Raw genomic sequence first — 72,089 nt, forward strand, 5'->3', positions numbered from 1 at the left:
GCAGCGCTAGCTGCTGTTCCGACGCCGTATCTTACGTGCCACTACCATGACCCCCCGTGCCGCTGTCGGCGACTCCCAACGCCTGCAAGTTTCCTGCCCCGTCCCCGTTCATTTCCGAGTTGTCCCTTTCTCTGTCTCGCAAGTTGTAATGCTTTGTCATCACCTGCGCCCAACAGAAAATCAAGAGGTACCCGCCTGAAGTAGCCTTGCGGTGCGCCCTTCCTCCTCGGAATCCGGTGGACTAGCTTGCTTCGTTGATCCCGCAGCGTGGTAGTCAGTTGAAGGTGGTTGTCGTCAGTCTCAGCCGATGTCGCTCTCCGCTGTCCTCCTCAGTTCAGCCATGCAGATCCCACTCGACTGCGCCAGTTACATTCCATTTGGTTCTTTCCACTCGCCTCTCGCTTGTTGCGCGACATTTGCTGCTGCCGCTAAGGAAGCCGAAGACGAGAGCTTTTCATCTGCTGGCACCTTGAGGAAACGACCGCTCCGACACCATCTGGATATAGAGACGTTTATTCGTTTCTTTGCTTTTTCCACTGTCCCTGCACGCCTGGTTTTATCCCCTGCCTTCCCATTCAACCACTCTTACAGTCCAATCGTAACGCACCACTCTTACAGTCCAATCGGAACGCACTGATGTGTCTCTCCTCGCCACAACCTCGAAGACCCACCGCCTCTTGCCCACTCATCGGTTTTCCGCCGTCGCTCAGGTTTCTTTCACACCGGTTCCCGGAATGATCGACGACGGGCGTTGCCAGGTCGTGGAAAAGCGCCTCCGAGTAAGTTCCCGCGATGCCGGGCTGACAGGCCATCAATACAATTGGCCCGTGCGCCAATGCCGTCGCCTCCGCTGATTCTGATTGTCCAGCGGACGCGCACGTGTACCTTCCACGTGTACCGGCCACCTGCAGCCTAGCTTGGTCTCCTGTAAGGCGCCATAATTGAACCCCTTGGGGCACGGGAGTTGTCGCGTCCTTTGTGGCCAGCAGACAGTCATCGTCCCGCATTCTGGTGACCCTGCTTCCTTGTTGGCGAGGGGTCGCTGCCGCGGGGTGGGTAACATAAGGTATTTGGGGAACGCACGAAGTTCGAGCCCAGCAGATGACATATCATAAATATCCCATAACGGTAATACTTATCTTACGCCACATACGATAGCAGATGCTTTCGGTGATTATTTATTTTCTGATGTCAATCCACCTGCACGACAAACCTTATACGCCCCTCAACGCCTTTCACAATCATTCTATATGTTTCCAACTACTCCTGGTGAGGTCGCATCAGTAATTGACAATTTAAGAATAACCAGCGCTGGGTTGGATAACATTCATTCAGGACATATTAAATTAATTCGTAAACCAGTATTATTTGTCATGTCTCACATTATCAACCTCTTGTTTAAAACGAGTATCTTTCTGCTATAAATCAAACTAGGTAGAATAACTCCAGTTTTTAAAAAAGGAATCGCTCATTAGTATCCAATTATAGACAGATATGTGTTCTACCTTTTTCAGCAAGGTCACTCAGAAAACAATCGAGAACCGATCGTTAAAATATTTAAATAAATTTACTATACTTTCAACCGACCAATTTTGATTTAGGTCAGGTTATTCTACTGACTTAGCACTTATATTTCTTACTGACCAAGTAAAGAAAGCCATCAATGGCGGTAAATTTGCAGGTTCTATATTCGTAGACTTTACCCGGGCATTTGTTACCATCGATCATGACATTCTTAATAATAAACTAGACTCAATAGGCATAACTGGCCCTCCTTTGATGCTGCTAAGCGACTACTTACGAGACTAGGTATCAAGTTGTTAGTACATGCAATGCTTATTCTAAACCTAAAATTACTAATCTAGGTCTACCGCAGGGGCCAATTTCGGGCCCCTTGCTATTTTCAATTTATAATAATGGCCTGCCTAATTATCCTACCTTCCACAAGGGCATAATATATGCTGATGACACTACAATTATTAATTCTAATGAACATCTATTAGTAGCAGTAACCCAGTTTAACAGTGACCTTCACAACTTGTTAGGTTAGTGTAAAACTAATAGACTTATTATTTGTCCCTCTAAGACCAAAATTCTTTTGTTCTCATCACAAAATAAATTATCATTGTGCATTCCGCCCATTTTCATTGATAACCACGCATTAGCGGCAAGTGAAGAATGTGTTTACTTAGGCGTAACTATTGACCATCATTTGAAGTTTCAAAACCATGTCACACATCTAAAACAGAAGTTATCTCACGGAATACGCATCCTCATCAGAGCACGTCTATTTTTTTTCACGTCCGGTCTTGCTCTCACTTTATATCGCGTTTGTGCACTCACACATCAATTACTGCATAGCCTCATGTGGTAACACGTACACCATTCATCTGAAACCACTACAAATCATTCAGAACCAGGCAATTCGATTATTCACGTTTAGTTCACCCACCCACAATTCTAAACAGTTCCTACAAGAAAATAAAATTCTTGATATTACCGCTCTTGTAAAATTCCATCTCTTCACTTTTCTTTTCAACTAATCAATAAACAAATATTATTATCAATTCATTCATAATCTTTACTACATACTAACCTAACTCGTTTTGCGCAGTGTAACAACTTCATTCTGCCCAAAGTACGAACTAATTATGGCAGACAGACAGTTCACTTTGCGGCCTTATCAATATGAAATACATTGCCATTTCTAATAAGAATTTAAAAACAAAAAAAATGCCATGAATTGAAAAAGTTTTTGTTATGCGACACTCACTCTTGTGCCTAACTGGTTTCTCCTACGCCATGTTATTCTCTTTTCAGTTTCTCGTTTTTTTTTACCTTTTCATGTCATGCTATTTATATAAATATATATAAATATATTTTACAGTTTATATTTACGATTGCATTTAGTTGATGAGAGCATTGTCATTTACTTATATCTGTATTTGATTTTTTAACCTTGTATTCTCTTATTTTCGCACTGTTGTTGCCAATCAAATACTTATGTTTACATTTTATGGGAGGTCCCATTTCAGTGTATACTATGGGACCTCCTTCTGTATATTCTTTTTTGTACATCTTATTATGAAATAATAAAACTTGATTTGATTTGATTTGAAGTGTTCTGGCTACCATAGTTATGGCTTTCCGGTGGTTCGCTCGGGTCGCAAGGATGACGTTGGCGGTGTGCACTGCGTCGCCTCGAATCGGTTGTCCGAGAGCGTCATTGTGGCACCACACATTAGCGGAGCTTCGCGCTCGGTGGGCTTCGTCCGAATTAACCAGATTGTGGCCAATTATGACCAAACTAACGATATTTTTATTGCAATAAACAATATATATATATATATATATATATATATATATATATATATATATATATATATATATATATTGGCTGGGACTGGAGAACACGTCCGAATTATCTGATTTTCCGCACTAACAAGGGTCGAATTAACGAGTTTTTACTTATTCGGTTTCTTTATTCAGTTCCTAATTCTGGTTTTTCATCATTCTAGAGAAGGCATAAATATTGTTTAAGAAAATGTAGAATTTCAGTTTTCCGGGTACGCAAAGAACACTTCGCTTATTTCTGTTGAACTTCGCTAGCAATGCACTGATGATAGCCCGTGAGGTTTCACACGCGCTGTAAAGAAGACTGCTTCTCCAGCGGTGCCGCCGCGGTGGTCTAGTGACTAAGGTACTCGGCTGCTGACCCGCGGGATCGAATCCCGGCTGCGGGATTTGGGTCGCGGGATTGAATCCCGGCTGCGGCGGCTGCGTTTCCGATGGAGCTGGAAATGTTGTAGGCCCGTGTGCTCAGATTTGCGTGCACGTTACAGAACCACAGGAGGTCGAAATTTCCGGAGCCCTCCGCTACGGCGTCTCGCATAATCATATGGTTGTTTTGGGACGTTAAACCCCACACGTCAATCAATCAATTCTTCTCCAGCTAGCTGCAAAAGGAGCCTTCTTAATTTCATCCAAAAACTTTTTCATTGAGTAGATAAGAGAGTGTAGAATTCTGGTACGACACCAATCGTACGGATATATAGCGCGAGAAAATAAAAAAAAAGCATAAGACTGATCTGCACCCGTACCTAAGCCAAGAATACAGCAAAGCCATAATAGAACCGCACCATTCAACAATTGCGATACAAAAAAGTTTGCGCGAACTTCAAAATATATCTACAGTTCAACCATTCTGAAGTACAGTGCCCGGATCAGCGAGCGCACTCCACCCCAATAAAGGCTCGTGCGAGCGGCACAGGCACCTTGAATACGTCGAGGACAGCCCTGGCCTGCGCCACGTTGACTGCAAGCTGCAAGCCGGCAGTCAGGTTGGTGACGCGTCCGTCGATCTCGCCGTCAAGCTGCAGGGGCTGCCGCGGGCCGGCGGTGTAACGGCTCTGCACGAGCAGCTCGTCGACGCCCAGGCCTCCCGACAGGGTGAGCACGCCGCCGCTGATCGACGCGCCCACGTCTCCGCGCCGTTCCAGCGCCGGCAACCCCAGCACGCGCACGTCGTGCACGCGGCCGCCCGGGAAGCGCAGCTCGCCCGGAACGCGCAGCGGCGTCAGACGCTCGACCAGCGCCGCGTTCAGCCGGAACACGCGCAGCATCTCGTCCACGATGGCGTTCCCTATGCGCGTCGTGTCCAGCCCCCTGTGGCGCGGCGGCGTGACCCACGCTGCTGAGTGCGGAGAAGAAAAGCCCACCCGGCACAGGATGGATGCGATGCTCTTCCACGCTCAGATATATAATTGGCCCCCTTGGGCACACGCACTCTGGCATTGCTTTATCGTTCAACTTAGGAGCATATATATTTCTCAGCGGTAAGCTTGTCGGTTTAGCAGGATACGCTCAAGTGACAGTTTTACGTCTCATGACAAAGGTAAAAAGAAAAGTTACAAGAAGTTCGTGCAATAGTGGCGCTTCTTTTGTAACAAGAACCACTTTAACAGTGGTACAGTTCACCCAGTCAAGCAGCTCCTCGGTGAATCGTCTCAATAGTGATTATGTGTTTATTTGGCGAGTATATTAGTGCGTGCTGTTTCCACAGTGTTCCCAATGCCTAAGGCGTTTCTTCCGCAAAGTTGTGATGTACGCTGTATGACCGAGTCAGGGCACAACGTGCACAGACGCGAAGGACGAGAAGACGGAACGCGTAGCAATGACTGCTATAACCTCCATTCACGTTCCTGATATAGTTAATGTACCTTCATAGAAGAAGCAAAGTAGGGGGGCGAAAAAAAAACACGATGTGTTTTCATCATGTTTGTTCGTTCCCCATGTTTATGTTGAGCTCAGTGGATAAGTTCTGACCTATACGCAACACGACGCTGTCTTTCAATCAAAGATTTCGGGATTCCCATCTTCTCGTCATTCGCCCATTCGCTTTGTTGCACTTATGCGAACGTTTCGAACCTACTAGGTTGTCATTACACCTTCATACGGTAGATTGTGTTTTACAGCAAAAGCCTGCTTATACATGAGCGGTATCTACTGTATACAGCCACTACTTGCTTGCTCAGTGTGAATGCAATACTGTAAATTGGCACCAGTAGCCTAGGCGGAGCACGGCGTTTGCGGCAATGTTGGTGTAGAGTATTTTAATTTGACCTGATAAGTATGTGAAGCGTGGTACTGTTGTGATCTTTAAAGTTGAAAAACTGGATCGCATTTTAGTGACACGGGCGCACAGCACAAACGAGACGTTCGAAATACCAAACTAAGTTCTGGGTTTTTTAGGTGCCGACACCATGAAGTGTTAGTGTGACCTGTGGATTAATTTTCACAACGCGATCTTCTTGAACGTACAGAGTTGACACGTATGCGACCATTTTGCGTTTCGCCCACATATGAATGCGGCCACTGCAGCCAACTATAGTAGATATACACCCAAAATTGCGCAGGGTGAGAAACTTTCCTTCCCATCTACATTTTGATATTTTGCATACTGCTGTTATAGTTGCCTAAAAGCACCGTCACGAAAGCTCATATATAGCTAAAACTTACCGGGCACTAACTATATAAATAAGGAAGCAGCGAAGGCAGACCAGTTTATTGAAGAAGATATTTCGCTTCCCCTTAGCAGTAAGAAATTCACCACTTCCAGACTATACAACAAATACACACATAAAAAGGAAATCCAGAAGGATGCTTAAGCTTCATCTATGGCGTCGTTGAGCCTGTGACTCACGGACATATGTAACGTCCTGAAAACATCTGAGCCATCATCGGAGCCACAGCTAAGAGCACAAGATACACAAATAGGGGGTCAGCAGCAGCAAAGAGACCCCCGCAACTGGTGGTATCCGTGGCCCAGGTTGGGTTCAATTCCACCTCGAACCTGCGTTTTATTATTTGCATCCATCGGAATTTTTCGCTCATGGACAACGGCGCTGACACCGCATTTTGGGCGACATGGGCTCAGTAACGCTAGCGCGTTTCTATCTGGCGGAACGTTGAAGGTGAAAGTACAACCTTTTTCAAGCATTAACTCTGATATTTCGCAGCTTAAGGACATTTAGGTTAAATCGAAGGCAGTACATGCCGCATAAAGCGGCTGTAACGTTTAAAAAAGTTAATCTAGGGTGAAATTGGCATCATTGGCTCGCTCAGTGGATATGGTGGGAAAACAACGCGCTGTCCGATTTCGCAGATAGTTATTGTGAACTGCTGCGCTCTATGTTTAGCTTTCTAAGGTACTCGGCTGCTGATCCGCAGGTCGCGGGATCAAATCCCGGCGGTGGCGGCTGCATTTCCGATGGAGGCGGAAATGTTGTAGACCCGTGTACTCAGATTTGGGTGCACGTTAAAGAACCCCAGGTGGTCGAAATTTCTGGAGCCCTCCACGGCGGCGTCTCTCATAATCATATAGTAATTTTGGGACGTTAAACCCCACAAATCAATCAATCAATCAATCAATCATGTTTAGGTTTAGTGTCTTAATGCAGTAACTGTGATAACATTTCTTTGCTGGCACTGCCTGGCACCTTGGCGCGGTTTCGGCAACGGACGCTTGTTCGTAAAGTTATCTTGGTTGATCTGGCGAACAAAATGGGGATTGTGTGCGCGGCGGTGGTCCTGATTTCCGGGGTGGTCCGCACTCGAAGGATGCTCTCCGGTGAACGCATGTGTGAGTACACTGTCCGTTCTATCGTTCCAATCGCTCGTCGTCTGTCTTTTCTCGCTTTCCTCGGGAGACAGATAATAGTTGTTTGGAGCCCGCTGAAGCCTGATACGTGGGTACGACCATCTGTTCCCTTCTGCGTGTCAGCACTTGCTTTTGCTCTTAATCTACATTTCAAAGCAGCCGACCTTGGCAATAGAATGCGGCTAGCACGTGACTCAGATAAGCCAGGTCAGTATAGAGGCAAGAACAAATCTAGATTTTTCGTTATTTTAGTACTTTTTTTCCTTACTTGCGTTGAATACGACGTGTTTGTACAAACAAAGACGCGCCCCTTCGCGTTGAAATGGCTCGCGCATGTCCAGTTCAAGGCTAGCTCGTTTGCGCTTTCACGCTCTACTGCATGCAATTAAAAACAGCCCAATTAAACGGCGTTCTCCCTGAAGCGAGACTTAACAACGAGACGAAATGCTACCTGCCGACGAGAACGTTGAGCCAACGACAGCGATGGTCCGTGCGTTGTTTGCGGATAAAAAGTTTTGTCGTTAGAAAAGACAACACTGATTATGAGTGTGTGTGGGAGGGGGGGGGGTAAATAGACCATGCACTCTTGAAAAAAGAATTCGCTGTTGTAAGGAATAGATGGGAGCAAAAACTACCTAGGCTAAATTCTGCTAAACGTGGTCAACCCACCGTTCAAAGAAGGTAACGTTTCTCATAAGTGCTTTTTCTCTCCCACCAAACAAACGTGTTCTCGCACCAAGCTAACTAAGTTTCCGGCTGTGCACCTATATTTCATTCACCACTTGTTGAATGTGCCCCGGTGTGTTACTAACTACTGCCCTTATATATGCATGATCATTTGTTTCACTTCTGATAAAATCTGTTAATTTGACTACTTTCCGTTATTCATCCAGAGTTCGCTGAAGCTATTTACCTATATATCAACTTTTCAACTTAGCAGCGGGTAGGCTGCTGTGGGCTATAAATGTAAGCGTGATAGCTCGATAGCTGTAGCTTCAGAGTACCATGTCGTTGGGCTCGATTCCTGGCTGGGAGGTGGCCGCATTTTTGATATGGACGAAATGCAAAATTACTCGTTCACTTAGGCTAAAAGTGCGCATTAAATAACCACAGGTGGACAGAACCACTTCGGAGCTCTCCACATCGACTGCTTGTGTCGCAGTTTCGGGGCATTGTACCGCTAAACATAATCATCGAGTGACTTCAACGGCATAAGCCTTAGCAATTCAACAATTCGTTTCAGCGCCGTAAACACCGTGTACAATGTTTACGGAGCTCGACTGTTGAATCGAAGGTCGCGGGATTGAATTCCAGCCGTGGCGGTCGCATTTAGATGGAAACGAAATGGTCGAGGCCCGTGTACTTAGATTCAGGTGCACGTTAAAGAACCCCTGGTGGTCGAAACTGTCGGAGACGTGTCTCATGATAATATTGTGATTCTGGCACGTGGGACCCCAGAGATTATTAGTATTACCAACAACTCAACATCGCTGAGCTATAATGAGTTCAGTCTTTCTTTTTGTTTACTGACGGCCACCGCGTTGCTTTGCACACTCACCTGAAATCATCGCAAATGTCGCAAGAAACAAGAGGAAGCCTAGCGTAGAACACCGTGGCATCTCTTGGCCGTAGAAGGCCAACGCTTGACTTGAGATTTTGTAGGGGCAACTGAGCCCACAGCCGGCCTGTTGCGTGCATGAGGGGGCCCGCATGGCCGAAAAACTTTGTCAGTCGTGATGAACAATGCCTCGATCGATTATAATGAATCGGCGTTTTCACTCCAGTGGCGGGCACGTGCGCATGCGAGAATTTCAGCTGCACGAGCCTATGCCTGTCGAAACCAGTTACACGAAAAATCCTCTTATTATCAACTGTTATCGTTTTAGACCACTTGCGCATCGCTTTTCCTAACGTTCGGGTGGTCGCTTTCACCGAAGAATGCTGAAGAGCGCCGAGAATTCTAATAGGAATCTGCAGTCCCAAGCACCGCTAATGTACTCGTCAATTGCATGATATAGGCAGAAGCCACAAATAAATTTGTTTTCCTCACGGCGCCCGTGTCCCGCATGCTAGCAGGCTAGATTTCGCTCAAGCCTATTGTTTAATGGTGGGTGGAGGGCACGACAGGCTCATGAAATATGAAGCACAATCGAAGGAAAGCGCATACATCATGCGCTACTTATCGAACTTTCCAGCAGCTGACAGTGACGGAAAATAAAAATGTGGGTAACGGTTGAACTCGCTATATATCGTAGTCTTTTTTTTTCTTGTTTTCAGTAGCAAAAAGCGCCGTGAAGCGCTTACAACGAGCTTCGTTTTTTTTTTTTTCGTATAATGACTTTTTGCGATTCTCTCCCATTGAGAGACGGGAAAAGGAATACATAGTATAAGAACGCAAACATAATATAACAACACATACATGATAATAAGGCCAGACATACGTTTGAGATCATCGTAGAGGAATCTCAAACATATCTCTGACACGTTTCTGATAAACCCCCATTGAAACATATGCCGAAAACAAAACCATAGAAGCCATTATTTCACATAGATCTCTGTAAGGGTTGACGCTAAGGGCACATGGCTGTCATCAATAATTTTTAATGGCACCTGCAAAAAGCACAACTCAACGTTCGTGACACATGGGACATTTATTGAAGTAGTAGAAAATCACCGGGTGGTGTAGCGGTTGTGTGTACAGTGCAGCTCCAACTGATGTTTCCGTGCCGTGGAAACCGCGATTGACCAGTTTCACCGCGCAGCTCGTTTACGCGTGAAGGCGCTGGTTAATCATGCGTGCGATAGAATTACGATCCGGTTTGAGCGCAAAGCTACGTTGATGTGTGCTATACTCTATACGAAAAATATAATTACATTAAATACGAAAAAACCGCGAGTCGCAGCTGTGTGTTATCACAGTTATCGCGCTTTCTAGAAAAGAGAAAACGCGAAGAAGAATATATATAGTGCAGCGTTCCCACATGTCCTGTCACAATCATGTGCTCCGTACGGTTGGCACGCACTGCTACCGATATTGAAGTGAACGCACATGACGACAAATAACGGGCTATAGAAGGGAAGCTCCTTCGCAGTGATTCAGTCAAGATACTTTAGCATTTGTCTCTGTAACGGATACTGCATAAATGGCCGGCCATTTTCTGCATACCGTTGTGCTTAAGTACATATGTATATCCGCATACAATACTGGCAAGCTTGTGTTTCACGTAACATCATACGTTTTTGCGAGAATTCGAGTCTTGAGACTTTTACTTGGCTTTCCTGCTTGTTCTTGAGTTTCATTCCAAGCTTGATGAAGTCCTTTTTTTTAAGTTCAGGCACTAGAAAGTCAATTTTGCAGCACAGCGCTGTATCGCGGCCCGGTGATGCAGTTTGATTAGTGCTTCGATTGGTGGTTTTAGTTCTGGCTGTACTTGGCGTTCTTGCAATGACTGTATACTGCTCAATATTTGGCTGAAGCGCAATACTTTGAATCACGATTGCTTTCGAATATAGTAACACCACTCAGCACGCTTATAAAGCGTGTATAATTATTGCTGACGAAGTGAATAGCTGGCGCAGGAGGCGCGCACGAACACATTCGTAATGCCCTGCTAAAGTCTAAGACGGCACAGTGTACAACGTACGCGCGGATTTTATAAAAAGACCCTGAACCTGGCTATAATATCAGCTGGGCTTCATCGGGGGCATCGGGAGATGCGGCTTATTGTGCCTCGGCGAGCACGATTTTTCTCGGGCGCTTATTCGAGTTCGGGCGCGTTCTGCAGCGTGACCTTCCGCTCCCCCGCCCGTTCCCGTGGCCGCGCACGACCTAGCGCTTGCGGAACTCATTGAGCGAGGTGAGCTTGGAGCCCAGGTCCTTCATGGCCTCGTTGATGGCCATCGCGCCGTCCGTCTCCACCAGCTGGATGATGCGGCCTTTGTTGGCGTTGACGGCCCAGTTGAGGATGCTCCGCAGCGCCCAGTTGAACAGGACGCTCGCGCCCGTCGCCCGGGTGATGCGGATGTCGCTCAGGCGAGCCACCTGCGTGAACACGGGCTCCATCATAATTGAGATTCGGGCTCGGATATACACGGTGCGCGGATGCGGTAAGGCCGCACGTGCTCGAGTTGTTCACGCTGGTAGACTCGGAAATTGCGCGCATCTGAGAGCAGACCATTAGGACGTTCCGATAAGATGTAGTAGCCACATTATACATTTAGCAGAAGTTGTCTTTCTACGACGGGAAGTTGCGCGATGAGCTGTATGGCTTCATTTAGTCTACGGAAGAGCGAGTAGAGAGCGCTATTGTGCCTTGCACTACGCGGAACTTGTCGCCCGAGTGACTCTGACAAAATCTAAACAAGAACACCCATTTAGATGAAACCGAATGTTGGTTCGCATATTCTTTTTTTTTACTGGCAGGGGTCAGCATGCAAGCTATGTTGCGCATGTTCATGCAAACAAAAGTGTGGAGGTAATTGATTGTGGGGTTTAGCGTCTCAAATTCACCATATGATTATGAGACACGCCGTTGTTGAAGGTTCCGGCAATTTTCACCACCTGGAGTTCTTTAACGTGCACCAAAATCTGAATGGTTGGCATTATTTTCGCCTCAATCGAAAATGCAGCCACCACAGCCAGGATTCGATCTCGCGATGTGCAGGTCAGCAGCCGATAGTCTGAAGGCAACTGAGATATCGAACCACGCAGTCCTGAAGTTCATTGGGTACGTGGTGTAGCTTTTAATTTCGCATGCTTAATTATTAAAAGAGCACATCCGGATGTTGTATACAGTGATGCTTAGAATTATGCAAGCAAAATGCGAAAGTTTTGACCCTACAGAAGTGTGACAGCTTAAAAGCACACCTTGTGCGTAAACCTAGGAGGTTATCGCAACATGCATACCCCGATACTACACCAGCTAAGTGGACGGGGCTAGAGTTTTCATTTGATTGATTGATTGATTGATTGATTGATTGATTGATTGATTGATATGTGGAGTATAACGTCCCGAAACCACCATATGATTATGAGAGACGCCCTAGTGGAGGGCTCCGGAAATTTCGGCCACCTGGGGTTCTTTAACGTGCACCCAAATCTGAGCACACGGGCCTACAACATTTCTGCCTCCATCGGAATAGAGTTTTTATTTGCATGAACATAATAGTTTTCACTTGCATTATCTCATCTCCATCGGTTTAATGGGCTTGCATAACGTCCCGATTTCCTTTGCGTTCTGTGCAAATTTTACACATGCATAAGCACGCTCTTTACTCTCTGACTCAAAAAGTAATAATATACCGCTTGACTGAATCAGCATGGTTAGCGTAGTAAATCCAACAAACATATTCATAAAAACTCGCGTGACAAAAAACATCTACAGAGCGCAATACTTAAAAAAAGAAATTGCACCACTAATAGCACCATGGTACCATAACTTGTGCAATCCTCACAATGCATGCACATGTCTGTGTTGACCTGCTGAGGTGTCATCTTAAGGATACAGTTACGGGTCGCACTTTTCTCTTTTTTTCTTCTGATAATCACTTAGAGAGATGGACATGTCTCGTTGTTCTCATTGTTAACGCATACTATACTTGGAAAAATGACACCCCGTTGCAGAAGGCATACCTTAAGCTTGCGGAGCGAGGGTGTGCCGCTGTTGTCGACATTAATGTCCATGGAGATGCTCACGTCCTCTACCTTGGCGGCTAGCTTACCACCGAACGGTATGAAGAGCCAGGTCCTCTTCCAGTCAGACTCGAGTGCCAGGTCCCGCGCACCGAGGTGCACGAGCACGTCAAACGAGGAGTCGCCGAAGCGGAAAGTGCAGTTGTCACTGCGGTACACCGAGTTCACGCCATATAGGAGCGCGTTGGACAGTACGAATCCGTTGTACTGCAGCATACCCAGGGACGCGGGTGATATTTTGGACTGGATTGTCTCGCTTGTCTGCACCTCCTCCAAGATCTGATCCACGAAGTCGTTGGCGTCGTTGATGTCGTCCTCGACGTCGTCGCCGGGCTTGGCAGTGCTCGTCGGCGTGGTGTCGCCAGTCGCTGTGGACGTCGAAGGCACTGGCAGGTCACTGGCGACGGTTGTGCTGGTGGTCGACTCATCTGGTGAGAAAACAATTGAGCCAAACTTTAGCAGAGCTACGCATATTTACAGTACAGAGATTATTGTCTTGTAATATGCATGGTGCAATTAGAAATAAAATATGAAGGAATGAGTGAGAGCACTCACTAGTATATAACGTAAGATTTCGGAAGGGCCTGCCAGACATGGTAAGGACCTTACAGGTATATTCGTGGCTACTCGAAGCACTAAGCTTTCACTCTGACTTAGTTATTTCACTGTTGATTATGTAGGCACCCTGTAGGAATTAGTGCTTTATATTGGCTGTATACTTAGGATTGATGCATTTTGGTGCTTCTGTGTAAGGAATAACACCCGCTGTAGATTCATGTCTGCTTATGAGCTTTTAACACCCGCGGCTATTTGAGAAAACTCAGTCAACGTTTCTGTTTTCTTTTTTCAAGAAAGTGGGCCGATATAGAGTGTATTTCCTTTACGCACGTGTAATTTCTTGCTTGCATGTTTTGTTATTTGCCAAAGCGAGACCTCATCTTGTGCATACAAACTGCCCAGTTGAAGGCCACTGTAGCTGTTTGTGCTAAGAGCGTTTTGTTTCGTACCAGCCTTAACATACGCTGGCGGTGAACTTTGTTGAAATATTGAAGTTTTATAGTGACTTCCTGATGTTTGGAGGCAAATCTTATGCTGTTAAAAGTATGGAAATTGGAAGGTGTGCTTTCGCGAGTGGTTTATAATAGCTTTCTATTCTGTATCAAAGGTCACGAGAAATTGATAACTTGGAGCAAAGACACCAGTGTGTGTTTACGAGTAAACATTAGTAAGTTCCAGGTAACGCACAACAAAATGTACAGGATCCAAGCCGCTTCGTGCACAATAAGCAGGGCGGGAGGATTTGGCTATGGCAAAATAAAATTCGGCGTGATGTTCCTTCAACTTTCCATTGATCTTGATGTCTTTTTTTATAAGTCCATAATCATATTTTACAATAATCGTAACGTTTGAGTGATTGCGAAGGTTCAAGAAGGCAGTGTGTGTGGCATAAGCCATTTATCATCGTTGAAACCTTTCCAACTACTTTTGTGGATAATAAGTGTGAGTGTAGAAAACAATGAATTACCTTGGCAGAAACCACTGGCTACGAGCCAGCTCAGGAGAATCAATCGTAGTATCATGGTCATGTGGAATCTGCAAAAGAAGGAAGTATGCAGCAATTTTAGGCATTGTCTCACCAATTAAAATAAAAAATGAAGAATTTTAAGAAATCTGAAGTAAAGAAGCGCGCAGTAAACATTCCTTTTATGTACCAACTATCGCAATCATTTATGAGAATACAGGTAGCAATGCTTCGCCGAATTATGCAAGATATTCTGTCTCAATAGTCATTCAAATAAAGAGCGATGACTTTGTTTAGATATTATTATTATTATTATTATTATTATTATTTCAATAAAAAGAAAAAAACATCAATGCGAGGACTTCATGAAATCAGAGCGTCACAAACAACTTCTTAGATATGGCCGATTTCAAATCTCCTAATTAACTATCGTGCTACTATTGTGCGATTATATTTAGAGAAAACAGAATTCTTGTACTTTTTTTTTCGTAAAACCAAAAAAAGCTGCTGTATTTTGGTAATGCATGGCCTTTTCCCAAATATTCTTTATTGATTATCATACCTAATGCATATTAAATTCATGCATTCTGCGTTCCTCTTTTTGATTTACATAGTAATTTATGCGCTATACATAGATTGCAAATAATTATTTTTGTTTTTCTTCTGCTACGGTTGAATATTGTGTTCAACTATGTTGCCCAGAAAGTAAAAAAAAAAACTTATGTGTCATGCGTGTGTCAACGCTGAGATCCAAGTCAGCCGACAGTAGTACGTGTCCGTCACCCTCAGCAGCGGCGAACTTCATTTGTTAGTGTATTGCCTACATAAATAGAAATGGGATTCAGCATCCAACCTCACATCAAACAAAAAGGCAAATCTCTACTACGACGATCGAGTCTCTTACAGTCGGAAAAAAGTGATAGTACTTTGATGAGGTGCAGAATGTAATCGTAAATATTCATTGGAGTCGGAAGGCCCGAAAGAGGAGAATCATGTGCGAGAATGCTTAACCGAGCGACAGTTAACGCAAATTTTGAAACTGAGAAGGAACTACTGTGCAGTCTAATTGCCAAACACGCACCCCTCGCAATGGTTTACACCAAAGCGCGCGCTGCAGTGATCGTCGCCGGTTTTCACATCATGCCGGCAGGAATTTGCGAGGAGACTGCATGTGTTTCCGCACGATTCAAAAGCTGATGCCCAGGACATTTGAAGGCTTCAATTCAGTAACACTCACTGGTGAAGCCGAGTAGAAAAACTCCCTCCCCCAATTTTTTTTTAGATTAGGCATGTTGATTGATATGTGGGGTTTAACGTCCCAAAACCACCATATGATTGTGAGAGACGCTTAAATTTGGCATGTGTATATATCGTGCCGGGGTCACGTATACGCATGCAAATGCACGCGTGAGCATACACGCAGCATGATTGAACTTCACCCTTCCCTACTCCCGAAATAAAATTCTAGCTAGGCCCCTGGTAATGCTTCAGTGATTCTTCAGGCATGCTTGACCCAGCCAGTAACCCTGCTATCATATGGACAACCGTTGCAGTATATCGTAAACTCTTGTCATGCATTGGGCTTACCCACATATCACACTTCACCGCGAAAACGTTTTTCGCACAGAAGATATGCCTGCCAGGAGCTAAAATATCCTATCTTTCGTCACTCTGCTCCTAACACCAGGATTGAATCGTGAATTATGTATCAGCAATAAGTTTAGCTAACTACCATATTTTCTCCCCTTCTTTCTGCAGCTGCGAAGCGAATGTGTAAAAAAAAAAATCTGATCACAGGCTTACGACAAAATTATCAGTGCAAAGCCGATGCGTTAAAGTGTTAATTTGGTTCGTGTTAAAGAACTTCAAGGGAGAACGAAATTATTCTGAAGTTTTCTACTGAGACGCCCCTCGCACCGAAATGCAAACCATTTATTCTACTTCAGTTTACGTTTACGGGAGTATCTCAACTAAAGCTACAAGCATCTAGAGATAATAGTAAAATGTTACGGTCAGTTCTACAAAACTTGTATTCGATACAATCGTATAAGTCAGGAAGAAGGAAAATAACGGCACCACTGACAATGGCACTGTGCATTACATTTAAACTAATTGCGTTAGAACGTATGAACGCGCCTTGGAGCAGTTGTAATCTAATTATTAAAAAGCAAGCTGCCTCAAAGAACAGAGGGCCTTAGTTAAGTAATCGACAAATTATTGTTTCGGCAGAACCATATCAGTGTTCACTTCATGGGGGTGGGGTAAAAAGATAATAGACGCGTGAAGAAAAAAGACCCGAATAGCAATAAATGGTAGGCAACATTTCACTTACGTCGACTGTAGCCGTTCGCCCGTCTTGAGAAATTCGATACTTGTCAGCGTATCCTCAGATTCCGAGCTCCGCATCAGTGCGCACACTAGTAATATTGACTAATAAGTCAGTGCACTGGAGCGACTTCGGCTGGCGCGCGCTATGCGAGAGCAGCTCAATCCGCGAATGACTGCGACGTACCATTCGAGCGACCCCCGTTTCACGTGAGCGGACTAATGAGCAGCTCTGGTGAGCGGATCTTCGGCACCGGCGGAGTGCCAAGGCCAAATGCGCACCCGCCCCGCTTGGAATGAACTTTTGTTCTTAAAGCCGCTTTCCGCCCGAACTCCCCATCCGTCAGACCCCCCCCCCCCCTTTTTTTTTATAGGCAGACAGCAAATGCGACCCGCTGTTTATGAATGCACAGGACGCACTGGTCAGACGCTTATCTTCGGAGGCTTCCTGTGAAATGACACATAGCCCGGTCGAATACGGTCTGATTACAGTGTGCTCTGTTTCATATTGAATACGTCGACCCGATTCGAAAGCCGCATGAGCAATGCTTCTTCGAACTGAAGCGTCGTGAAAATTCGCTAACGCTATCTTCAAGGAGGGCTGGGCACGTACGGAGACAGCGAAACATACGAGCTACTCGTCGTTAGTTTGATAAAGCTAAAAAAAGGGGGAGAGGGGGATGGAGTGCTTCTGCGCATTTCTCCTTGCTTCGATTACGTAATCGCACGCAATCTCAGCTGTGAAAATGGAGCGAGTTTCAGCGATATTTTCGAAAAACTCATCGAAAATGCTTGCGTCTTTCAACGACACGTGCAAAATCGCTAGTAATGCTTGAATTGCCTATATATAAACGCTGCAAAAGAAGCGCTTAATTTTAGAAAGTGTTGGGTGCATTGAAGTTACTGTCCAAGCATTCTTTTTTTGTTTGCTCGTCTTGTTTCCCTCCCGCCGCGGTGGTCTAGTGGCTAAGGTACTCGGCTATGAGCCACAGATCGTGGGATCAAAGCGCGGCTGCGGTGGCTGCATTTTCAATGGAGGCGAAAATGCTGTAGGTCCGTGTGCTCAGATTTGGGTGCACGTTAAAGAACCCCAGGTGGTCTAAATTTCCGGTGCCCTCCCCTATGGCGTCTCTCATAATCGTATGGTGGTTTGGGGATGTTAAACCCCACATATCTATCAATCAATGAATCATGTTTTGTTTCACACATCTTGCTGCGTACAAACACGCAGATAAACAAATATTTTGATAAAAGGACCTATATCACAGGTATTGGCAAAAAAGCTGGGGGTGAAAAAGCTCGCCTAGGCAGGAAAATAAGCTTGTGTGGTGTTGTTTGCCTACTACAAATGGCACTACACATTAAGTTGATAGTGGCGATATTGTTTGTACCTTTCGGTGCTGGCCATGTGAACTTCCTGCGTTATAGCGCTTGCCATTCGAACGCACCCGCCTACCCTCAATGGTCATGTTCCATGATGTCATCGATGCTCATATACAAGCATGGTAGATACAGCTAAAGACGTTGGCTTTCTTTCATACGTAATCCACAACCATAGCTGGGCATGGCAGAGTGTAAATATTACAAAGTTGAGACAATAACTATGTCGATAACAAGTAGGCCACTTTTAGACATGCACGTGGAAACAAACTACTCCACTACGGTGAGCTTATTTCACAAAGTTAGGTTCCATTTAAAGCACATCCACAAGCTCATCAAGTTCTACCGCGCGCCTTCCTCGCGCTGCCGAAATCGGTTCTACATTGTGAACTACTCAACTCCCTCTGTGCCATTTTGCAGTGATTACAATGAGACACTACAGCAAACTCCTTAAACGAACGGTGTATAGCAAATCTATGGAGGATCAAAACTTACACCGTAGACAGGGGTTCGAGGTGCATACAGTATTCTTCTCACGATGATTGTGCCGGTCGAGAACGTTTTTCCACACCCGTTGAAACTTAGAAACGAGATACGTGATCGCACAAGTTCAAAGGCATTCCGCAACGACTCAGAACTCTACTTCTCTGACGGCGTGTCTTATGTGTCACGCGAGGAGGCGTGTCCAATTCGGTGACCCGTCGTCATGGCAATATTGGTTTCGTGCCTACTAGCATTTTTTATCCTTTCATGGCCCTTTCATTAAATCCATACAGAAAAGAAGGAATCGAACGTTGCTTTTCTCAATGCTACACAGACATAGTGCAAAAAAAAAAAGAAAATCGATCGACGTAAATTCGTCTATACAAGGCATACGTATGACTTACGACAAGTTTACGAAGCAGTATCGCGAACTTAAAGCTCAAATTGGTGTTTCTTCGTGTTGTTTTTTTCATGATCAGGCTTATTAAGCTCATGACGCCCATTGCAGCAATCAAATTCTTAAATGCAGCTAATTACGTCTCTTAACACATCAGCTATATTAAAGCTATATACCGTCTCTTCAGCGCCAAGCATTTTAATCTTTTTTTATCAAGAAAGCCATCAACTGGAGAAGTAAAACATAGTCCGTCACGTCAACTTTGCTGACTTATAAACGGCCGTTGAGTCACTTCTCGCGAACTTCAACTTTTCGCTTTTTTATATGTACCCCTCATGTGAAAGCTCACGTAGATGATCTACCAGGTTTTTCAACAAATAAAAAAATAAACAATAAGAAATCCTAGCTTGGGGCCAGTGAAAATAAATCCGCCTTATTATTTTATCGCTTTGCTGGTCGCTGAACTTCGTTAAGTTACCAGAACAGCTCGAACGTTCGTAGGATTGGTCGAGCTGTTCGCATTTATTTTTACTTCCCCTGTGCAGTTACGCAACTGGTGTATATTTCCAACACTCACCGAGCGGACTGAGCGATGGGTTGAGCGGACTACGGAGGTCAGGAGTATGGTACTGCAGTTCGACTCACTCGAAACTTCGGCACAGGAATCAGCGCAACGTACTCAGTCCTGACAGTCGCATGTGCAGCAGCATATGTGCACACAGTAAAGCGGAGCTACCGTATTTTTATGACGCCTGTTGACAGACTGGAACTGACTCTTTACAGCCACGCAGAGATTAGACAGTATAGTGTCGTCTATAATTGAGCTGCCCCTTCTTCACGTTGATAGAGCACGGTTTCAGGCGCGAAAAGACGCTTATTTCTGCAGCCCATAAAAGCATGGTGCAGAGTCTTAAGTGAGAGAGAAAAAGAGAAAGGAGGGGCATTGAAGAATAGGAAGAGCGGAGAGGGACCACCGCATCTTAAAGTATGTGCACAGTATGAGCACCTAAACCTCTCACTTTCCTTTCCCCTCTCGTTCTTTTGTTTTTCTCTTGCAATGGTGTACTTGACCAACTTTTACGGCGTCCGCTTTGTAGTGATTTGGCCGGAGCGAGAAATGCAGTGTTCGCATCGTTTCCACCCCGAATGTAAAGTGACATGTAATGGCCTGGAGCGGACGCATCAACGTGTTTCAAGTACTGAAATCGCTCGACGCCACGGCACACCGATAAATTATTACGCTGGCTTTGTTCGAAACTGGTTCAGCTACGTCATATGTGGCCGTAGTATATACTAAGGGGACCTTGGATATCTCAAGGATTCTCTAAATCACATACACTCAGTCACGCTCAGCGGGCTTCTTGTAGGCACGCATTCCTAAGCATTTTGCATACGTCATACTTTGATCTGTGTCAGGGAAACGCAGTTACATACTACGATTCGGTCGTCTGCCCATTTGGATGATGGCTACCAAATCCAAATACCAATTCTTCACGTTTCATTCTTGACAGCGTCGCCCAATAGCACGTGATCTGTTCTATCGTTCACTCTTACCTAACCTTGAAAGAGCTCCGTCATCAGCCGCAATTGCGTTTGCGTCCGTTGCCTTTCTGCTATCACATGATCACGGACTTTCATTGCACTCACTTACGTCAGATCCAGCAACAGTAGAAACAGTATTGATTGATATGTGGGGTTTAACGTCCCAAAACCACTATATGATTATGAGAGACGCCGTAGTGGAGGGCTCCGGAAATTTAGACCACCTGGGGTTCTTTAACGTGCACCCAAATCTGAGCACACGGGCCTACAACATTTCCGCCTCCATCGGAAATGCAGCCGCCGCAGCCGGGATACGAACCCGCGCCCTGCGGGTCAGCAGCCGAGTACCTTAGCCACTAGACCACCGCGGCGGGGCAGTAGAAACAGTATTAGCGAAGGATATACGTGACACTGTTGCACTTTGGAATGCTGCATTTCTCTGTGCTTACTACAGTGAGTTCACTTCAGCATTTACATGCACGGGAGTGGAAGCTGTTCATACTTTGCGTCATCGCTTGATCGCTACGAAATATATACCTTCGTATTGATTCTAGTCTCATGTTTCTTGACGTTAAGCCGAAGTTATGCAAGCAAAATATACTTTAAGAAATAGTGCAAGGAATAAAATGAGAAAAGAAGAGAAGAGGAAGACCCAAAGAAATCGTAAATGTATAAAAATATTAATAATTGCCCAAGTAATAAAAAAGTCATAATCTAACGCAATGTTGGATTCTAAATTACACGGTATAATATTATCTGGTACTTTACGTCCCAAAACCATGATACGATTATGAGGGACACCGTTTACACAAGGCTCCGGAAATTTCGACCACCTGGTGTTCTTAAACGTGTACTGATACTGGACGACTGATACACGGGCCTCTATCATGTCGCCTCCACCGAAAGACAACCTGCGCGGCCGTGATTGAATTGGCGACCTTCAGGTCCGCAGCCGAGGACCGAAACCCGAAGGAAGAGACGAAGAAAGCGTCGTTTCAAAATGACTGTGTGTTGTAGTTAGCATACGCATCAACATACTTATCAGCTTAAGTATCAGCTATCAGTTCTTTATGCTATGCTTTATCATGTTCATGACTCCCTACGATCTAAATGACCTATTTACGATTAAAGAATTATTTTTTTCGGCCCGGGAACTTCAAAAAAAAGGAGGGGGGGAGCGAAGAAAAGGTACAAGCCTACGTCTGCATTCTCTTCGATGAAACGATCAGGGCATAAACAATTTCGCTGCTAACCGAGCATCAGGTGCTTCCTAAAACTCAGCTGTTCAGAACATCAAAACGAGCTTACACTACAAGTATCCATATAGATTTTCGTCTCTGCACCACCTGGCACATTACACGCTTTCTGCGCTATTACGGCTACTTGTAATTAATATACTAGGCCTCGCTGGGGCTTTGTTGAATAACAATGGTGAATGGATCACCGAATGCGTTAAAAACTCTAAACGTAACGCTGTGCTCTTTTTTGTTTGTTTGTGTGTGAAAAGCCTGCGTCGAGAGACGTAATCTATCTATCTAACGTTCTTGGCTGTGTCCCTAAAATTAGTATATTTGATTGTTGGATCAAAACACGACCGAGCTGTACACCGGCAACTGTTCAGGTTCCAAATATGACTGACTACACTGATTCCGCCCCTTGATGTCATTATGCCTCACACCCTCCTGTCTTGGGAGAAATTCACGGATCGTTCAACGCTAAGACACGTAGCGCCTGGAGGTAAGCGCCTGTAGCTGTGCCTTGTGAACTGAGATATTGGCACCCAAGCCTCAATTTTTTCTCTGAAGTTTATTTAGCGACGTGAAAAAGCTTACAACTTACTTTTGCTGCTCTTAGTGATATTTATCAATTCCGTTCCACAAACTGTAATTTCAAACAAGTGAAACGTCCGGCGAGTTCCTTGGAAAATAGTGACGTCTGCATCTTGCCCGCATTCCGAATTAGGTCACGAAGGGGAAAGAGCCAATAAGCTTCGAGCTGACTGATTGATATGTGGGGTTTAACGTCCGAAAACCACCATATGATTATGAGAGATGCTGTAGTGGAGGGCTCCGGAAATGTCGACCCCCATGGGATTCCTTAACGTGCACCCAAATCTAAGCACACGTGCCTACAACATGTCCGCCTCAATCGGAAATGCAGCCGCCGCAGCCGGGATTCGATCCCGCGACCTGTGCGTGAGCAGCCGAGTACCTTAGCCACTAGACCACCGCAGCGGGGCGGCAGGGCTGGATTATCTTAGAAAGTGCATTGCACGCCAGCCGTTTTCGCGCCCTTCAATGAGCACACTGTGGGGTACGCCTTCTGTACCATGATCTAAACGGAACTTTTATGTTTCAGTAAAAATGCCAGTGTAGAAGCTGACCGCGTTTTCGCCTGTAGATCAAACAACATTGAAAATTAGTGACAGTGGCTGTGGGCCCATTCTGCAGACGTATAAGCAAGAAACCATGTAAGCTGAAGTCTCGGACAGTAGGGACGTATACGCAGAAAGAGGGGGCACCACCTTGATTGATATTGGGGGCTGGGCAAACAGATGTGGTTGACTGTTATTCTGTGCGCTTTATGCCATGGTAAAATGTTATGTAGAAGGGGGGCGGGAGGGGTTTGGTGTGTCACTTTTTGGCTACACCACATGTGAACGGACACCTGCTTGGTCAAGTTAGTTCTGGAAGAATTGAGCAGCACATGTATGACGTAACAAAGAAGGTTTCGTCGAACGCTCTGGCTGAACACGCAGAAGCAACTGGCCACAAAACAGGCCGGAGTAGGGTTAAATTAACAAAAAATTATGGAAAAAAAACTTGGCTTCGGGGCTTTATCTTGACTCTCTGACAATTTAAACAACGGCGCAGATTCTTTAATGGGATAACGACAACTTCCCCCACATATACGCGCGTAAGTCGTCTTTTAAAACATCCATAATCGCACTGTTCGCACATAATCGCGCAGTTTGCGGTAACGGAAACGTTCTGTTTCGTTGTGAACAATTGTGGCCGGTGCTCAATAGGCTTGAATCAACAACCACAACAATATAGAAAGAGAGAGGTGACAGTGGCACTGCTGGCGACCGGGACAGTGACATCGCGTACGTAGCGCACTGTGGCGCGCTGCCGATAACTTTTACTGCCGCTTTCCGGATAGTGTAGTCTCTAGAAGTCCACACACATGAAGTGAGAGCAAAACAACACCGTTCAAAAGTGAAAACATCGTGAAGTCGCAGTTAAAAAGAACGCATACAACCACCAGCTTTCACTCACCAGAGCGAGGCGAGATCACGTGATCCAACCATGCACCTCACCACGATTGCAACCCGCTTCTGCAGTGGTGGAGTTCGCGCCCAATATTATATTAAATGTGGCTTATGCAGTGCGGTAACGTCACCCATTATCATTTGCCTCCTCCACAACCTCACATTCCTCTCTATCTCCTTGCCAATACAAGGCTACGACATACTTTACCCTCTCCCACACTGCTTTAATTCTCCGCACTCAAACATCCCTCCTCACCCTGACTTCCCTCCCCCACCTCCTTGCTAGAGAGTTACTGCGTCACTTAACCCCGTGCACCCTTCACCCTCTTTCAATTCAAGAGTCTCTTCTCTATACCATAATAAGCATCTCTGTATACGCCGAGCTATAAAAGCTGCTCGGCATAATGCTGCTGACTGGCGAGTGCGTGTCGAGTTTTGCGTGGACATCAGCGGCCATACGCCAAGTTTTAACAGCTCATCTGTTATTACTGTTACTGTGCGTCTCAGTGTGTTAAACGTAGTAAATTAATACACAGCTTCTCATACGCAGGAGTTCCTGAAAACTGACGTGTAGCGATACGTATACATAAATCTTACAAAGGATTGCATAGAAAGGTTTTGTTTAAGAAGCCCAGATCATCGACAGATCGATTCAAATAACGGTTTGTTAAAGGGACATTAAACTCAAATAACAATTTAAGTCACAGTGAAAGTTCAATGTATGACGTACAAAATGACGCTATCAACGGTAGTGCCCTAATTACCAAGAAATTATTGTAAATGCACGAGAACACATGCGCCACAAGTAGGACACTCGCAAAATGTTCCTGATGACGTCAAACTTACCGCCCACAATTCAACCACTAGTAATCGAACTAGCTACACTAAATAAAGAACCTTTCGTGCACCAAGAAACAATATGAAATGCTGCTTGTTCGTTTCTGTTTCATGAAAAAAAGAACCACCGGACGTCACTATAGAGAATGGCGCGAGTGGTTCAGAAGCTCAATATTTGCTGGGTTCAAATTTTGCTCGCAGGACACAGGTGTCAACCTTCCTGATGCGTTCATCAGTAAAATTTGCTGCGCACTGCAACGCAACAGCTTTTTACATACCCGTAACCTGAGCAAGAGCTTGTCGACCCCTTATATCTGTTATAATATGGGCAAAATAGGCAGATGATTTACGATAATCATGCCTGTCGATGTCGGATATGTTTCGCATCGGATATGCAAAAAACGGCAAGAGCAAGGTAACAGGAAACAAAAGTTTCAAGCGTAACGAGTTTATTACAATCAAAATAAACATAAACACCGACGAGATATCATTGATAACACGCATAACTACATAAATAAGGCTTTACTAAATGCATTAGCGGCGTCTATGTATGACTGACCACATGCGTGTTGTCTTGAAGAGGTCCTTTAAGGTCCCCCACAATTGGGTGTGGGTCTGGGCGTCGTTGGGCTGTGACTTGGGCACTGGCTTGGACACTCGGGTCGGACCAACGATGACAAGTGACGGCCTGTGCACACCGTGAATAGTTGGTCTGGTCACCATGAACAGCTGGTGGGCTCTCATGAACAGCTCTTCCTGCTTGTCCACGCTTCGTTCTTTTAACCCATAATGGAAGAGCGGTATGTTGAACATCAGGTTGGTCGAAGGCACCGGAGGCATATTCGAGAAGGGGTACTTCTCAGACTCATACGGCAGTGTAGATTCACTTGCGTCAAGTGACAGCTGCATGAAGTAGATGCAGGACTGTAGCGCGCGAGGGCCGAAGCCGCATGAGCAGCCACGGCATCGGTACCACAGTCCGCGGCTGCAGCGTGGTAGGCCCGTTGTCCCGAAGGGAAGCAGAGGGATAGAAAGTTCGTCTTTCCACATGTTTTCGCGGCGATGCTATCCAAACACAGTGCCAACGAACAGGGTATGCAAAGTTCGCCCACCATCAAAAGCACCAAGCGTTCACGGCCTGCTTACGCCTTGAGACACCAAGCAGAAAGAAACGTCAGCGCTTGCAAACGAAATAAGCACGCTCACTGGATCGATGCCTCGCGATTACGTGGCAGAGGAAGAAGACGCAGGCGCGTGATACTTTTGCACTTCTTTTTCTTCATTGAATAAATTCTCAGTCCTGATTATGATTGATATGTGGGGTTTAACGTCCCAAAACCACTATATGTGAGACGTCGTAGTGGAGGGCTAAGAAAATTTCGACCACCTGAGGTTTTGTAACGTGCACCGAAATCGGAGTACACGGACCGGAGCCGGGATTCAATCCCACGACCTGTGGGTCAGCAGCCGAGTACCTTAGCCACTAGATCGCCATGGCGGGGCAATTCTCAGTTCTTAATTCTGAAAAAAAAATAACTGTGGTATAGACCATCATACGAGTGCCATCAAAATATGTCACGAAGTATGGTCGAGCAAAAAAATAGTTTTCTTTTTCACCACAGAGACTGTGATTAGTGCACGTATCGAAAACAGTTTTGGAGCCGAGAAACACTAGATACGGGTGTTTTCGAATGGGTGGATGGATATTAGCAGCATTTTCTTTGAATTGTGGTAATGGCTGGTGTCACGAAGCCTTTTATCGGTCCTGTATGTGTTATGTAGATTGTACCAAGCGGTCAATTCTGACTATTCTACATCTCCCTATTTTTCAGTGTTACCATAAAATCTTTTATTTTATGTGTTTCACCATTTTCTGCCACCTGTCTATCAGTCTTCTCTAGCTGATATCCTCCGCAAATTTAATTATGTTTCAAAACTATTCCCTACCAGTACCGTAACTGTCTTTGAAAAGTTATGCTGATATAGGGCTGAAGTGCTCCTTGCTTCATTACCACATAGATACTGTGATCATGACACGCGAATAGAACATGCGTCATGGTTTTCGAAACCTTCGCTCATGTGAACCACCAATCGTCCTTGTTAGCTAATTTTACTTCTGTGCCTTGGCGTTTTCACACAGCTCGATTTCAACTCAAGTAACAGAGAATCTTCGCTTGAATTTCCTTCTCACTTTTCTCCTCATATTTCACGATTTGCTGTTCTGGAGGGGCTAAGAGAGGAAAGACAGGGTTCAGTTCTTTGCCCTCGTACTTACTTACTGAGTGGAGAGGGGGAGCTCTAATGCCGGCACTTTTCCCAATTTGCACTCCCCTAATGTTAAATGTAGGAAGGTTTTTTTTTTTTAGCACTATATGGCACATTTCGTGCTTTCCGTGCTCTCACATGCTTCTGTATGGTTTTGCTACTACTGTCTTGAAAAAATGGGCAGCTTCAGAATTGGACACGCTGAGATAGCTTCTGCTTTGCGCGACACGTTATCTTCGTTACTTAAGGGTACCCACGAGGATAGGGTGTGACGCATGCGCAGAGGTGATTAACTCTAATGAAAAACTTCGTGTGCCATCTTATAAAACTGCCTAATACCGAATAGAGCTCCGAATAGGAAGCCTAAACGCAGTTGTGTGCTTTATGAACTTTTTTTTTCTTTTTAGTAGCTTGCACCGAGAAACGTAATGCACCCGTTAAACGTTTTGGCTGCGTTGAGAAAACTTGTGGGCCTATTTGTGCCATCAAAACATGTCCAAGCTGAACACTGTTCAAGTTGCCAATATAACTGACTACACTTACTTCTCTCCTCGATGTGAATACTTCATTGCATCCTTCAATGGAGGTGGAAACGTTGTAGGCCCATGTGCTCAGATTTGGGTGAACGTTAAAGAATACAAGGTGGTCCAAATTTCCGAAGTCCTCCACTATGGCGTCTCTCATAATCATGTGAGGGTTTTAGGACGTTAAACCGCACAAATCAATCAATCATCGAAAGTGACAAAATTTGAATCAAATAGAATGTGGTCAGAAACATGAGATATCATTGCGAAGTTGATATCGCTGTTCTTGTGTGCACAAATAGAACGGGTAAGCAACAAGCACTACACGCAAAAAATATGGCGATAAGGGCATGCTTGAGAAGCATGGCAGCTTTTTACGAAAACATGCGGCCACGGTAGCCGCGGCGTGCCTCGCTTCACATTTTTTCACTTCCCTGTTACGGGCAGTTCTGCTCTTAATAAGAAGTTGTGGCGCTTCGAGCGCGAGATCTGTTTTGATTTTGCCCTCGAAAATCGATGCCGAATATCTCGATCTGCGTACAACTTGTGATTTATAAAAAATGGCTATGCCAAGAGATATGATCACAGCCTGCAACAATACAATAGGATTAATTAAAAAGGTATTTAGAGAGTTTTGCTTCACAAGATGCCGGTTACCTATAATCGAGATGGTGCTCGCGTGGATAGAAAAGGGAAGGCAAACTCGAAAAACGGCGAACACTCATTTCGCGAACACGCATAATTAACGGGCAATAAGGTTCTTTACGCCCAAAAAAAGAAAAAAATATATATATATTCAGGGCAAAGCAGAATGGTTAAACGCACAGCCGCACTATATTCGCCACCCTTCGCGGAGAGAAGAGCTAAATACATGGATAGGTGGTGAAACTTCATTAAGAGTTCTAACGTGTTTTTTCTCGTTTTTTTTTGTCTTTAGAAAGGCCCCAAGAATCTTCTTAGTTCGCGACTGAAGAAGAAATCATGAGACCTTGTTACGGCCGAGACTGTTCAGCGATTGAGTAATGGATTTTTCTTTGGACTAGTGCGTTGGCCACGCGTAATTATTCATGTGTCAGCCGTCTTGGCTATAGCCTGTTTGGGAGTGAGGCGTTACTGCGCTTACTTTTTTTTTTACTGCCGTGCTTGTTAACGTCTAAGCCGTGAACTGAGGATGAGATATAAGAGCGAATGATGAAGCTCATGGACTTCATTGGACTAATCGGCTGGCGTTGTGCCGCCGTTGTTAAAGCTGACACATGCGACAACTGCGCACTTCGCTGCTATGTTTCTTTTAGCACCATTGTTGACCGCTTATAGACGTATACCATGTTTTTGGACAGTGGTGGGCACCGTTCAGCCCGTGTCCGTCCAGCCCAAAGATCGCCACCGCCCTCCCACCGCGCGGCGCTCGAAGGTAGCTTTGCAGCTACACGGCCGTTCCGCACGTGCCTCTAGACCAGCAGTGGCAGCTGCTGTGGCAGTTGACACATTATCATAGGGGGTGGTGATGAGCTTGGGACTGGGCGAAACCTGCAAGCCACTACGTCGTTACAAGTGTCTCAGTATATCGACGGTGTCCACCACCGTGCACTAACATGGTAGAGGCCTATAGAGTAACGGTGGATGGTATGCGGAGTGCATAAAGTGGAGAAGAGAAGCAGTTTCATCAAGCAATTCACGGATTTCACGCTGATATGTTTGCCGCGGAAGGCACGGTATCTCCGTATAATTTTCTTTTGTGTCACAGAGAATGAAATAAAGACACAATGTTATTGCGAAAACCCCACTTTATAGCGGCACTCTGAGCTCCAAATTGCTCTGAAACGTGGGCATGCCCGTTGCTCAGCCGTTCCGCAAGCTGCTATTTCAACCGAGATAAACGTCGGGATAGTTTCTGCGAAAATAATGACGTCCTCCGCTCGCCCGCATTCTGATTTAGGTCACGAATACGAGAAAGAGACAATGCGCCTTGAAATGTGACGCATGCAGCTGAACCGTGAGAAGTAGCAGCAGCACCGACAAGAGATGTCATGAAACATACATATATATATATATATATATATATATATATATATATATATATATATATATATATATATAATAGGTCGCCCGATGCCAACCGGTGCGCTGCGCTTACTTATACCCCCCCCCCCCCCCCCCCTCTTGACCTCAGTGCGCAAATCTGAAGTGTAAGTTGAACATACGTTATAAATGTGTCCTATTATTGCATGATTGAATGTCAAGCTGAGTTACGCTACTCGTCTCAGTATCAGTTTTATTTTATCTTGCACTGCCGTACAAGCACGTCTTTACTTTGTGTAGGTACATACGCGAAAAAAAATAAATATCCCCAGGCCTGTGCGGAACGCTAGTAGTCACAGCGAAAGCATGAAGAGCGGCCTTTCAGAGCCTTTTCTAGACCCTCCTTAGGTAAATGCTAGAAGCACACTTGCTGCTACCCACTACGTCCTAAGTAATCATGATTTCTGTGTAGTAGACCGGCATTCACTATGCTATGCTCGTCATTCTTCAGAGAAGTGTTGTATCCGCTAAACGCAACAATTTTTGGTGCCGATTCTGTGTTGCATTCAGTGGCTGATAATAATGATGAATTACGCCTGAAGCGGGTATGTGCCATAGTTATGAACTAGCTTTTCTAATGCGTTGGATCATTGGGCGACCCACTGGTTATGTGATTGGCATTGTGTGACACCCGCTTGTTCCTTTGCTGTTCTAAAACGCTTTATTACTCATATAAAAGTCGTTCTTTTCGCGGCATCAAGCCTGGTCACGGCAAGTTTCCGAATTATTCTCAAGCACCGGCGTGGCTCAGCGGTACATATTATCCGTGGCTGGCAGTCAGTGGACCCTGGTTTGAATCCCAATATGTCACCACGTCTTTGGTAATTTTCTTTAATTTTTAGGGGCGAAGCTCTTTAAGGCTTGGGCTGTGCGTCCCCTGTATGTAGCCACCTCTCGTCTAGTTCTTGCAGTGTTCAATAGATGGCAGTACCTGTAGCTGATGATGAAAAGATGCAAGATGTTATAAACTAGACGACGGTCCTTGTAGTTGATGATGAAAGATGCGAGATGTTATAAAAAAGTAATGATGCCTCATATGGCGCGTGTCATTGGTGGAAGGCAAGAGTTCACTAGATGGCGGTATCATCCCCTGTGTGTAGACAACTCTCGTTTAGTTCTTGCAGTGTTCACTAGATTGCGGTACTTGTAGCTGATGATTAAAAGATGCACGATCTTATAAAGTAGACGGGGGTACTTGTAGATGATGATGAAAGATGCGAGATGTTATAAAATAGGAAATATGTCACATATGGCGCGTGTTATTGGTGGAAGGCAGTCGTTCGATATAGGGCGGTGACGTACGCTAGGGGGAGCGTTGTAATAAAGTCGAGTGGACAGAATGTACTGCAGATTCATCGTTTACCAGGTTTACTTCCGGAGCTTCACCCACTCATCATCATTCACTTCGTGGATATGGCGGCACTTTTTTTTTTATTTCTTGTGATACGGACACCGGCGGACAACAGCGGCGCTGCGCGCGACCCGTGTTGTGATCTCACAACAGCTTTCGCTCTAAAACGTGTGTGCATCTATGTGGTCCTATATATATTGCCACAGAGATTGCTCCTGATATTATATTTACCAAGAGAACCAGCGAGACGCTGTGTGGACGTCTACAGTGCCTCGCGCGTCTTCGCACATCTCGTGCACGGGCCGAGCCGAGAGAATGACCTGGTGTTGTTAAGAAAGGGACACGTGGGCGAAGTGCTTCCAGAGACTGTTCTTTGTATCATACCCACTTTTCTTCGCGACTATTAAATCTTAGTGTCTGTGTGTTCCTCCTCTCGTATTACGTGAAAGCATCAAGTCTTGTACTGCTGTCAGTCGGTTCTGCCTTTCAGGCCCATTGAGGCTTTGGCAAGCCAACTTTGTAATTCTGAGATGGTTTTTAAACAGCTAATAAAAGATTATAATCAATATTGCAATTTATTATTATTATTATTAATATTATTATTATTATTATTATTATTATTATTATTATTATTATTATTATTATTATTATTATTATTATTATTATTATTATTATTATTATTATTATTATTATTATTATTATTATTATTATTATTATTATTATTATTGCGCCACTTCAAACGTAAAATAAAGTTTCAATCGATCAATCACTTCAAACGTTGAGAATTGGGACCAGCTCGCGCCCCCATGTTCACGAAAAAAATTTAGGAGATCCCACGTGCCTTGAAAATCGACGTTGTGCGAAGCATGCGGAGAGATGTGACCATGTTGTAATTCGTTTATTGACTGACACGTTATGAAATGACGCCAAACATATGTAGAAATGTTGCATGCAAAGGCATACGTTGTGTAGTTGCAGATGTTTATACAACCAGTTGTATGCACTTGCCCAACGATGCCAACAGGACATGAATATTAGCGACACTGGGTGCGATAAGCTAGTAAGAAGCGATGGTACTCGAGAGTATTGTAGCCCTGGACACTGCTACATAAATGAACGTCAGTGGTGGCACCTAACTAAAACTGACGTTAACCCCACGTGACGACTGTATCATAGGAGAACGTATGTATTATTTATAAAATTGGAAAACGAAAACTGCAACCACAATTGACGTTCACGAATATTAGGGTATACTTGAAAAGTACTTCAAAGACCTGGCTTGAATCTTTGTTAAAATATTTGATTGCCTCGCAGAATAGTGGGGTTCGATTCCTCCTGTGACCATGACACTTATTGTTTGCGTTCGTAGTGTCAATGTTTGTCTTAACGCCGACGCGTTAAAATTACCACTGTGTGTTCTCGTCCTTCCTGGGTAGATACTAAGTGTCAATAACCTGTGGCCCATACCAGCATTCCAGTGGCACATACACACCTCCGGATATGTGCCATTGTCTGAGGGAAACTGTTTGACAATGTATACGCGACAGGATTATGACATTATTCATGTAGTGACCAGTAAGTCAAGTCGTATTTGTCAAACCATCTACTTTCCCATTATAATTCTCGTTCACGCCATGTTAACGGGCTGATTACGAGAACACCCATGACGTTAGCTGATAGATAGATAGATAGATAGATAGATAGATAGATAGATAGATAGATAGATAGATAGATAGATAGATAGATAGATAGATAGATAGATAGATAGATAGATAGATAGATAGATAGATAGATAGATAGATAGATAGATAGATAGATAGATAGATAGATAGATAGATAGATAGATAGATAGATAGATAGATAGATAGATAGATAGATAGATAGATAGATAGATAGATAGATAGATACTAAACGTGCATGGGGTGCGCTAAAAAATGCTTCGCATTTAATTAACAGCACACATCAATGCTTATATACAACTTATTTATTAAAAACTAACCAAATGACTCCCATTAAAATTTCGATCCAGTACGCTATCATCGGTGAAAAGGTCAGATGTCCCGCGAAGATCCTTCCAGTAGAGCTACCCATTTCAGATCTATAAATGCATTCGCTGCGACGAAAGGCAAAAGCAAGGTAGCAGGAAACAACAAATTTCGGGCATGGTCAGTTTATTTATGCCAAAATAAACACACAACAATGACGTAACATGATTTATGACATACATATTCACATCGACGATATCGTAGCAAATGGATTCATAGCACCGGGATATCATGGACAGTATGCATCTACACATATTTTTTCAGTCAATAAGAAATATTAAATGATATAAATAACAAATATATAACAAACGAGGAACCCTTCTGCTTATTAGTTCGTCCATGTCAGTGTTCACCGCTGATGGCACAGTGCTGCAAACTCGGGCGACCCTGAAATATCCAGTAGATACCTGGGCGACCTCGGTACGTGGATGCAGCTGGACTGGCTGGGCTGAACATGAGCTACCCGCTTGGCAAGTGGTCCACTGCGGCTGCCCGGCGTCGGTCTCAATGCTCCTGGACGCACACGTCTGCATCTGGGTATCATTTAGCTGGCTGACATGGGCACTGACCGGGGTAACCGGGCGGGCCCAGCGATGACTGACCTCGGTCAGGGTGCAGCGAAGATCGTTAGTCGGGATTGTCTGCATGAACACTGGTTCGACGGCCTTGGTCTTGTGATCCAGGAATTTCCGTTGTTTCTGCTCATCCACGCTGATACTTTTCACTCCCGTTTTGAAACCCTGCACGTCGAACATTAGGTCGCTGAAGGTCATGAGTGGTACATTCAAGGAAGGGTACTTCACAGTAATGTATGCCAGTGTGGGTCCACTTTCACCAAGCGAAGCTTGTGGGAAGAAAATTCCGGGCTGTAGCACGCTGCTGCTGAAGCCACACGACGAGCCATGACAATGGTACCGCGGTTTGCGGCTGCTGCATGGTAGGCCCGGTGTCCCGATGGAATGCATGAGGGTAGAAATTTTGTCGTTCCACATGTACTCGCCGAGATGCTGTCCTCTCGTTTCACCGTTGAAAGCACGGCTCCGACGACGACGGGGTAAAAACCTCGCTGACAGTGAAGAGGACAAAGCATTCGCTACCTGCTCACGCCTTGGACACAAAGGAACGACAGCGCTTTGACACGAAGCCAGAACGTGCACCCACTCGATGCCTAGCGATTACGTGGCAGAGAAAGCGCCGGATTTTTCATCACTTCCTTTTTTCTTCTTTGAACATTTTCTAAATTCCTTTTTCCGTGAAAAAAAATGAAAAAACCTAGTTTAAAATTCCGGCTGCTTGCCAGTGCCATCAGAAAAAATATGTCGGGTGATATTATGTCACGAATATTTCACCAATGGTATTTTCTTTTTCAGCCAAGAAATGGTTCTCCTTCGATAGAGGTATCAATCTCGAAGGCTACGTTTGTGATAAGTGCATCCGTTGGCAACAGTTTCGGAATCCAGAAGCACATTCAGAGACACACGTGCTCGCACATGTGTGTGTGTGTGTGTGTGTGTGTGTGTGTGTGTGTGTGTGTGTGTGTGTGTGTGTGTGTGTGTGTGTGTGTGTGTGTGTGTGTGTGTGTGTGTGTGTGTGTGCGTGCGTGTGTGTGTTCGTGTGTGTGTGTGTGTGAATCTTTTGAAATCGAATTTCATGGCACCGAAAGAAACGTCACAATTAAGTGAGGGACGAATATAGTAAAAACCAAGCAAATGTGTATTATATTAATGCACTTTTGCTTTCTTCATGAATACATTAATTTCATAATAGCTTCACATAAGAGAAGTGTAAAAGCCAGAATTTTTATCAGTCGATGGATTGATTTGTGGGGTTCAACGTCCAAAAATACCATATCAATATGATAGACGCCGTAGGGGATAGCTCCGGAAATTTCGACCACCTGGAGTTCTTTATTGTGCACCCAAATCTGAGCACATGGGCCAACAACATTTCCGCCTCCATCGGAAATGCAGCCGCCACAGCCGGGATCTTGTAGCAGAAATTGAACCGCTACTTAAACTCTTCATCTTCAACAGCTTGCTCAATATTCGAGCTTTCTGACGTAGCGCATGCATTGCCAGAAATCAAAGTGAAGCTACTCAGTGCTGCACTCTCTGTGGACGATACCATAGTGGCCAAATAAGCGATAAAACCTTGGAGTGCGCATCGCCTTCTTAACTGCTGATCTTGCTTGGGCTCCCTGTGCATGCCTCAACCCTGCCTTGAAAAACTATACTGAGCGCGTAATCTTGGCTGATTAAAACTATCCCAGAATGCCTAGTCTAAGTACAGACGATAAAAGCCCACTACTCCATAACTGATTATTCTGGGAAACAAATTCGCCCGTTAGGCAACATGCGAACCTACGCAGCTAGCGCCCGTAGAGAATAAGGTGTCGTGCCCATTTCTCCCACCGGAATTCTGATATCCGGATGGGCTGCATTAGCGAAAATAGGGAAAATAGGCGTTTTTCACAAATTCTCACGACCTTCAGCAGGTGTCCCCGTCTCTGACGAAAATATTCCTGTCTGCGGGACGGACGAAGCTGCTCCCATTGCTGATGCCTTTGCAGCTGATGATTAATGAATACGGCTTAGCGCTTTATCTCTAACTCACCAACTCTTCCCGCGATTCACATGGTTTCACGTGTGGCGTGATTTTAGGCTTCTGCCTCGCAATAATACATACATTAAGAAGTTATTGAGACTCGTTCATTTACTTGAAATTCGTATAGTGTTTTTCTCCGAACAAGTCTTGAACAAGAGTGTGGCTCTGTGGTATAAGACCTATTTGCCACGCATTTGGCCCTGGTTTGATTCACACTATAAAACGAATGTTTGTCTTAATGAAGGGAAGTTTTTGGCTAGTTGGTCTAGCATCCTCAAGTACGAACCACACGAATTACACACTAGGACACAAGAAGCGGCACTGAAAGCGCTTGTAAGTTTTTCTTGTGTACCCGTGTTGAATTCGCCCTGTTCGCACTTCATAATTTTTGTTCGCACTTCATAAGTTTAAAGACGATAGTCTTTTTTGGGGACCTTCGATGAAAATATTTTGGTCTGTCTGTCTGTCTGTCTGTACATTTCTCAGCTTGTCCAACCTTAACGATACGTCAAACGGCCGACGCCATCTGCAGCGCTTACCAATATTGCTCGAGGTTCAGCGTTCAAACTTGTGCGATTGTCAAATAAAACGCAATCATTGCGCATATCTGAGGTACCGTAACAACACGTCGATGTTTTGTATGTGTGTCTTTATACTAGAGAAGGACATTGTAGGCCCGTGTACTCAGATTTGGGTGCACGTTAAAAAACCCCAGGTGGTCGAAATTTCCGGAGCCCTCCACTACGGCGTCTCTCATAATCATCAGTGGTTTTGGGACGTTAAACCCCACATATCTATCTACTAGAGAAGGACACACAAGTAATTCTCAGGACCGTAGCGTTTAACACGCTGCGCTGACAGTGCAACGCGATGCTCAAAAAGGCAAGTGTTACCAACGCTTTTCTAAAACGACACGGTGGTGACACCTTTCCGTCGCTCTGCGTTCTGCTCCTTATCGCCTTCAAGAATTGTACGCATCTTTCTCCGCGGAAGCACACGCCTTCCTTCGTTTTCAACGATAACTGCCAGATGGCGCTCGTGTCTAACGTGCTTCGATGCGCTCTTTCGCATCCACTGCACGCCCAAGGCACTCTAACGCAGTTCCTCCAAAATACCATTCACCGATTTTCTTGCGTAGAACATATAATAAATGTTTTGTTCACTCTCTCCGGACGCAAGACTATTGTCTTTCGACGACATTTGCAGTGTAACATGCAGATCCGGGGCTAATTTTTTATGTGCATATTTCTCGATTTTTCGCTTCCGAACTAGATGATCATTTTTCGCTCACAGCACGCGACACCGTAACTGGAATTTGTGTGAAGCAAGCCCTAACGATATCACGTTCATAGCGTTCACGCAGTTGTGAACGCCTCCACGGAACCTGCACCCAGAGTCGAGACGAAACTCCTGAGCGCTGCGTCTGCTGCTGAATAAAGCAAGACTCATTGATTCATAAATACGAATGTGACTATGCAGTTTTGAATGCATGCAGCGATAGCCAAGCTACCACTTGTCCCACCAAGTTGCTATCGACACAATCATATATCTCCCCAGAAAGTTAACGTGCACCGTGTAAAATTGAATACGAAATAAGTTTGCTGCAGCCGCTGAAGCTTTGACCAGTACTAGCGCGATTGTTGTATGGCTGTGGATGGTGACCATGCCTTTTTATGGGCCCACAGGAAGTGGCTTCATGTTTTGTAGATAGATAGATAGATAGATAGATAGATAGATAGATAGATAGATAGATAGATAGATAGATAGATAGATAGATAGATAGATAGATAGATAGATAGATAGATAGATAGATAGATAGATAGATAGATAGATAGATAGATAGATAGATAGATAGATAGATAGATAGATAGATAGATAGATAGATAGATAGATAGATAGATAGATAGATAGATAGATAGATAGATAGATAGATAGATAGATAGATAGTTGCTATCTCTGAGTTGCTCTCTCTGTCGCTGTCTTTCATTATATCTGTTTTATATATGCTGGTCAGTAAACTTCTCAGGGTCTCAGCTTCTCGGCGTCAAGGGTCTTCACGGTGTGCCACATATTCACAGTTCATCATGAATGAGTATGCCCCGCATAAAATCGGGTAAATTCCACACTCGCCACGAGTCCACTAAAAATTAAGAAAACAACTTACCCCAACAAATAGCTGATGATGTTAGTGCATGTGAAACACCCCTCTATATAATGCCGTAGAGAACAGAAAATGGGCATGTAGGGAAGAAGAAGACGAATTTTGGGGTATACCCTAAAATTCAGAAAGGGTATGCAATACCTGCATCCCGACGTAGTCTTCAGGCGACGTTAAAGTTTAGCGGAAACGCCCTTCCCGACATGCCTGGTTTCAAGCTTGAGACTCACGAGTGCCTCATCACAGAAACCTCTTTCAAAACACTAATGCTTCGCGCCTACTTTAGTTTCACATTAGTGGAGCTAAGACAGACTTCCCTACATGCTGCGCCCGTTTTTTAAAGAAGCCTGAAGCTGTCTTGACGATGTTCTGCGAGTGGTTTGAGAATGTTTTTTTTTTTAATCCTAATCAATAACAGGCTAGCGTTTAATGAATAAATATGTGAGATTTAACTTCCCCAAAACGCCATATGGTTATGAGGGACGCCGTAGTGGAGGGCCGGCGTTTAAACGAGTCTGTTAATGATCTAGACTTACGAAAGAAAAGCCTTTTTATGCAATCCTTCGTAACAATCAAGCAAGCGTAACGCTACACGTCAGTTTTCAAGCACTCCTGTTTGTTAAAAGCTTGTCATTGACTTACTACGTTTGACACGCTCTGTCACAAAGTGGATATATAAACAGCGGAGCTGTTGAAAATCGGGGTATGGCCGCTGATATCCGCACTAAACTCGGTGCGTATGCGCCCCTGAAGACCAGATGGTACCAAGCAGATTCCATGGGGAGGGGGAGAGAGAGAAAAGTGGCTGAGAAGAAAGAAAAAGAGTATATATATATATATATATATATATATATATATATATATATATATATATATATATATATATATATATATATATATATATATATATATATATATATATATATATATATATATATATGTGTGTGTGTGTGTGTGTGTGTGTGTGTGTGTGTGTGTGTGTGTGTGTGTGTGTGTGTGTGTGTGTGTGTGTGTGTGTGTGCAGCAGCCATGGCAGCGAGTGTGCCACTCGCTGCCATATCTACAGGTGACGCTGACTAACACTCCTACGTTTATATTCACATATAAACCCAATAAAGTGGCTGGGGGGATAGCCACCATGGTAGCTCAGTGGCAGAGCATCGAACACGGTAGTCGAAGGTCACAGGTTCGGTTCCTGATCACAAGCTATCTTTTCACCCACTTTTCTTTCTTCACATTTACATTACAATCGGGTCTAATAACTTCCGCTATACATTTTTTGGCATTATTATCTGTTAGATCTCATTATTACTGTGTAGAAACACGGAAAAACGAGCCTGCAAGTATACACTTTTTTTCCTTATTCATTAACGAGGGACTCGTACTGGCAGACTTGGTGCCGTTAGGTTGTATGCGAGAGACTATTGGTCAGCTGCCAACTCGTGATAAGTTCACGTGATACTTGACGCGCACAGGCTCATAAAGAGTGTGGCACACTGGCTGCTATGACTACAGGTAGCGCTGACTGACACTCTCACGTATAAATTCACATATAAACGCAATAAAGTGGCTGGGGGGGATAGCCGCCGTGGTAGCTCAGTGGTAGAGCATCGAACGCGAGGTCACATGTTTGGTTCCTGCTCACGGCAAGCTATCTTTTCACGCACTTTTCTTTCTTCACATTTACATTACAATTGGGTCTAATAACTTACCGATACATTCCTTGCCATTATTGTCTGTTAGATCTCATGAAAAAAACACGGAAAAACGAGCCCTGAAGTATGCACTTCTTCCCCTTTTATATATATATATATATATATATATATATATATATATATATATATATATATATATATATATATATATATATATATATATATATATATATATATATATATATATGTGTGTGTGTGTGTGTGTGTGTGTGTGTGTGTGTGTGTGTGTGTGTGTGTGTGTGTGTGTGTGTGTGTGTGTGTGTGTGTGTGTTTCTCATTTGCTATTTTACCCTCTTTCGAGGGTAAAGCATAAAACAGAAACGAAATTAACAATAGTCAGTGGTAAAAATGGACCATGAACATGATTTCAACAGGCTGTACAAAAGGGGCTATACTGCCTCACGGAAACATCGCTTGTCACCAATTGATGTTGACAGGTACGAAGGTGGTTCTTCTCATCTGCGGCATGGTAGGCGAGTGTTCATGTCGTATGACTGCATCGTGGGACATCATCATGACGTCGTATGATGACTACTACATGACGCCTCATGATGAAGTCATAAATTGACACCATTGATCTGTCAAAAGTAAGCCGACTCCGGAGGCAGTGAAACATCACGCGTACAAGGCGCACAAGCTTCTACGGAGCGGTGAGCGTTTCGTTTTTCGCCGCGTCAGTTGAGCCCGTTGGCGCTGCGTTGCGCGGTCGTGCGCGTAGCAAGCATGGGTAGAGTGTGCATTATGAGAACTTTCGACCAACTGCCCGCTCATGAAGAACCCCGAATGGACCAGAGAAGGGAGTGTGGCCGTCGGCTTCACTGGACACAGGTCTTCACAGAGGGGAATGTCTATATGCACATTATAGGAAGGGATAATCAGGCCTTCACACATGGCTTTACAAGCACTTTTCAATAAGAGGGCTTTGAAAGCCATGTATGAATCCTTCTCGTATTAGCCTGGCGAAGGCTGGTCCGCCAGCTGAAAACTTTCATTGAAGACGCTTTGAAAAAAGTATTGTCGTCCCGTCCTTGCATATAGAATACGTAGGGTCGTGTGTAGCCCGAAATAGGATCTTCACGTTTTGACGTCAATGTGTACATATACATTCGTCAGAGGTTATGTTATGCCTCCAAAGTTCAGGAAGGAGATAAGAAAGCTTCGTTCTAATGAAGGAGCGCTGTGTTGACGAACTGGAGAAGAGCGGAGCGAGCGATTTCTCAGCACCGATGGGTCTTCCTGGTGCGTTGCGTAGCCGCTGCTCAGTGGCCGTGCGGAAGGAAGTATACGTGAGGTGAATGCAGCGCACCGAGCCTGGTGCTGCCGTGCCGTCCGGTACGCGGCCCCTTGCTGCTCATATATTGAACAGACCTTCGACTGCCATTGGTTCAAGTGTATACTCCCCCCGGGGTGCCCTTCGTGCATAGTGGCCCTCACGTTTCGCGCCAAATGTCGAAAACAAGTGTTAGCGCTTCGTAGACACTTCAAAATTTGTTTGCGCCTGGCTTGCTGGGTGGTCTGTGGTACGAAGAAATACCATTCTTGCTGATGTAATGTAGCGCGACGTATGCCATAAGTTCTGACAATATGCCGTTTTGCATATACGTATATATATGGGCAGATATAGCGGCGCAGTTTAGTGCTTAATCAATCAACGAATAGATAAGTTTCCTTTAGTGGTGCCATAAAAGTGAGCTACAGGGAAATATACTTGATTGACCTGTTCTTTAACGTCCTCATTATTGTACTTTTCTACTATTAGTTGATGCCCCGAAATGTAGATATAACGTTTACTTGTCTTTTTTTTTTCATGGCAGCACCCACTGAATGTGTACAGAAAAGCGGGTAACTAATTAAACGCTGGTGGAAACACATGGAAGACGTTAGAAGCAGGATTCTCCGTGAAAAGCCCAGCTGCTGTAAATACACTCCCCTCGGTGACACCAGTCCTTCGGATCAGTGACGCGGATATACATAGGAACAAGCTCAGAAGTGAGCACCAGCGAAGCAATCAAAGTAAATATTGATATTCTGATTTTGTGCTTAAGAAGATAAAAAATAAGACCTACCAAATGAAAGGACGAAGGAGATATGAAAAAAATGCTGCCCATTTTTTCTTGCAATATATCTTTAAATAGTGAAATTTCAATGATAAGAAGCTAGGCTTATTTTTCCAAACTTTGCCGTTTGTTATATCACTATACCGCGCACACAATCGTGGGTATACACCGATTAGCAGAGTTATTGTATCAGCTGTCAATGTGAAATGTTTGTGCCCGGCATTACGCATGCGATGGTGTGTGCGTGTGCATGTGCGTGTGCATGTGCATGTGCATGTGCATGTGCGTGTGTGTGTGTGTGTGTGTGTGCGTGCGTGCGTGCGTGCGTGTGTGTGTGTGTGTGTGTGTGTGTGTGTGTGTGTGTGTGTGTGTGTGTGTGTGTGTGTGTGTGTGTGTGTGTGTGTGTGTGTGTGTGTGTGTGTGTGTGTGTGTGTGTGTGTGTGTGTGTGTGTGTGTGTGTGTGTGTGTGTGTGTGTGTGTGTGTGTGTGTGTGTGTGTGTGTGTGTGTGTGTGTGTGTGTGTGTGTGTGTGTGTGTGTGTGTGTGTGTGTGTGTGTGTGTGTGTGTGTGTGTGTGTGTGTGTGTGTGTGTGTGTGTGTGTGTGTGTGTGTGTGTGTGTGTGTGTGTGTGTGTGTGTGTGTGTGTGTGTGTGTGTGTGTGTGTGTGTGTGTGTGTGTGTGTGTGTGTGTGTGTGTGTGTGTGTGTGTGTGTGTGTGTGTGTGTGTGTGTGTGTGTGTGTGTGTGTGTGTGTGTGTGTGTGTGTGTGTGTGTGTGTGTGTGTGTGTGTGTGTGTGTGTGTGTGTGTGTGTGTGTGTGTGTGTGTGTGTGTGTGTGTGTGTGTGTGTGTGTGTGTGTGTGTGTGTGTGTGTGTGTGTGTGTGTGTGTGTGTGTGTGTGTGTGTGACACACCACAACGCCCTCGGCTGCTGACCAACAGGTTGCGGGATTGAATCCCGACGGCGACGGCTGCATTTCCGGTGGAGGCGGAAATGGTATATGCCTGTGTGCTCAGATAAGGGTGCACGTTAAAGAACCCCATGCGGTAAAAATTTCCGGAGCCCTTCACTTCGGCGTCTCTCATAATCATACGGTGGTTTTGGCACGTTAAACCCCACATATCAATCAAATCAATACACACTTCAACGAAACCACGAAGCAATCAGTGCAACGTTATTTTTACTCGTGACTATGAAATGCAGCATTCGATTTGATCTTACCAATTTTCCGGGAGCGACACGTCAGCTTGAAAGCGCACTACGTGCCCCGCACCCCCCGAATACCTTAGAATCTGCTAGCGAAGCTTTGCACGAGCGATGATGAATATCTGACGCCTGATTGTGTGTTTGTTTTTACTGACACAATCTTTATTCACCAGATGAACAGAACACAGTCCTCCTTGGCCACCTTGACGATCTTTATCTCTTTCCATTGCCGTCATACTCCAGCAGCAGCCGTGGAGGGGGCTTTCTAAGCGCGTCTAACTTAGTTGAGTCAGGTGATGCTACTCTCAGAAGAGCGGGTGAGGCTATTCCGAGAGCAATTCTGGCAGCGAGTGGGGTAAAGCATTTCCAAACCTAGATGCGAGCTGTACGGGGTTTAGTTGTTTTTGCATGATAGATGTGGGGTTTAACGTCCCAAAACCACGATATGAGTATGAGAGACGCCGTAGTGGAGGGCTCCGGAAATTTCGACCACCTGGAGTTGTTTAACGTGCGCCCAAATCTGACTATACGGGCGTACAACATCTCCGCCTCCATCGAAAATGCAGCCGCCACAGCCGGGATTTGATAACGTGACCTGCGGGTCAGCAGCCGAGTACCTTAGCCACTGGACCACCGCGACGGAACTGGTTTAGTTGTTCTCGAACGTGTATTTGGTTTGAAGGCAATCCTCGAAACTTTCTCAACGTTGCAATACGCACAATTAAGTGCGGACGCAGCTCTATGTTGTCGGTAAACTTAAACTCGTCTGCTTCGTTCAAGTAAATCATAATTTCTATACCATAGTCGAAGAACTATAGGTTGTAACGGTACGGCTCCTATAGGTCTTATAGGTTATAACTTTGTGATTCAAATGACCAGAAGTTACTTCAGTCGGATTCACTGCCGCCACAGGTGGGGAAAGCATCGCTCAAGGAGAGCCAATAGTGATTGCGAGTTCACAAGTGCACGCGAAACTTGGCCTGATAACTGTCTGCGATTTTTAGACGTCATTAAAATCATAATTTTATTCTCTCTCTTTCTCTGTATCCCACTTGATAGAATAAGCCAAGTTAAAAAAAAAACAGTAGTTGGTCTTGAGCTGTCATTTCTGAAGAAACCGCAATAAAAGTAGACACGCATGAAACCAGCGCAATTACTCGGCGTGCTCCTCCGTTATACGGGAGTCATTGCGGCGTGACGCAAGCACCCTCGCGCAGTTGGCAGCGACGCGCGTCAGGTGCCACCGTAAATTAGCCGGACAAAGATTGAACGACGAGACAAGAGCGGGCTGCGTCACTGTACGATGGGTGGGGAGGGTTACTTTGTGCTGCACGGAGATAACACGTTGGAAGCACACCTTACGCGAGAACATCGGATTTTGCCGCAATAAAAGTGGCTGCCCCTGCGGTGCATAACGACGGTGCCGGTGATGAATAGACGGTACGATACATAACGCCGGCTATACGATTCTCCTCAAGATGAGATTACTGTTTATTATCAAGCTCCGCAATGCCTCGGAGAGTGTCTGTTTCTTGTTTCTTTATTATTATTTTATGGCGACAAGGGGGAATCCTGACCTGACCGAAGGAAACATCCGAACTATTGCGTCGCCGGCGAGCCTTTTGCTCCTGCGAACGACTGCGGGCGCGACTGAAGTGTGCGTGACCGGTTTGGCGAGTGTTACGCCGGTTGCCGAACCGGGGTATTTTTCACCGATGAGTCTGTTTTTTTTTATATATATTCGCTCCCATTTTTCAGAGGCCCCTTGTCGTTCGTGCCCTGCCCGGAGACACAGGGACCTATGCGTGACCCGCGCTAAAGTAGAGCCTCCCTTCCAGCCTCGGTTTCCTCTTCCGACGCTTGCACTCCCAGTGCCGTGCGAACAAAGTACGGTATATGTCGCCTCCTGTGGTGTAATTGCTGTCGCACCGCCGTTAGCGCCTGACACAGAAATATACGTACCTGCTTCGTAACGGTCGACATTTTTTTTTGTTGTTAATGTCCCCACAAAATTTATTTTCTCTGCTTTCGGTCACATTTCGTAGCTATATTTCACGTCTTAGCTATATATACACACCCGAATATGCACGTCAAGGACAGCATTCTTTTGGCGAGTGAAAATTCACTGCTTGTGTGCACATGACTTCACCCGTAATAGGTGCATGCGGTCAGTGCGCAGGCATCGCGATAATCGCTGATGACGCCACGCCATGGCTCAAATCTAAACGGCAAGGTCCACCGTGCGCGTTTGGGTGAGTAACATGAGCATTTGAATAGTGAATATCATTGCACTGTTATTCTCGTAATGCGAGAAAAACAATATATTTTAACCGTGGTTTGAGAGGGAGAATGTTTTGTTTCAAGTAATACAGCTTTTTCGAGACCCCTTCGGGGTAGAAACAAAGAAACATAGAGAAAAAAATATGAGAGTTGAAGATGTCATCTCTGCAACCAGGGGCAAAGCAAGAAGAGGGAGATGGAGTTGGGAGGTTTCAAACCCTTTCGAGGATTTTTTTTTTCAATTTGGCTTGCGTTTATATTCACGCACATATACAAACGCACGTTCGTATCCCGGCTGCGGCGGCTGCATTTCCGATGGAGGCGGAAATGTTGTAGGCCCGTGTGCTCAGATTTGGGTGCACGTTAAAGAACCCCAGGTGGTCGAAATTTCCGGAGCCCTCCACTACGGCGTCTCTCATAATCATATAGTGGTTTTGGGACGTTAAACCCCACATATCTATCTATCTATATACAAACACACGCACGAACATACATAAAGTATGGTTGACACCTTCCCCCCCCCCCTCCCGCTTCACCCCTCAAAAAAATTTCTGCCTAGCAGTCTGCAACGAGCAGGGCTTGAGGGTTCATGTGGCACGCGTTGAAGTAACGTGAAATAGAAACGAGCAAAAATGAAGAAATAATAATAAATAATAATGAAGAAACATACACAAATACCAGTATTGATTGTCAATCGAAGAGAGTGGTTTATCGTGACTTGGATTTAATGCCCATTTTCGTCTCAGTGATACGATATTACTATTTTTAGTTTCTCAAATATATTTTTTGTGCTGCTAGAATGTGTGGTAATGTAGTTCCCGGCAATGACATATAACATGGCCATTCTGGGCGCTCAACGTAAGCTCACTATGGACGTAGTATTCGTGTCTGTGCAAACGTACTTTCACGCAATTCAGTATTTCTCTGAGCAGTCGCTAAATTACTTTGAAGGTAGTTACATGTGACACTCGCCAATAACAAATCAACGATGTCTCATAATGTGTCATTCGTACCAATTTGCTATTTAAGCTGCGAGTGCTTGGAAATCAACGTTACAAGAAACATCCTGCGTATTTTAAAGTTCTCGGACGACGGAGATTAACGTTTATACCCATACACGATGGCGCGTTCGCAGATCGCCCGTATACACTTGCACTCTGTGCCACTGCAAACGATGAACGTAAATATCGTTGAGTAGAAAAGGTATGTAAGAAAGAAAGAAAGAAAGAAAGAAAGAAAGAAAGAAAGAAAGAAAGAAAGAAAGAAAGAAAGAAAGAAAGAAAGAAAGAAAGAAAGAAAGAAAGAAAGAAAGGAAAGGAACGTAGCCACCTCTCGGGATTCGTGTCACCTCGTAACTCACCTGCCGCCGAACAGCCTCCTTGATCGACGCACGCAATGATGTTGGCTACCGACGACGATGCGGGGCAGCCCCTCTTTTTACTGATGGGGCCAATTTTGCGCGCTACCGACCACCGCGCGGACGCACCGCATTGGCGGAAAGCGCACCCCACTGCGCACCGCACGTCGTCAGTGCTGAGTTTGCGCTCTCCGGAAATTTGCGCCCGTGAACTTCGATACTGCCTCCTTGCACTCTCCTGCTCATTTATTCTTTTTGCCCCCTTCCGTTGCCTTCAGATGATAAAAATGATGTTGGGTTGTTTTTTTACAGCGATCACGTGAAGGAATGCTTGTTATTCAGTGTGGCAAGGCAAACGCGCGTTTTTTTGTTGTTTTTACGTGGCAGTTGCGGGCAGAAGAGAGGATACGAAACTTTTTTTGGTCGCTAAGCAGATTAATGAGTCGATGGCGCCTGCAGTCGCGCTTATAACTCATGACCATTTCGTCACACAAGTGAAGATGCCCTTACTCGAAGCTTTTAGCGGCGAGTGCTGTGTAGTGCTGTATGATCATGTCAGCACGCGCTCTCATTTCCTCAACACGAGGAGGGGACAAACTGTTTTTCATTGACTCGGTGCTGTTTACATTAATGTATGGTGTCTTCGAGCTGAACTTTTGTAAATGTCTAGTTTAACGAAAGATTGAGTAATAAGTTTTGAAAGTAATGGGTGTCATGAAACTCATCTTTTTCTCTTTTTAAAATCTTTTCTGGGGGGGGGGGGGGGGGGCGTGATAAAAACATACCGACATTTGTTATGTTTCTATTCACGTTTTCGAAAGCAGAGGGTCGCATTTCATTTTTTTTTCATCTCGAAGGCAGCATACATTTTCATGAGCATGCATCTTTGAAGTGCATTATCGGCCACATAGTTTTGTTTTGTTTTTCTCTGCTGTAAAACATGCACATAGTCCGCTGCCCCGTGCACTAGAGATAAAAGTGACTTTTTATTTCTTTCACTATTAATTTGTTGTTTTTTTCCAGTCAAGAACTTCCTTCCGTCTTGCTTTTAGGAATATAAAAATACTACCCCTTAAGTGCTCGGAGAGATAAATGTTGAGAGGTCATGGTTGTGTATCGTAGAACGTACTAACGTCTTTGGAAAGCTTCTCAATACGTGCCCGTCTTGTTGAAAAATGTGCTTTTTTATGTTCACTTATGGTGGTCTGGTCTGTGCGAGCCGTGAATACACGATTCAGAGGACCGGTGCCTGGGCTAGTCCTATAGCACTCGTGGCCGGTTGCAGGACGTGCCAGGTTCGGCTTGGAGCCTCTCCAGGCATTCTGCCACCATCGTTCTAGCTTCAGCTGACGTTCAATGCCCCACGGGAAGATGAGTCATCCAGCAGCGCTATTATAGACACGTCTGCCGCTTCGATGTGCCTACCGAACATCCGAATAATAGTGCCTGTGAGTGCTCATTGTTTTGTGCTGCCACTCGAGCCAAGAGATGAAACTGTTATCGAAATCTAGAGAAGTCACAAAGCCTAGAAAGGCACCCAAAGTAATGGACAAAGAAAAAAATGTTATGGTTTAAAACGCGCGCAATTTGTACGGGAAATATACTGTACTGTGATCTAGTAAGTTATTACGAGAACACATTAAAATTTATTTCCAGTACACACATCTCTGCAGATACATAATGGAATTATGTCAGTTAGAATGCAAAAGAATAGCGGTTCTGGGGATGCGCTTGATTACTCACTTTTACATATTCCTACTTAATGCCACATAAAGCGGTTCTGACACGTTGCAATGGTCGTGAAGGGCTAGTGTATGTGGCATTTGCGCTAAAAATTGATTTTTTTCAGTATGGAATATTCGCTACACTGAGTGGAACGAATACAGATCAAGCAGGTGCAATTAACTATGGAGAAGTTCAGCGCTGGGGCATTCGACTTTAACACTTGACTGAACAACAAATAAAACGTTCGAATAGTGCCAGTCTTGCACGGCCCTCCACATAGAACGCGCGAAGCAGCAGGGCACCGGCACTTAACAATTAAGGCATACTTTTGCATACCCGTGCACACGCTGTAACCGACTCAACCACAGACAGTGACCAGACCTTTGGCCCGGCATTTACTGCCGCGCTTGCTCTCGCGCGAGCAAGCTGTGGAAAGCATGCATGCTGAGCGGAGAAGAGACATTTGAGCTGAAAACTGAACGGCCTCGCTCGCAACAAACAGAGCACGCAAACATTTTTACGTCCCGCGCGGCGCTTTGCGCTGCGAGTCATCGATAGTGTTTATTGAGAAGAATGATGTTCGAAGCTTAGAACAGTAACGGGACGAAGCACGCTCTCTAATCTTTCTGTTTTTTCGCGCGTGCGCGCTGCGGCAATGAATGGACCTCGTGTTCCGCGAATGCCGAGCGGGCCCGAGGCGGAAGCGAACGCTGCAGGGCGCTAAGCGTTCCGAACGCAGTGGCCGTGCTCACCTGTGGGGCGCCGTCGGTAGCGGGACGGTGTCGTGCAGCGGCAGCGCGGAGTCCCGGCGGGGAGCGTTCCGGCGCGCGCGCGTGGTGGGAGCCTTTCGCCGGTACACTGACCCAGCGAAGCGCGCACCGGTCAAAACGAAACTGGTTCACTCTCGCCGCGGTAAGGGCGCCACGCGGCCTTGGCGTCGTACCTCCGGAAGGAGAAAGAGAGCGACCGGTTTGCGACCGCCTTCAAGGCCCGTTGCTGCGTGTGCTCCTCCTAATCCTTTAATTCTCCGACGGGCGACGCGAACAGAAACAAAGGAAACGCGAAAAAAACTCGGGCGCACCCTCAAGGACAACAGCCACTCCCGCTGACGGAGGGCGAGGAGAGGTCCTGTGCGTTCCGGCTTCCAGCTGGTGGGAAATACGACGCTGTTATTACTCATGCGCTGACTCACGGCGTGCCCGGCACTGCATTTCGGGGTATGCACCACCGCGGTGCCTGTTCCAGATTGCTGTCGAGAGATCTGGATGCAAGAGGCGTGTATTAACAAGCATATATTATTTTTTACTGCAAGCAGAGAAGCAATTCAGACCCGCTTTTTAAATGAAACACCTAGAAGTGCGAAAGAGGTTAACTGTGCTGTGAGTTCTTGGGAGGTAGAACAGCACTATAATAAACTTCAATCTGGCAGAACCCCAGGATTTCTTCCAGCGATTGCAAGATGGTTGAGCGACCTCTTTGCGCAGTTTGGATAGTGACCCTTCCTCTGTGAATCTATACCCTCTCCTCTTTCCCTCATGACTCGATGTGCCCTCGAGAGTTAAGGAATTCTACTATTGAACGAGAAAATAGTGATGGCATGCATGGTAATGAAGCGTAACCAGAAACCACATTTTTATACCGCTGGCAACACCTGCGAGCCTTTGGTGAGGACAGATCATAATTTTGGTGTAGGCTAATCTTGTGCTAGAGTACGATATAACAGTGTACACGGTGCATGCACAAGGGCAAAAACTTTTTATGAATGAAAAGTCTCGTGAATATGCCTCCTTGATTTTGATGTGTGTAGAGCTCCTACCGCACAACAAACGAATTTTATTTATTTATTTATTTATTTATTTATTTATTTATTTATTTATTTATTTATTTATTTATTTATTTATTTATTTGTTAATACTATCAACCCTCATGGAGGGTCATAACAGAGAGGACATACATAAAGAATGTACAATATTCATAAAGTTTGTTAATACCCTGAAAACTCACAATGAAAATTGCTATTTTTTAAATAACAACTCAACATTCAAACAACAGTTCAAGAACAATTCAAAATTCAGTCATTTTTCAAAATATTTGCTATGAGCATGAAGTCGCTTACATCACTTGGCACGGACAAAAAATAATTTAGCAATAACGTAAATGCGCTTCTAAAGCATTTTCAATATCAGTGACATCTTTTAAAAATCCAATTTCGTTCGGCGATTTGTTCCACATTTCTATGACATCTGGAAAAAAAGAATATCGAAATATGTCAGTATTTGTACGGTATGGTTTTAAGACGCAATCGTGGTTAGTTCGCGGATTTCTTTTGCCTGGAGAGTGTAAATATTTGAGCTTATCTATCTTCCGTTGATCGTGCATTATTTGAAACAATACTTTCAGCCTATATTTATTTCTGCGTAGTTTAAGAGGATCTAGGTTGCATCTACGTAACATCAGTGTGACCGATTCCTTCTTTCGGTACGTTGAACAAATAAAGCGTGCTGCTAGTCTCTGTACGCCGCTAGTCTCTGTATTCTTTCTAGCTTCTTCTTAAGAGTAACTTTGTGGGGACTCCAAACAAAGGATGAATATTCTAGTGCTGTCCTAATGAAGGTGGTGTATGCAATATGTTTTACGTCGCGCGATGCATCCTGTCTCTTCTTCCTCAATAAATACAACTTTTGATAGGCTTTCGTGCAAACGTCTACTATATGCTCATTCCATGTTAATTTTTGCGTAATGGTTACCTCAAGGTACCTGAACTGAGTCGTATTTACCAACAAGTGTTCACCAATGCTGTACACAAAGGAATGGATTGTTTTCTTTTTGCTGATGTGTGTAAATGTAGATTTAGAATAATTTATTGCCATTTCCCATTTTTTACACCAGTTCTCTAAGTTTTGCAAAGATTTCTGAATTTTGATTTGGTCGTCTAGTTTAGTAATTGCGGCATAGATTGAGCAGTCATCTGCGAAAAGTTTAACATGAACACCCTCTTCTGCCACACTACTGATATCATTGATGTACTGGAGAAACAATAGTGGTCCCAACACAGAGCCTTGGGGCACTCCGGAAAATACCGCCAAGGGTTGTGATAAGTGACCATCCAGTTTCACTACCTGCGTACAATGTGTTAAATAAGCTTCAATTTATTTTATTACGAGTTAATTTATTCCTGCATGACGTAATTTGACGAATAATTGTACATGAGATACTTTATCAAACGCTTTCACGAAATCCACACATATCACATCAACCTGTTGTCTTATATCTATGGCACTCGCAAAATCATGAATTGTTTCAATTAACTGGGTCACGGTTGATAACCCCGTCCTGAAGCCATGTTGGTAAGGGTACAGCAAGGCGTTCTGATCCAGAAATGCGAGTATGTGTTTTGCAGTTATGTGTTCAAACACTTTGCAAGCAACGGAAGTGAGTGATACTGGGCGGTAATTTGTTGCCAGTTTGCGATTGGCCGCCTTTAAATACAGGAATGACGAATGCAGTGCGTCAATCTCGTGGCAGTGAGTGCGTTGTATAAGATTTCTTAGATGTAATAGTTAGATAATGTGACATCCATTCTGCGTATCGCCTGAGGAACACAGTTGGTATATCATAAAGACCACTCGACTTTTTCGTATCTAATAAGAGTAGCTGCTGAAATACCACTTCCCTAGCTATTTCAAGTGTTTCCATTGAAGCAGTAGAACAAATTAAGGCGTCTTCCGTACTTGCTTTAGTTTCTGGCAGATTAAATACAGACTAAAAAAATTGGCTAAAATGGTTTGCTATCACATCTTTGTTATTATATCACTACCGACATGTATTTCGTTGACTACTTCTTTCCAATCGCTAAAATACCTCCAGAATTTCTCTGGGAAAGATCTAAGGAAATCACTTAATTTTTTCAAATAATATTTTTTTATTTAGCCAAAGAATGCTTAAGATCAATTTTTAGATTTTTCAAAGCCACTGGCGACTTGCTCTTTTTACGCAGTCTCTTAATTTTCCTTTTCATATGAATTATATCTCGGGTGATCCAAGGACTTCTTTGTTTTGTTTTTCTTAACACGTGATGGAACATAATTGTTTATGCAGTAACTTTAGCCCCGTCTGCATTGGAGTTATCCAACAGCGGTGATTTTTAGAAGCAGTAGGCAGCAAACAGTAATCCAATTCCTCTTTCAATTGATCAAAGTTTTTGGTTTAGTAATCGCAACTGCCGAACACGGACATATTTAAATCGAATTAAGTCATTTAGGCCAAATATAATTAGCTTGAGGATTTCAACAAATTGCGATGAGAAACCTTCTTTAAGCTATGAATGAAGAAAGGAAAAAAATTTTAAGGGCTCGTTTTTTTATTACAACAATATTAACGACAACTAAGAGACAATGATGCCAAGAAAAGTATGTTACTCGTATACCTGTTGGTGCCACGTAACACATGATTTTATTATGGGCTGGCTGGATCAATAATCCCTTGCATATACCAGAAAGCATGAAATCTGCCAGAAGGAGACCCTCGCTATAAATGAAGAAAAGAACTGGCAATTTCTAAAGGCTTTTTTTTTTGTTAGACGCAATATTATTGAGAACTGACCATCAACATCGGACGCGCTATTCCATGTTCGCAGGTCCAATCCGTGGTCACGGCAAGTTACCTTTTTGTCCATATTTCTTTCTTCCCACTTACGTTGCATCTACTTTAATATTAAGAGGCTGGATGATCGACCATTTACTCTGGAGAACATCTTGGGAGCGTGGCCTTAACGTACTTCAGCCCGGAAAGCCACACGAGCCCTCCTACAATTCTTGAGGGCAACATCACTGTGCGACCGCCTGTGAAACTTGAACTTTCTGTGCGGTGTGTGAGTTATGTGCAATGCGTATGTCCTCCTCTTTCTCTATATTCTCTCTCATTCTCCTCTCCCTGTGAAGGGTAGTGAACTCGACTTAGTCTACTTAACCTCCCTACTTTATATTTTTTTCTTCTCTCTCTCTCTCTCTTTATATATATATATATATATATATATATATATATATATATATATATATATATATATATACCTTGACGTAAATACCTTCACAAAGACTAACTGGCCCATTGAACCTATTGAATTATTACTCCCACTATATATATATATATATATATATATATATATATATATATATATATATATATATATATATATATATATATATATATATATATATATAAGCTTCTACATTGAACGATAACATCAAGCTGCGATTTCTTCTGTGTCATAACTCAAATCAATAATAATAGGAACTACCAGACAACACTGTCAAAAAGTAGTATACGGGATGTTAATAACGAAGCTTAATTGGTTAATATCCCTGTCTCTCTTTGCTTTCCTGTTTTCCTTCCTAAGCGTTATCTCCGAGTATTTCTCTTTTTTTTTTCCTTTATGCGTCCGCCTTGGTGGTTACGGCGATGCACTGCTGACTCGAAAGTCGCGGGTTTGATCTCGGTCGCTGCGTTACGATACAGGCGGAAATGTTGTAGGCCCGTGTGCTCAGATTTTGGGCACACGTTAAGGAACCCCAGGCGGTCTAAATTTCCGGAGCCCTCCCCTCAACGCCTTGCCTCAAATGCTTATCGTGGTTTTGGCACACGAAACTCTAGATATTATTATTATTATTAATATTATTATTATTATTATTATTATTATTATTATTAATAATATTATTATTATTATTATTATTATTATTTATATTATTATTATTATTATTATTATTATTATTATTATTATTATTATTATTATTATTATTATTATTATTATTATTATTATTATTATTATTATTATTATTATTATTATTATTATTATTATTATTATTATTATTATTATTATCAATGCCGGTGCTTGTGCTGAAAAAATATTTTTGCCTATTTCATGACTGTACTATATTTGGGCAACAAGTTTCTCATTACAAACGGGCATCAAAAGGTGTCGGACATCTGTGGTAGCTTGTAGGGCTTCAGGAGATCAAAAACAATGAGAGTGCTGCGCCAAGATACACTCAACATGCGATGAAAGTGATAGTAAAAATAATCCCTATTATTAAATCAGCGCAACATTGTGTGAAATCGGCTTGCTGTCAATCGTATACAGGGGAAAAAACTATACAGTGTTGTTAACGCTTTATTGATTGATATGCGGGGTTTAATATCCCGAAACCACCATATGATTATTAGCGCGTAAACATAGCTCGTAAATGGTAAATTGTACAGTCGGTCAAAACTTTAGCTATTGTGCGCAGCGGCCACCGTTTTGTCTGTCAGTGCCATAATATGGGACGAAGTTACAAAAAAAATATTGTTTCGTGGACAAATGCTTTGTGGGCATACGCTTATTCTTTATTCAACTCAAACTTAATTCAGTCGTATGGCAAATATACACAGAAAAAGCTGCAACTCATGCATGATAGCTAAACATTTGACTGACTGTAACTGCTCGGCGACTCGGGATATTGCTGAAGCTGTTCTACCACAATCAAGGAAGGCCGGCTGTAACGAATTCTTCCTATGCGCGAAAACGTCGTGAAGTTGAGCCTCTAATTGACTGCCCCTCGCCGCAGTTTCCTCAACGCTGAGCTTATCCAGTAGCATGCTGTAAGAGAGAGCCTCAGTTTAGAATCGTCTTGAAACGAAATGCAACGCACTTACCGGCACACCGAGGCTAGAATGAACGATGAAGTAGGGTCAACAGGGCCGCCTTTCTGCACCACTCTGTGCACTGCTGGTCGTGGCGAGGTGAGGTCTAATGCTACCTACCGCCTTCCTACGATCGTGCCGGTAACGAAAATGAACATCGTTGCTCAAACACTTATGTCGTCGTTTCCATTTTCTTTCTTGGGCGTTCGCGAGATTTCCTCGAAAGAAACTGCCTCCCAGAGCTGACAAAACTCACCGTCTGCGCCTTTCGTTCAGTATTTTTATTTTTTTTTCCTCGAGTACCGTTATAGGCGCGACGTCCTTGAAGGCTTCTCAGAGTGCCAACTTGACATATTGCCACTGTAACTCGCGCCGAATGCGCGTATATTATGAACATGAGCGCACGCCGATGTTATTACCCTAGCCTCCTCCTCCCCCTTTCTTCTTTCGAGACCTCCAATGCACCCTCACTGATGTGCTGTAGTTGAGCACGTCATTATTCGCTGTATACCGGGGCTGAGCGAAAATACTTCTCAATAGCTTCGAGATATCATGCAGGATACAAGCAGAATTCCACGATTCTTGTCATGTTAATATATTATATAATTCCTCCTTAAAGTTCAATTGCTAAGAATGTAGAAAGTTTGCAGTTTGCCTCCAGACTTCCTCTCCAACATTTCTAGCTTCTTCTTGTGCTAAATAAAAGAACGGGCACAGCACTGCAGGCTGATTTCAACATTTCCTGTCCACGTTATTAGTATGCGTGTACTTCTGTCACCCGACTTAGCGCTATGCATGCGAAACGTTCGAGCTGTACATTAATAGGGGCTGGCTACTCAGTAGTCACATCATTCACACGCTGAAAAAATGCCTATCTGAAATGAATTCCACAAGTTCTCTCACCACTGCAGGGACATATATGTATTTTTGTGGTTAGTCTTTGAAGTATCCGACATAACGGCGAGATAAATAGAAGGCTCAACATCTGACCATAAATATTTCTGAAGCCCCGCTTGACTCGTCGCCGCAGACTTGTGCATGCGACCCGACGCGAGGCTCACTTGTCTTCCATGTGTGTCGAGCGCGACTCAGTTTACCGTCACCACTTGTCGATACCTTGTCGGCGCATTTTATTGTGGCGCATTATTGATGTCGCGTACGTTTGTGAAACAGTTCTATAGCCTATTCATCCACCTAACATGCCACCAACTTACGTTGTCAATATGGAAGCTTCGGCTCAATTGTCTAAGTAATGACATGCGTGCAAGCACGCAGAAGCGAATCGGAAAGGCTCATTATGATAATCACACGAACGAGAATGACACGACGAATAAGCGATGGCAGAGGTAGTGGCACAATCGTCATGGGTACACAAGTTGGATGCAACGGACTCAGCCTTACCACGCACATGAGATCAACCGATGGCTATTCTGAGAATGAATTGTGAAGGCCTGTTCATTGTCTTCGGCAGTGGGCGCCTGCAAGACGGTATTTTTTCGGTATGGTGCGTTATAATACTTTAGGGTCAGGGCTTGTTTTTCCTGGGAACAAGAGCGGGACTGCATCGCATTAAAGAAGCAAAAGTCGCGCAGATGTTCGGGCGATGTCACGGCGCTTCTCGGCTCGCCAGGTCAAAGTAAAATCTGTGGCGCAACTGTCATACGCCCCTTGGTTATATATAGAAAAAGTTGCAACAAGAAAGACATATAGAACGGCCGACTTTGCTCATTGATGCGATGATCCTTTATATTTCTCACATAACCGCCAGTAATACGTGTTCCCTAAATGTAATTCGATTTTAGAGGGTATGTGGTGACATAAAAAAAGCATTATTTTTTAGAAACGTTTCCAGCAAGTCCTCCCCTTTTATAACGCTCCTTTTTTATAGTACTTCATTTTTTAAACATTTTATTTAACGTTAGGAAATTCGTGCGCGAATTACGTGATAGAACCTGAGGTTAGTTTGTCTTTCTTTTGCGTCGACACCCGCTTTCTCATTAAGCATTCTACTGTTGCAGACAACGACGAATAATTTGAAATATTATGTGCTATCAGAAGGCGTGCCGAAAGTAGGGCACTACGTACATAAAAATATTGAGGATTTCAGAACTTGCCGACGGCCATAAAGACACATAAGGAGTTACCTAACCGTACTGAACCGAAAAACGTAGAAAGACATTTGTGGAACGCTGGATATACGAAAACCGCTGAGCGAAATTTGGAGAGTCATCAGAGGCATCTGCAAAGAGTGACAACAGCTGTACCCTTCCATCGCGCTGTCACTACATGAGCGCGCATCCTTGAAAAAGGTGGCAGAACAATACCGCAGGCTCCTTTCCAATGCAGCAAATCTTTCTCTGAACGCGGCAAAACATAATCTTCGTACACTTCGAGTAACATTTCCTGACTTTGAGGTGCCTTCTACAATTGAGGAGCTGACAGCAGCAATCAGCGACACGAATAAGTGATCAGCACCTGGCTATGACGGAGTGAGTTATGCAACGCTTGCAAATTTAAACCACGCATCCCGACTTCGTCTTCTAGGAGGTTCCAACAGAGGGGAAACTGGAGAAAGTTATCCCTATATTGAAGCCAACAAAACAGCCAACATATTACGTCCCCTTCAAACCAATTTCTCTGCTGATCGAGTTGCGTAGAAAAGCTATATATTCGTAAAACATGATTCAGAAGCAACCCACTCAGTTTCTAGTAAATAAGAAAATTTATCTTGAAGAAATAAGTGACTTCCGTCAAAATAGGCCTGCAGTTGATAAAGTAACAGCCTTGATCTCATCAACTGAGGAAGAGTTTGACTGTTGAAACATGCTTACGGCGTTATTTTGGGACATTAAGGCAGCGTATGACTCTGTTTATGACAAATCAATTCTTGGCACCTTGAAAACCCTTGGTCTTGAAAGACGGCTTTTACGCATAGATTGCAGACTATCTTCGAGGACGCAAGTTTTTCATGTGTACCCCCGAGGGCCCTACAGCGTTTTATGCCGTCGAAAAAGGAGTGCCACAAAGAGCTGTGTTAAGCTCGGTGTTGTTTAATCTAGTACCTAACCATCTTAAAAGAAACCTTTCCCGAGGCGTCAACATCACACTGCACGCGAACGATATCTCCGTTTGGAGTGCGACGAGTTCTTAAAGGAGCACCCAACAGCGTCTCCCGATAACACTGGCAAATATAATGGTGTATCTGAATTGAAGAGGCATGAAGCTGTCCTCAGGCAAAAGCGTTGCCATGGCTTTCTCGAGGAGGAGAATGGAAAAATACCCAGTAGTGCTGGATGGTCGCACCATTCCATACGTCAAGACACGACGGTTCTTTGGAGTGACAATTGATGGGAATCTTACATGGTCTCCTCAAGTGTAGAAACTGAGGGAGAAGATTTTGTCGGCGTCGCACATATTCCGATTTTTAGCCGGCTGTGGAACAGCAACTGCCGATAGATGGTGCTCCTCCATAAAGCCTACGTAGACGGGACATTGCGGTATTACATACCTGTGCTATAATGTATTGCATATAAGCAAGAGGAAACTCGAGGCAGCACACAACGCTCTTTGAACTCGTTTTGGTCGTCCAAAGGGGTCGTCTCGAGCGGACACTGCAGCAGAAGTCTGATACCTGCCTCTAGAAGTGATATCTTCAAAGGAAAAACTTCGGATTCATTTGACGACTCACTTTTTAGAGATTATTTCTCAAGCCAATCCTACATCTAGCTTCGTGAAGGCCGTCGGAAGTATATGCGCCCGTTTATCGATACCTGCTCAAGCGTCACCTATTATACAAAGAAACATCTCACCCTGGACTCTGTCATCACTAAAAATTCTTCGTTATTCCCCCGCCATCAGCGCAAAAAAGAAAATTGCCCCAACCAGCAACCCATAAGATAGCGTTAGAGTATATGTACAAAGAATATTCTGACGTCATGCACATATTCACGAACGGCTTCACAACACAATGTTGATCATCGTACGGAGTCTTCGAGCCATTTTCAGAAAAATCTCTTGCGCCTCGCCTAGAGAGAGCGACATCTTCAACGACTGCGGAGTTATATAGAATTAGGGAGGCTCTAATGGTCATTCTAGGACACCAGCTGCCAAAAAGACGGGCCGTATTTACAGTTTCTATGGCAGCTCTTCAAAGTACGTTGAACCGGCATAAGAGTCGAAATCAACAACCTGTAACATCTGATATCACCTATCCCCATCACAAGGCTAAGGCTGCTGGACACAGCATTACGTTTCAATGAATACCTGACCATGCTGGTATTTCGGTAAACGAAAAAGCTGATGAAGCTGCCCGAAATGAACTACAATTAAGGAACTTCAGAAGAATATTTCTAACAAAAGCCGACGCTTGGATAATCGCGAAAAGATATGCCTACCAAGAAAAAGAGACCATGCACATTTGAAATCCGCCACTTTACAACGATAGCTTTATTGTATTGACCCAAAACTGAGTGCGGAGCTCTACCACTCATTTCCTCGCCATCTAGAGACATTCGACATTGCATCATTGTCTTCGGCGACTTATCGTGGCATACACGAACAGTTATGAACCGCATAGGGCGTACAATTCCATGTTTTGATAACTGTGGCAGCATAGAGACAGTGCAGCACAAACAACTAGAATGCCCCACGTACCGTGATGAGAGGCAACTGTTCTAACAAGAAATGAACATGATCTGCCACAAACAATTAACGCTGCGCAACGTATTAGGCCCTGTGCGCGGACCTTCAAAGCATCGTTGGATCGTACTGTCATTGATCAACTACCTATCCGATATTGGCCTTGTCAGAAGGCTCTAATAATAAAATATCTAGAACAGGAACTTTATAAGTTAGATCCCGAGCGGCCATTGGCGTTGAATAAAATACTAGGCCCGTGGCCATCTAAAACAAATGGTAAAGCAAAGAAGGTTCTGCAACACTTCTTCGAAGAAACGAAGATTTGTGACCACTGAGGGGACAAAATTTAAAAGTGAGAGTGGCGTCTGCGTCTTTGTTCTGCCCATAGGAGAACTTTTTCTCTCACCCTTATAGGACTGTATATATATGTATATGCTACAGTTTTTTTCTTTATTTGTACCAATCAAGTGGAAAGGGGTAGCCGTGCCAAGTAACGTTGACAAAAACTCCTTCGTTTATTTTCCATTTCGGTAAAAATGCTCTCACGTAGGAAAGCCTCGATTTACCAAATATCCTGTTTGCAAATAGTTTTATCAGCTTCACTTGGACACATTTTTTTTCTATCTACTGAAATATTTCAGACTCCTTTACCATCCCTATAAAGGGTAGTATGCCAGCGATATATAGACTCTCACAAAAGTCTCTGTTTTTTTTCCTAATAAGAGTATTTCTCTCTTTCTTTGCGTCCATATTAAGGAGGCTGTTTTCCCTTATACATTTATCTCTACGGCATCGGGCATATTTCTACAGAAGGTAGCAATTGAGCAGTAGTTGATACACCACGCAGGGTGTTTGGGTCATTGCGCTCCTTTCTACTGTTCCTCTGTATATCAACTGATCCAGTCAGTAGTCTGCCTCTAAATATTTTTATGGCATTTGTCCACTTCCGAGGCAAACAGGCTATCACCTTCTCACGCTCGGCCGTGCCCATGGACCTGATAGGAATGAAATGTGATGACATATAGGCGAACTGAGGAAGTTGGGGAGACACAAGAAGGCATTAGCGTTCCTAGATGTGACCCCTATTACATTATCAATAGGTATTTTCCCTCCAGCGTACAAGACACACGTGCCCTAGATAATGTCTCAGATTGTTGGAGACGTGATACTATCCTCGCAAGAGATGTCAATCCTCACCACGTTTCGTGCATCTTACGTTGACCTTTATTCACTTCTCAAGCACCTACTCACACGAACCTAATTATATTTATTTGATTTCGGTTCAAGGCCGTAAAGGATTGTTTGTTGATGGAAGCAGGTTCTCCAGGTCTAAAAGGCAAAAAATAGCAAGAAGCTTAGAAAAGCTAGGCAAAAAGTAGCCAACTAGAGCCAAGAGCCGTAAAAGTCGGCAGTAGACATTCATATATAAAGACCAATTTCACATTTTTATTAAAATAACTAAACGCTAAAGGCTTTTAGCAAAAGCTAAAATATATGCTGCACCAACACTTAAGAATCCTAATTTTTGAGATTCCAACGTAAATTGCTGAATTTATGAGTAATTTCATACACGATGCACGATGACTGAGTGTTTAAGCTGTAGAAAAATTCATTCTTCACGTCTTGCGTGATTTTTAAAAAAAACCATTGCAAAACCTCAAAATTGCAATTGCCGACCTTGAAGCATACCGTGTTACTTTCACAATAACTTAATTCTTGATGATGCATTAAGAATTGAAGTCCGATCATAAGCAAAATAAAAATGAGACAAATTGTTCGAAGAATATCCTAGCATTTGTTCTTGGGCGAGTTGGTGGAACATCCTCAAGAAAGCAGTGAACAACCAAGACACAAGAGTCAAATGAGGCAACAGAAGCGCCCACTAAGAATTCTTGTTAGCGCTTGTGTTGCCGCCTTTGCTACTCATATCTTTGTATTTCAGTATTGAAATGAAATGTGGAATAACCTATTTCTAATTTCAGCGAGTGCAGAAGATTAATCGTTCTGGGTGCAGAGTGCTCTCGATACTTGTTCACTTCGAACTTTGTTCTAAAGCCACGTTCAGCAATGGGTTATCTGCAAAGTTATGCCCCATATAATTGTTCTCACTGGGTTCCAGCCACATTTCCAAAAGTATTCGTGTGTGTGTGTGTGTGTGTGTGTGTGTGTGTGTGTGTGTGTGTGTGTGTGTGTGTGTGTGTGTGTGTGTGTGTGTGTGTGTGTGTGTGTGTGTGTGTGTGTGTGTGTGTGTGTGTGTGTGTGTGTGTGTGTGTGTGTGTGTGTGTGTGTGTGTGTGGGTGTGTGTGTGTGTGTGTGTGTGTGTGTGTGTGTGTGTGTGTGTGTGTGTGTGTGTGTGTGTGTGTGTGTGTGTGTGTGTGTGTGCGCGCGCGCGCGCGCTCCTGTAGCTGTTCTACTGGCAGTTTATAAAAACGCAGTTTTTTTTTCATTCACATTGTGAACGACACCACTGACCGTTGCGCCTGCTTAGAACACTACATCATCCTTGTCAATAAAGGTCATTATCTGCGTAGCGCTAAACTCGATTTTTAAAACTAGAAGCATGCTTGGACTGCCATGTTTGGTAACATATGCTGAAACACTAGCGGATTTGACGTCAATAGGAATTGATATTATTGCTTTCATCAAAGAGAGATGAAAGTAGGCAAAAAGGAGCCAGGTATATAGCCAAGACCATTTTTTTGCTACCACCGGCCTAAAAGTAGCCAAATTGGCGCGAGGTTGTCAAACCTGGCAACACTGGATGGAAGAAAAGTTAGTGAGAGCGGCCCACAATGACAGTGATTCCTATGTACATAACTACTGCCAGGTTCAGAAAACGTACAACTATTAAACAGTTTTTAGAAATTATGACTATAGCTATTTTTTTAAGTATTGACACTTACTGTTTCTTTGGTACATAAACAAGTTTTTGAATCACATAAACAGAACAAACTTTTGCGAGATGGCATTGTCGGATACCTAGCAATCTTAAAGCTTTACAGTGCAGTAATCTTCGACAGAGGGTAAGACCGAACAGGGGTCACTCTCTTTTTCCACGCTTCTCCCGAAGAAACTGCTGCACTCTCGTTAAATAAAGTTTATTCAATCAGAGGGCTCGCCTGGGACCCTCCACATAGAGCCCAATATGGAAATTAGATGAGGAAATCGACCGCACTTTTTTTTCTCTTGTCACTGCTTTCCATAGTGAGGGAAAACCATTCTCGATCTATGGTTCAGGCTAACTGAATAAAATGTTTTGATTCCGCGGACGTATTTACTTTCAGTTATTTCTTCTTGGGCAATTCCCCAGACGGGTTTGCTGAGCAGTGAGGAACTTAGTTTTTTCTGGGCAATTTTCGAGCTACCTTTTTGTAAGTCACCTTTCTTTCATTTCACTGTCTTTTCTTTTTATTTATTTATTCATTTATTCATTTATTTGCTGATCGTAGTAGCAAATTAGAATCCGCTTTGTACCATCCACAAATTGGCCAGTCCTCCTTAGGAGTACGCACTAGCAGAAAAGGGAAAACAAAACGGATCAAACTACGAACACTGCGCTCGCAATAAATTCACTCATAGTTAGTATTTAAACATTATTTCGGTGATATGCTTTATGAGGAGGGAGATTGCTCTTCCTAGAGCATTTATGCCCTTATTCAAATTGAGATTCAGGACACCTATAGTTACACTTACCAAGAATAACTTCCCGATGCGCGAATGTCGCCGTCATCCTATATACACAGAGTATTCTGTTGTATCCTCCCAAATAGATGCATGGGCGCTGTTGTACTATGAGAGCGTACGCCGTGCGTAACACAGTGACAAAGGGCTTAGTAGGTACGCTCAGAATGGCTGCAAACTGTCCATTGCCACGTGACTCCTTTTTTTTTTAACTGAAAGTGACGAGGCCGTTAGGTGAGGGGTAGGCCCATGACGAGGATGGCATAACGGCTATGACAGGGTGGTGGTAAGATGGTGACGGTGACTTAGAAATACTTGTTGCTAGACTAGTTGTTACGTCATTGTGGTGGAAAATATACATCTACCAGGGTACGTCACAGCGTGACGTCACTGGCGCACGTGCAAGATGCGGTTGGCAAAACAAGTACCCACGATGGTGGCTGAGCGGAGTGCAGTCGTGCGATGTTTGGGGTAAGTTTTTTTTTTAGGTTGAAACACCATGGTACAGAGACAACATTAGCTGTAGTATGTGTCAGAGAACATCTAGATGTGTGGTAAATAGCGTGATAAAGTATTTGCCATGCTGGCTGGGTGTTTATATTGAAGGAGTCAACACAAGTGGCTGCCTGTGCGTGGAACAGCGGCATTGTTTTCGAAAATGTGCAGTGTTGATTGTGACGAATAGTCTGCATTGCAAGGTATCGTCAATATTGGTTCACCTTGAGGGACAGTGAAACTGAGAATATTGTGTCCGGTGTGTGGAGTGTGAATAACGATGTGTTTTGTTTGCGACAACATAGCACTCATTGTGAATCGGTTTTCGACGGAATTTCACGATTCGAAATTTTAGTCAACATCTCAGCGTTCTCGCTGCGTGCCGAAGAAAAAAATTACATGATCTCGGGGCTGAAAGATGGGACTACACAAGAAATATAAGCATATTTACCGCATATACGCTTCGCCTCGGCGAGTGCGAAAACCCAATAAAGGAATGACTCGTATTATCGGAGGCCTCATATATCTTCAAGTAAACAATGGAGATTCTTGTTTCACATACACTTCGTACCTTTAAGGCTCGATACTTGAGAAGTGACGATGCGCACTACAAGTTTGTTTGACAGGTCTGAAGGAGTAATGAGGCAGTATGCAAATACGTTGTCGGCGACAGATGCAGCGGGGTAACTGCGCAAAAAAATGCGTATATAATTAAGTTATGGAGTTCGAAATTGCAGAAATTTTCAGTGGGCTCTGAGTAACGTTGCTGACAACTTCGCTTTAATTTTCAGGAGGATTTCTTAACCTGAGCCTAACGGACGGGAAAAAAGTATTTTCTTGATGTTGTTGTTCTTCATTTATCTTCGATCAGAATTTTGCTAGGTGCCATGAGTGAGAATCTTGTCCCTGACCTTTCGCACGGCAGCTGAAAACCATGCTTCCGCCAATGCCATACCTCGTTTAAAAGTGCAGTACACATGTCGCGACGAAAACTGAGTACATGTTTACGTTCATACCATGTTAATACTTCTCATAGCATCCGTCACCGTCAACATGCGGAACGTTCGCTTTCTAAGAAGAAAATTATTTGTTTTAATGGCTGCCTTCTACGACGAGCAAATCGCCACATGTTAGCCTAACAGAATTATGCATCATAGGCAGTGACCCTTAATTTTAGTGGCTTTAGAAAACAACGATTCGCCAAAATTTCTTCCGGAGGAGTGCAGACACAAGTAGCCCTGATATGCATAAAGATACCATCAGTGGAACTTTCTTGCCAAATAGCCCCTGAGCCGAGGGAGGGAATGTGGGTGTGGTGCTCGCAGTGACGTCACACTGTTTGTAAACAGGGATAGGTTTATTTTAGATACCTGAAACACCAAGAGAAGAACTATCAGAAGCCAGGTGACGCCCTTTTCCTGTGTGTCTTCGTTTTTCGCACGGTGTTTTAGGAGTCTAGAATGTTCTCTCATAATGGCAGTGACAAAACTGAAGACTTGCGAATAGATGTGGCAAATCCACATGTCGGACGTTTAGCTTTTTTCTTGTGAAAATATACCATGCGCGCATGTGAAAGTAGCAAAAACGGAATTGAAGATCCTTGCGTAGTCACTTTGGCGTTTGCATCTGCATGGTCACTCCGTTCTATTTGGAAACAAACATGTTGGCTTCACAGACACCAGAGTGCGAATAGCTATTTCTTTCATCCTGCCTAATGCGCGTGGCAGCCAGGAAATGCGGCGATACCTAGAACGAGGAGAGTACGCGGGGGCTGGGGGTCTGGGCTGCTTTATGTAAAGCAGCGCCTCCCCCCCCCCCACCCCTAGCGCTCCTATATGTCCGACAGACTGTACGTCATCCTGTCTTGCAGCTATTTCGCAGGGAACAGTTTATGCCCGCTCCTTTTCCTTTAAGGCTTTTAAAATCAGAATCATGGAACACTAACAAGTACAGTCTGGCGCCATGATTGCATTGAAAACGAACTCCCAAAATGGCGAAACTTGCAATATTTGCACAACTCTTCTGCAAAATAACCGCAGGATGTACACACCAAGAAAATTGAAGTTTTGTTTTATGTAACAGAAAATTGTTTCATCATCATCAGCCTGTCTACGACCACTGCAGGACAAAGCCCTCTGCCATGTTCCATCAGGCAACTTGAGGCTGTGCTTGCTGCTGCCCCTTTATACCCGCAAACTTCCTGTCTCCACCTCACCCACTTGCTTTTTCTCGGAATCATGTCAATCTACCTTAATGACCAGCGGTTATTCTGCATGCCATTACCTACACGCTACATGTGCGGCCCATGTCCATTTCTTCTTCTTGATTTCAACTATGATATCCGTATTCCCGGTTTGTTTCCTGGCCCACTCTGCTCTCTTCTTGTTTCTTAATGTTACGCCTATCATTTTCCTTTTCATCGCTTGCTGCTTCATCCTCAATTCAAGCTGAACCCTCTTTGTAAGCCTACAGGTAAGTACCGGAAAGATGCAGCTGTTATATACCTTCCTCTTGATGGATAGTAGCAATCTACCATTCATGATTTGAGAATGCTTGGAGAATATGCTCCACCCCACTGTTATTCTCAGAGTTACTTCAATCTCGTTGTTCGGCTCCGTGGTTACCGAATGTCCTTATTAGACGTAATATTTTACAACTTAAAAGGCCTCTGACATATCTCGAGGTGCTGTTTACATCCAAGGTTGCTGTGCATCGCTTTCATTTCTGCAGATTAGTTTTATGATTTACCTTTCTGCTCTCTTTGTCTAATTAAGTATTGATGATTTGCATTTCGTCCCCGGAGTTACTCAGCAATGCAATGTCATCGCTAAATTTTAGAAAATGGTCACTAATGTACTCTTCATTAACTCTTATCCCTAACTTTTCCCGTCCTGGGCCTCTGGAAACCTCCTGTAAGTACGCGGTAAATAGCATTGGAGAGATCGTTTCCCCTTCTCTTACACCCTTGTTTATTCTTATTCTGTCGCTTTCTTTATGAAGCACTATGGTGGCAGTTGATTCTCTATAGATTTCTTCCCGAACGTTTACATATGCTTCGTCAACGCCGTGGTTCCGCAGTGTCTGCATGACTGCTGATATCTCTACTTAATCAAATGCCTTCTCATAATCTATGAAGGCTACGTATAAGGATTGGTTGTATCCTGAGCATTTCTTTATCACCTGGTTGATAGTATGAATGTGGTTGATTGTTGAGAAGCCCGTCCAAAATCCTACTTGATCCTTTTGTTGATAGAGTGCTAATGCTGTCTTAATTTTGTTAGAAATTACTTTTGTGAATATCTTGTATACGACTGAAAGCAACCTTATCGACCTTATTCATCAAGTCCTCATCGTCCCCTTTCTTATGAATTAAGCGGATGTTAGTAACTTCCATGATCCTGGTACCCTCCTCGTCAGAAGACACTTCGTAAACAGCGTGGCCGGTTTTATAACACAATCTGTCCTTCGTCTTTCAGCAGATCTTATGTTACCTGATCCTCACCAGCAGTTTTACCTCCTTGCGTTCTCTCCAAGGCTGTCCTGTCTTCTTTTGTCCTTACTCGTGGGATGTCATCTGGCGTACTGCTAGTTCTTACAGTATATGGTCGTGCTCGTCCCGGCTACTCTACAGATCTTTGTAAAACTCCTCATCTTCTCTAACTATCCTGTCCATGGAAGTAGGGTAGTTAGACAGGACACTTGCAAGCTGTCCCAGGAGACGAAGAACACCTCATTAAGAACGTCGAAGCATGAAAGCCTCAAACACAACAGACAAAATAAAACTAACAGAGCTTTCGAAGTTGATTAATAAGCGTTAGGTATCCAATGTGAGAAGGTATAAGATAGAGAGAATTGGAGATGCTCTAACTTTCGGGGGAAGCGCTAAACTGATTGATATGTGGAATTTAACGTCCCAAAACCACCATACGGTTATGAGAGACGCCGTAGTGGAGGGCTCCGCAAATTTCGACCACCTGGGGTTCTTTAATGTGCACCCAAATCTGAGCAAACAGGCCTACAACATTTCTGCCTCCATCGGAAGTGCAGCCGCCGCAGCCGGGATTAGGACCCGCGACCTGCGGGTCAGCAGCCGAGTACCTTAGGCACTAGACCACCGCGGCGGAACGGAAGCGCTAAGCGTTAAAGGGGCTAAGAAGAAGCTTGGGATAGGTAAAAATCCGATGTATGCACCCAACGACAGCTGTTTGTTGTGTTCCTAATAATTGCGATAAATCTCTGTCTGATATATATATATATATATATATATATATATATATATATATATATATATATATATTCTATTTCTCTCTCTTTCTCCCTCTCTCTCTAATATATATATATATATATATATATATATATATATATATATATATAGAGAGAGAGAGAGAGAGAGAGAGAGAGGAATGGCAAATTGGGCACCCGGCCCCCTCCTTAAATATGAAAACTTGGCGCCTATGCTATATGCCTTTTTTATTTTTATACCTATCACTTCTCAACGCCCCCCCCCCCCTAAAAAAATATATACAATAGAGTCTCTTTAGCTCGCTAAAGGCTAGAAGACTGAAGCCGTACCATGTTTTCCAACTCGATACTGTCGTCATTGTCTTCCTCCTTTCACTTAGGTGGCCTCTCTAATCTGGTTCTGATACTTCTTTTTTCGATAGTTTGCCATTAGGCGTATAATATTATTTTGTCAAAAATACCCAAACAACCTTGATTCTCACAGAAGGTCCAGCATGTTTTCTTCCAGACGGTTTCTAGTCAAGCCATGCGAGAGACAAAATGGCAGTCATGTATCTATCTCTAGGGTTCTTTAATGTGTACTATATTTTTTTCTGTCGTTTATTTTCAGATTCTTCTGCGTCCCTTTATCCTTATGTGTTTCGCTGCGATCTAGGATGATCCTACATGTACGCCGGCACTGAATTCCGCTGCTGACTACATGTAGCTGTCACTGAGATGCTATTGACCTCGTGGTGTGAACGTGGCCTTGTCGTGAAATCGCTATTTGATTGATAGCCAACCCTCTGAAAGTTGTGCGACCAGCCGCAGTGACTGAGGGACAGTAGAGCTCTTTTACTAAGTACGATGTCGTGAAGGGCTTCACTGTCGTTAGTGGCGGCAGCATTCCTGTGGGGGGGGGGGGGGGGATGAAAAACAAAACAAAAACACTTGTGCGTGTAGATTTGGTTTCACGCAAAGACAACGCTCCCTTGCTAAAGTGACTGAGGTTTTTCCGCAGGAATTCGGTCAACAATCATGCGGAGTGAAATTTTGGGCAAGCATGCTGAAGGCCTCCGAGTATGTGTCAGTTCACAGTTGTTACCCACTGTAACACCTTTTTTGACAGAAATGCTGGAAGTCCCTCGCTGTAACTACAAAGCAAAGCACAATGCTTCTAATATATAGCTTCCCTACTAAGAGTTAACTTTCTATAGAGTAAACAAAAAAACATTGCGAACAGGACTACACAGCCACGGAGGAAACTTAAAAATGTTGGGCTGAATGGTGGTGTAATATTTGCTAATACAACATTATATACATATATTCAGAGCAACCACAGACGCTTGAGGAATATGAAGCATGACTATAGTTCAGTTAGAAATGCCAAGCACTCAATATGAAAAGTAGTGAAACAATCCATTCACACGTGGCACGCCGACACACGGCATCTAGTATATAGCAATATTAGTAGGTATAGCCGCGCCTCAGGTGCCCTGAAACGGTGCGATTGGCAGCTGTACTAAATTTGGACTTATGATTTTTTAGCACACGCAGATGAGGAATTGTTATTTAAAGCACTGCAAGTTTACGGTCAACAAACAACGTTTAAATAAAGTTAGAAAAGAAACACCATAGTAGAGTTTAAAAAATGGCATGTGCGAACTACTGAACGTGTAAAATTTTTCTGCAACTGGACTCCGTGTTTTTGGGTGAATTCAAAGAAGTCGATAAATGTTTGCCAATATAGTTTTTGACAGATCAAAGGTACTCGAGAAACTCGAATTTTAACTGGGCGTTTTCAACATTCAAAGGGCATTTTCAAAGCTGAGTATCAACAATCGATTGAAGCACTCCTTCGTCAGTGGTCGCAACCTTGTAAAATATGCTTGTGCCTATTAACACGACTTTAGGGTGTAATACGGACAAAGGTGTATTAAAATATTGGTGCTTATCGTTATATCTGTGTCTGTGCGTTCGAACCCTCCGTATACATTTAAAACGCATCTAATATGTTCACGTGTTTTCGTGTACTCATATAATTGATTTTAAGGTTCGGAGCGCTGGGAACAATAGTCGTGTATTTTCCATCGGTAAGATGAATATGGCTGAGAGAAAAAGTTGACAAGCAGCTTGCCTAGTGACTGCCCCCCAAAAGTACACTTTGGACCTTATGAGCAGGGAAAAAAAGCAGCATCTGAAACAAGAAAGAGGGGGGGGGGGGGGGGTAGAAATAAGGTTATGCGCAACTATGTAACGGCTTTTCATTTCAAATAAACTCTATAAGAAGACATAGCAACAACTCATAATTCGAAATTAAACGCCGTCATTCGGAGGATAGTAAATTTACGAGAAATAAACTCCGAATAGAGTACTATCTATAAACCGTCATCATAAACCACGTAGCTCGTATATACAGCTACTCAAAGAGCCATAAAAAGGCCGGCGCCAGCGAGATAACACAACATTTCACTGCTATACCGTACCTCTGTGTACTTCCAAAATAGGTGTAGCAGAATTACCTAGCAATTCTGAGAGGCTCGTCACAGGCCGCGACCGGTGCTATGTTTGATAAGCACAATAACGGCACCGCATTGGAAATTGTGGTACAAGCGAGAGTAAAGGCTCATCCTTCGCTGTGGTATGAAAAAAAACTCTTTAAAATCTCTGATAACGTCGAGTTTAAAAAAATACGAAGTTATGTCCCTGGGGCTCTTCAACGCGCAAAAGTACATGGGTGTGTTTTGCACATCGTCCTGGTCGAAATATGGTGACCCCGACCAGTCACTGAACCCACCTCCGTGAGCTGATCAGAGCAATAGCTTGACCACTAAGTTTCCACAGCGATTAGGAATTCGAGGAAGGAATGTACGCATACAAGTTTGCATTAAGATCCAAGATTTATATATAAAAAAAGCTTAAGGGCCAGCTTGGGGTGTGCGTGTTCGGCTGTGGGTTTATGCTTATACATGTTTTTGTTTTCTTTCAGTTTTGTTTCTGTGCCTTCCGGCCTCTGTTGCCCGCCATTCCCCCTGTATACATTGGAATATGCTATCACTAGAGTCTTTTTGTAACTCGTTGAAAGTTCTGACACACCATTTTCGCATCGCAGCATGTGCTAGCGTCCAAGATAGCAAATTTTTTTTATGGGAAGTATGGGAATGCCCGGGAAGTATTGCTTAGGCAGCAGCAAGCTGCAGATATCGCAAGTTCGCAACTTTTTTGAACTTCGAACGAAAAATCACGCGTGCGAGTTTGACCAACAACAACGTTTCCGCAAGACAGACAGACAGACAGACAGACAGACAGACAGACAGACAGACAGACAGACAGACAGACAGACAGACAGACAGACAGACAGACAGACAGGCAGGCAGGCAGGCAGACAGACAGACAGACAGACAGACAGACAGACAGACAGACAGACAGACAGACAGACAGATAGATAGATAGATAGATAGATAGATAGATAGATAGATAGATAGATAGATAGATAGATAGATAGATAGATAGATAGATAGATAGATAGATAGATAGATAGATAGATAGATAGATAGATAGATAGATAGATAGATAGATAGATAGATAGATAGATAGATAGATAGATAGATAGATAGATAGATAGATAGATAGATAGATAGATAGATAGATAGATAGATAGATAGATAGATAGATAGATAGATAGATAGATAGATAGATAGATAGATAGATAGATAGATAGATAGATAGATAGATAGATAGATAGATAGATAGATAGATAGATAGATAGATAGATAGATAGATAGATAGATAGATAGATAGATAGATAGATAGATAGATAGATAGATAGATAGATAGATAGATAGATAGATAGATAGATAGATAGATAGATAGATAGATAGATAGATAGATAGATAGATAGATAGATAGATAGATAGATAGATAGATAGATAGATAGATAGATAGATAGATAGATAGATAGATAGATAGATAGATAGATAGATAGATTTTCTGTGTGAAGATTTCGCGGCTTGTTGCCTGACACTTGAACAATAGCAATGATGGTGATGATGACGACGACTTCATTTCCATCTATAGAAAGTTCATTCAAAGAAAGCGTCGATTAATTACTGGCATTCCCTCTGGTGACAAGCAGTTTTTATCCCGCTTAAGCTAATAAGGTTTACATATACGTTCAGGCATCTTGCGTCTCGTCGTTTGATTTTTCATTGTCGGTGTTCAAATCTCCGTATTAATCTATTCCCTACTTGCGTTTCGCGAATGCTCTCAGAATAATTTTGCTCATATTACACTCTGAGATGAAATCGAGATAGTGTGAGTATTTCGAGCAATCAAGTTCTCTCTCCTACAGCAATTAGAGACGTTATTACACAGACTTCGACTGGGAGTAGCATACGCAAACAGC

The 72,089-nt window shown here is 43.8% G+C and overlaps 1 protein-coding gene across 3 annotated transcripts; it reads right to left on the minus strand.

Moving 5' to 3' along the window:
- Positions 1 to 9,791: 9,791 nt before the first annotated feature.
- LOC119176310 (uncharacterized) lies at positions 9,792 to 48,876 on the minus strand. 3 transcript variants are annotated; one of them, XM_075877316.1, is made up of 4 exons: positions 48,724 to 48,876; positions 14,377 to 14,444; positions 12,792 to 13,279; positions 9,792 to 11,201 (listed from the first exon to the last, which is right to left on the minus strand). In XM_075877316.1, the coding sequence occupies exons 2-4, from the start codon at positions 14,435 to 14,437 to the stop codon at positions 10,989 to 10,991; spliced, it is 762 nt and encodes a 253-aa protein (XP_075733431.1). In that variant the 5' UTR covers positions 14,438 to 14,444; positions 48,724 to 48,876; the 3' UTR covers positions 9,792 to 10,988. The 3 variants fall into 3 exon arrangements, with proteins under 3 accessions (XP_075733431.1, XP_037283427.2, XP_037283428.2); XM_037427530.2 differs by lacking the exon at positions 48,724 to 48,876 and adding an exon at positions 46,250 to 46,954; XM_037427531.2 differs by lacking the exon at positions 48,724 to 48,876 and adding an exon at positions 16,706 to 17,001.
- Positions 48,877 to 72,089: the final 23,213 nt, after the last annotated feature.

This window comes from Rhipicephalus microplus, chromosome X, assembly GCF_043290135.1.
Source record: "Rhipicephalus microplus isolate Deutch F79 chromosome X, USDA_Rmic, whole genome shotgun sequence".
In the NCBI taxonomy this organism is placed as follows: Eukaryota; Metazoa; Arthropoda; class Arachnida; order Ixodida; family Ixodidae; genus Rhipicephalus; species Rhipicephalus microplus.

What these genes read in the sequence shown, in the direction of transcription:
- LOC119176310 (XM_037427531.2), bottom strand. Translation starts at nt 16,779, where the DNA reads ATGCGGAGCTCGGAATCTGAGGATACGCTGACAAGTATCGAATTTCTC. An exon ending in GGCGAACGGCTACAGTCGAC is followed by an intron (nt 14,445 to 16,705) that starts GTAAGTGAAATG and finishes CTTCTTTTGCAG; the next exon opens with ATTCCACATGACCATGATAC. An exon ending in CCTCGCTCCGCAAGCTTAAG is followed by an intron (nt 11,202 to 12,791) that starts GTATGCCTTCTG and finishes GTGTTCACGCAG; the next exon opens with GTGGCTCGCCTGAGCGACAT.